General features: G+C 38.1%; 7 protein-coding genes across 12 annotated transcripts; 1 reads left to right on the forward strand and 6 right to left on the reverse strand.

Moving 5' to 3' along the window:
- Positions 1-3,489: 3,489 nt before the first annotated feature.
- Positions 3,490-20,592, reverse strand: LOC121644190 (synaptosomal-associated protein 47-like). 5 transcript variants are annotated; one of them, XR_006011240.1, is made up of 7 exons: positions 20,316-20,592; positions 19,675-20,199; positions 19,020-19,528; positions 18,576-18,700; positions 15,471-15,607; positions 4,520-5,423; positions 3,490-4,132 (listed from the first exon to the last, which is right to left on the reverse strand). XR_006011240.1 is itself a non-coding variant. In XM_041991960.1 (6 exons), exons 2-6 carry the CDS (start codon positions 20,169-20,171, stop codon positions 5,414-5,416), a joined length of 1,278 nt encoding a protein of 425 aa, XP_041847894.1. In that variant the 5' UTR covers positions 20,172-20,199; positions 20,316-20,592; the 3' UTR covers positions 4,346-5,413. The 5 variants fall into 5 exon arrangements, 3 of the variants coding, with proteins under 3 accessions (XP_041847894.1, XP_041847895.1, XP_041847893.1); XM_041991960.1 differs by lacking the exon at positions 3,490-4,132 and having other exon boundaries at positions 4,346-5,423; XR_006011239.1 differs by lacking the exons at positions 3,490-4,132; positions 4,520-5,423 and adding an exon at positions 13,085-13,907 and having other exon boundaries at positions 14,569-15,607.
- Positions 6,128-11,289, reverse strand: LOC121643860 (synaptosomal-associated protein 47-like). The gene is given in 5 exon segments (XM_041991441.1): positions 6,128-6,283; positions 9,354-9,478; positions 9,798-10,306; positions 10,453-10,552; positions 10,555-11,289. Coding segments are annotated over 5 exon segments (1,284 nt in total). The 5' UTR covers positions 10,949-11,289.
- Positions 20,593-20,991: 399 nt separating the features above from the next.
- On the forward strand, positions 20,992-23,445 carry jmjd4 (jumonji domain containing 4). The gene is made up of 6 exons (XM_041991958.1): positions 20,992-21,244; positions 21,361-21,526; positions 22,043-22,168; positions 22,265-22,532; positions 22,684-22,830; positions 22,926-23,445. The coding sequence occupies exons 1-6, from the start codon at positions 20,992-20,994 to the stop codon at positions 23,256-23,258; spliced, it is 1,293 nt and encodes a 430-aa protein (XP_041847892.1). The 3' UTR covers positions 23,259-23,445.
- Positions 23,416-26,191, reverse strand: iba57 (iron-sulfur cluster assembly factor IBA57). Its single transcript, XM_041991963.1, has 3 exons — positions 25,710-26,191; positions 24,232-24,581; positions 23,416-24,107 (listed from the first exon to the last, which is right to left on the reverse strand). The coding sequence occupies exons 1-3, from the start codon at positions 26,051-26,053 to the stop codon at positions 23,716-23,718; spliced, it is 1,086 nt and encodes a 361-aa protein (XP_041847897.1). The 5' UTR covers positions 26,054-26,191; the 3' UTR covers positions 23,416-23,715.
- A 3,646-nt stretch (positions 26,192-29,837) lies between these two features.
- LOC121644147 lies at positions 29,838-32,599 on the reverse strand. Its single transcript, XM_041991888.1, has 9 exons — positions 32,538-32,599; positions 32,293-32,411; positions 32,028-32,150; positions 31,870-31,935; positions 31,614-31,702; positions 31,245-31,350; positions 31,024-31,129; positions 30,809-30,882; positions 29,838-30,106 (listed from the first exon to the last, which is right to left on the reverse strand). Exons 3-9 carry the CDS (start codon positions 32,127-32,129, stop codon positions 30,017-30,019), a joined length of 633 nt encoding a protein of 210 aa, XP_041847822.1. The 5' UTR covers positions 32,130-32,150; positions 32,293-32,411; positions 32,538-32,599; the 3' UTR covers positions 29,838-30,016.
- An 8,249-nt stretch (positions 32,600-40,848) lies between these two features.
- On the reverse strand, positions 40,849-53,910 carry gjc2 (gap junction protein gamma 2). 2 transcript variants are annotated; one of them, XM_041991887.1, is made up of 2 exons: positions 53,775-53,910; positions 40,849-43,141 (listed from the first exon to the last, which is right to left on the reverse strand). In XM_041991887.1, exon 2 carries the CDS (start codon positions 43,110-43,112, stop codon positions 41,853-41,855), a length of 1,260 nt encoding a protein of 419 aa, XP_041847821.1. In that variant the 5' UTR covers positions 43,113-43,141; positions 53,775-53,910; the 3' UTR covers positions 40,849-41,852. The 2 variants fall into 2 exon arrangements, with proteins under 2 accessions (XP_041847821.1, XP_041847820.1); XM_041991886.1 differs by lacking the exon at positions 53,775-53,910 and adding an exon at positions 45,411-45,695.
- A 10,692-nt stretch (positions 53,911-64,602) lies between these two features.
- LOC121644145 (5-beta-cholestane-3-alpha,7-alpha-diol 12-alpha-hydroxylase-like) lies at positions 64,603-66,868 on the reverse strand. The gene has a single exon (XM_041991885.1). It carries the CDS (start codon positions 66,838-66,840, stop codon positions 65,305-65,307), a length of 1,536 nt encoding a protein of 511 aa, XP_041847819.1. The 5' UTR covers positions 66,841-66,868; the 3' UTR covers positions 64,603-65,304.
- Positions 66,869-70,902: the final 4,034 nt, after the last annotated feature.

Below are 70,902 nucleotides of genomic sequence, written 5' to 3' on the forward strand. Positions count from 1 at the left end.
TCAAGTGCTTTTAAGTATGTTTTTGGAGTGTCTGACCCTGAACCTCTGGACTGTGTTCTCAGAGGTACTGTTATTACTGTTTTTGTTATAGATGTCGCCTCTTTTAATCATCCAGCTTCAGTATAAACAATAATTTAGACTGAATGCTAGTGTTGCCCTTTAGATCACTGACCTGATGCACTAATGGCTATTTACTTATCAGAGAAAATGAGTAACCAAGAAAATCTATTTTTATCCTGAAATGAACCCAGTGTCAGCCCTCAGTGAGGTGATGGGGGGACACAACTTAGACTTTAATCAAACTGCCGACCCTACAGGCTGTACACTGGTGCAACAACCTTCGTATGATTAATTTTTTTTCCTGTCCGCTTATCAGTTCATGTGACCCCAAATCACTACAATGTAGCCGATCCCAAAAGAGTCTAATGAAAAATATAAATCTGCAGTGCAAATAACTGAGGGTCTGTGCAGTGTGGCATTAGTCAGGTGGATAATTTATTGTTGGAGCTAAGTGTTTCCATTTGCAGTAAGAGCCACTAAAAACACACTCGCTGGAGGCTTCTGGGGGGCCAGCTTGTAAAAGTACTGATGGCTCATGGCCTGACAACCTGTTCGGGGAGGTGTATGGATGGGCTTTTGATGAATACATGACCAAGTAATTGAGAAAGCTCTTAAATTAGCCAAAACTGCATTTGTGGACTTTTTTGGTCTTTCTGACTTTATGCAGAAGGTGGGATGCAATTTTTTCAGAAGGATTTGCACATAAATAAACAAGAATTACCTAACAATACCACATGTTCATCACAGGGTTTGAAAAGTACACTATTCTAGCTGATAATATGTTTGTCACCCACAAACAAACAACCACAATAAATACAATTATACTGCCTTCACTAAAGGTCACAGAAGAATTAATTTTGCAATTAGGAAATTGTAACGTATTATTATCTCTTCTGAATCATGTGAACATGGTTTTAAAACCATAAAATATCTATAGTGTACCATGAAAGATCTGACTTACAGTTATGATGACGTTGCATACATTTATATGGGAATGGACATGTAAGCAATACATGCAAACCTGTATTGTGCAAAAACAAGACGCAATGCTTCTCTAATGTCATAGAACTTCTAGACCTTTAAGATATTGCATGTTAATCATGTTGCAGTGGTGTGTGGTTGAACCCATGTCCCTACAGCCTTGAGGATGTTTGCTTTTCTGCTGACCCATTTCTAATTCACACATATATCAACTGAACTAACAACATGCAATTTAGCAGGTAATACCATATCCATATACAGGAAAAGCAAATTCCTCTGCAGGGTTCAGGTAGGCTGTAATGTGGGATTTCACCTGGAATTGATTTGAGACTGATACTACTGTATGCAACTACAGCCAAGTTTAGTTTGGCTGCCCAAATGTTCACTCTGTCACACACAAATGAGAGAAGTTTGTGAAACAAAAGTCAGAAAACCAAAAACCAAGTGCCTGAAAAACCAAGGAAAACATAACAATGTGCAACAGCACATGATATCAGCATCTGGGAAAGTACCATAACAACCATGCAGAGCACATTTTACTAAACCAAAAATACATCAAATCCAAACAATCTTTTTGCAAACTGCTGTATATATTCAGGCAAAAGATATGTAAAATTACAGGTTACCTTAACTTCCAAATTTGAGCTTTATTTTATTTATTTATTTTTAAAAGAATAAAAAAAATGGAACTACAAAATAGCCAGAGACAAGAAGACAATGTTAATGTTGAGTGTCATATCACTTTCCGTTTGAGACTACATAAACACCCCCTCTGGTTTGGACTCAGACACCTTCCTTCCAGGAATGTTTCTCCCAGTTCTAACATTAACCAAAAGGCCTTGTTTCCTGAAACTAGAAACTCCCTTAGCAAAAGGAAACCCAACAACACCTGCAATAGTATGAGTCTGTCCTGGATGTGAGTCAGGAATCAGGCTCAAACTCAGATGTAGTCAGATAGTGCTGAGATTTCTTTAATAATCCATTAATGTACTCAAGGTGTATCTTTATTGACAAATATGAAATGTTTAGTACTAGAATGCATTATTTCTATAAAGGCACAAGTAATTTGAAATAGAAAATGGAGAAAAGTGCTAAATTTTTTACAAACTGAGAGTGAAACACGTATTTCTGGGGATGATGAATCTTGTCTATTTCTGCTGCAGTCATATGACTCTATATTTTGGAGTGCATTGTAACCCATGTGCCCTCTTATCCCACAGACTTGGGCTGCTTCTTTTCCTGCTAGAGTTGATTGATTGGCCATCAGTGGAGACACGCTCCTTGAATGAGAGCACTCACCACATAACTATCAAGTAAACAGACTTAGAAGTCAAGGCCAGCAAAATCCCTTGTGTCTCCATACCATCCGTCAGGAAGGCAAAGCCGGATCTCATGTATCTGTGGTCAGACAAGACCGCCACCACTTCCTCGTATTGCGAGGCTGCTTCAAAACCACGCCAGTGTGTGCTCTGTTTCCTCAACCTTTTTTTAAGGGTTGGAATTCACATAACCATGTGGTGTGCTTCTGGAGTTTGGGACTTCCAAAAAATGTGACTGTTTATCAGTGGAGTCAACAAACTAAATGACCCACAATGAAAACATCTTCATATGTGCAAGAGGAAGGATTCATGTCACATAAATGGAACCGCTTTGCGTTGTGCTCGTTGCTTTCATTACCACATCTTTCATGGTGGACCATGTTTAGTAGAAGTGATACGTTTATACTAACTGGAACCAGACTGATGAACGAGGCTGTCTTCCTTCTTTCAAACGCCTTCATTTAAGGCTTCTCTCTGATTTATAATGAAATATTCAGCCACTTGCCAAGTCACACACACACACACACACACACACACACACACACACACACACACACACACACACACACACACACACACACACACACACACACACACACACACACACACACAACCATCTCTGGTGACAGTAGTGGTCAGCTGATCCCAACAGTTGCAGTGCCAACAGGATATTATAATACTACAGGGTATAAAGTGAGCCACTTCCCCATGACAGCATGCACAGTGCCTGAAACATAATTAACATCCGTTTTGAGTTTGCAAGGTTTTCTGTGTTGCAATTTGCCACATTGGATGCCAACTGTGAGAGGCATTGCCTGATGACTTTCTATTTAGGAATAAAGCTCAGGGGGCTCATTTTACTGACTAATAAATACTGTTTATTTAGCTTCAATGGCCATTTTATGTTTTATCAGCCAGCAATTTTCTGATTAACAAAGTTAATCCCCAAAAAGTTGAGCTGCTGTTTAAAATATAAATAAAAACAGAATCCAATGATTGCAAGTCACATAAAACATATATTATTGGTAAAAAAAAAACGTTAAAAAAAATCATATCTTAAATTTAATGACAGAAACACATCCTAAAATCACTAGCAATGCCCACATGTATACCCAAACTGGGTCCTTATTTTGGAGTCAACAACAATAATCTGTTCGGTAACTTTGTTTTTCTCAGTTGTGTGATGTTGAAAAATGTTTACCTTATAATCCTGTTACAGTTGATTGTAACAGTACTGCAGTACAGTACTGTTACACTACACTCACAAGATAACAAAAAATACTAACCACACTCTTGTAGCTTCTAAAAGCAGCTGAAGAAGAGACAATCTGGATTCGTTCTTGGCTCTCTTCCATTGTGGCAAATACATGCTAATATACCAGATATGGAGTTACAAATGTATTACAAATGTAGGACAAGGCTGCAAAGTAAGTAATAGCCTTGGGCTAATGTGTGCTATTATTCTGTAAGTAGATCCGTTTTAGAACTCAACATGCATTTGATATAAAATACACAAGCTAAGTTTTCCTGGTTGTGTCTTGCATGGGTGTAAATCAGAAATGAAACATCTTAGGAAGTAGTTCCTGCGTTAATAGTCACCATCATGTGTATAAGCAATTACTAAGCCTGGAGTAAAACCTTCTTGATAAAGACCTTTCTTCCTGCAACTTTTATTTATGGCTTGACTCACACATTTGCAATCTTCAGAACCATCCATATAGATTTCAGTTATACACCTGCACTTATTTTGACTATCTTGTAAAGAAGTAATACTACTATAAAAACAAAATTCACACAGACGTACATACAGTCCCCTCGCAATGTAATCAGTACCACTACCACCTCAGCTGGTAATAATCTATCAATTAATGACTTAATTGGAGAAACAAACATAAAGAAACAATTCAGTCTTTTATAACTGATCTTAGCTAAGATGACAGGAAATCTCTTCACTCCTCATACTGAAGGCGGTAAAGATACATCTTATATAACTAACGCACTGGCTCTCAATCTTTTTTAGATGTGCTCTTATGAAGGGAAATGACAAATAATAAATAGATATACAGCCTCTTTTCCATAATCTTTACATTATTGACAAAGACAAAGAAAGAAACAAAAAGAAACAAAAAAAAAAATCTAAACTGTTCAGTTTGAGTGACTGAGCGATTGACTAATTACAAGTTCACACTGATAACAAACAACAATAAAATAACAAAATTACAGTTAGTGTCAGTTATTTACAATTAACATAGGTTTAGAATAGGACAGTGTATGTATCTTTAGCGAGTCATATACAGTAGATTAAGTATTTAATCTGTATTTAAATAAAGAGGAGTGCCTCTATTCTGCATCACAAAGTCCCAGAACTGGGCGGCACATTTATAGTCTTAGGTTATATGTTGATTATCATAGGACATTTTCACTGGATGCTATACAGTTATACAATGACATGCAATAATAAGCGAGGATAAGCAACAGCTATGACCTGAGACCAACAGAAAAGGAAAATGGCAGCACATTAGACACAGATGTCAACGTGATCACACAAAACATGTTTTTCTTTCATTTAGGGACTCATGATATCTTTTAGATAATAACAGGTGTATTATTTATTTCTATTTTTGTCTTGTTCTCTGCATTGCCTTATTCAACTCTACAAAGATGTTCGACTGATCTCTCCCATGTGGTCTGGAGGTTAGAAAAAGGTTTGTATTTTATTGTATAAGTATTACACAGATGTGTAAAGTCAAATGTCACCTAATTTTTCTAATCGAACCCAAGTCTCCCTAGGCTTGTTTTCATTTAATTCTAATGAAATTTTATAATTACTAATGTACAAATTCAGGGGCACTGATAAACACTGCTGTACTGCCCACAAATCAGACACTTTAAGACATACAGTTACTTTATCAAGTACAATTAAATTCTATAAACTATGAGCAAATCATTCTGATGTATTTCTGTGTTCTCAAACTCCACCAAATCATTGTGGGCCATGGTGAAGCATGGAGTGCTTTACTTAAGAGAAACATACATCTTCTCATCCGTCAGTACTACAGCAGCCTTTTCATCCTATCATCAACTCCTGTGGATGTTCTATGAGTCTGTGGTAGCTAGTACGCTTTTTTATGCTGTTGTCTGCTGGGGGGTAACATGACAAAAAGGTGTGCTAACAGGCTGGAAAAGCTCATCAGGCGGGCGGGCTCTGTAGTTGGCATGAAGCTGGACTCCCTGGTGACAGTGGCAGAGAGGAGAACACTAAAAAAACTACTGGCTATTGTGAATGATGCCAGTCACCCTCTGCACACTGTCATCAGTGCACAGAGAAGCCTGACCAGTAACAGGCTGCTCCTCCCCAAGAGTAGGACCAACCGGCTCAGAGACTCCTTTGTCCCCCGAGCCATCAAACTGTACAACTCTGCATTAGGCAGGAGGGGGAGAAGGAGGGGGGAGAGGGAGGTGTGCAGTCCGCCTGATAGAACACATGCACAATAAGTTCTTTATTAATTTTTACCCATACAAACAGTTGCAATAACTTATACATGCATTAGTGAACTGGGAATCTGTACCACCTCTACTGTGTGCAATGCTTGTTTATATTGTTTTATTTAACTTATCTTATTGTTATTATTGTTATATTTATTGCATTCTATTTGCCTCTATTTTGCTTTGTACTTGTTATTATTGTGTCTTGTGCTTGTCCTGCTTTACTGTTGGTGTTGTATTGCTACTGGTACCCAAATTTCGCTGAGGGCTCTCTGAAGGGATTAATAAAGTATTTCTATTCTATTCATGCGGCATGTGTTCTTCTCTATGTTCATGGTGGCTCGGTCCGTCGAGCTGGTCAAGACATCCAAAACTTCATCCTGCCTTTCCAGCTCCGTCTCTGCATCCAGCGTAAGGTTCTTCAGCTGCATCAGCATCTGCACACACACGTAGCAGGATATACATAACAGACGCTCATTTGTTAAAGCAATCACAGTAGATGTCAACCCACTGTGAAGTGGGTAACTAAGGAACAAGACACACATAAAAGATGACTGAATATTAAAACTACATCACAGTAGTGAGTAGGGTAGAACATGTGGAGCAGATGTGTGGAGAGGTATAAAGATGGGGTCAGTGAGTTAAAAAAAAGTGAGTGAGTTAGCGGAATAGAAAAAAGGCTTAATTCAGAGCTCCCCCAGCTCATTTTGCCCACAAGGACAACACCCTGCTGCTTAATGTCTGCAGATCAGAAGACAACATTACAATTCAACACCAAGAGTGATGCAATAAAAATTATTCATGTAGCAGATGTGATAATACTTCACATTATGCAGGAAATGAAACTTGAGAATACACCAAGCGAGAAGTCTTGGCTTGTCTCATGGGACCATTAAGAAACAATACTGTTTGTTTTCTACTTTCAGCAGGTTTGAGGAATATTGTGACTGTGTGTCCACAGTCTAACAACCGTGTATGTTATGGTTAATGGGACAGCTTAAATATACAGCAATGTGCCAAGCAAAGCCTAATAAACACTCACTTCAAACCCCACCACCCTGGTTTCTAAACTTGTATTATGCTACACATACACAAACCATGCTCACACACTAGCTGACATTATGTCAGTTTTCACTGGTTGGTTTATGTGGACATTTCAACTGGGCACTAAAACAGCCACAGGCAGCAGTTTGAAAACAGATAGTCTGTCAATACACACCAAGGAACAACTGCTTTCGCTCACTGAGGTCTGTGACTTCACAATTTAAACTGGGATGACATGACTGAATCACACCTTGCAGTTAACATTTACAAGAGCTTTGGTGTGTCAAAGAAAAAAAAAAGAAAAACAACACAAAAAATGCATATTTTTAGGTTTTGATTATTGAATGGCTAGAGAACTTAAGTCATGTAGAAACCCCAAAACTAAACATTTAGGCTAGAGCTAACAGGAAAGTATATGAGCTCAATTTCCATATGCATTAGTGAGATAATTTCAGGACTGTGATTTAATAGACACACAGTACACACAAATGCACAGGGTTGTTTCTATATCGTCAAAGTGACACCATTAACCTGAACCATCAAAAATAAATGCCTAACCAATCTTTACTATAAACCTAACCATAATTCAATTCTTATAATAACTTGCCTTCACATCATATAATCCTCATGCTAATTTCTCTTTTCAGATGGAAAAAATAATAATAAGCAGGAAGCCAGAGATGATGGAATAGGTTACAGGACTTTCACTCAGGAGACAGAGGTTCACATCCCATCTGTTATCTTAATGTTTTTAGACTTAGGATGATTTAAATGCTAAATAAATGTAATTCAGTACTTCCTTTATCTCATTAAGTGGATACACTAGACCAGCCTTTGTCACCTTCTGAGGATCTTTTTTTTAGATCCTTATTAATTCTCCTTTATATCGCTCCTTCACTTGATGAAGTCTTCCATCTAGGTCAAGGTTTAGAACAACATATCGTACAAAACTGATTTTGATGGCAACATTAGTTTGGTTTGCAATTCCAATTTACTGTCCTTTACAGTCACTCTGCTACTACTATTTTCCAGAATTCTTCCTAGACTCATTGTACATTCACCCAGCGTTTGGTTAGACACCCATACTGCATATACATATTCTCATTGCCACAACAGTCATCAGCCATCTAATAATTTTACAACCTATATTGTGAAACTTTTTGAACTGTGGGCTAGTATAACTGTGGACCACCTTGTGATGGAAAACTACTCTGCTGCTCAAATGGTGAAGCAAAAGGGAAAATTGGCAACCGGCCTTGAATCTGAGTGGTGTTTCATACAAATTGTCTCACAATAGATCCTAATCTTGAATTATGTTAAAAGCAGGGTGTGTTCACAAGTGCTGCATTAAGTCCTAATTGGCAGTCTTTCAAATCTAACCCATTATCAGCAGCAGAGAATATGCTGTTTAAAAACATAATAAACAAGCCAAATTTTATGCCTTTAATACAGACAATGTTTGCACACACTAGGAAGCGTCATTCCTAACATGTAGCATGCCAAAATGATGCAGACCAACTCATTCTACCAAGCATTGAAATCCAAATGAAACACAATTCAAACCTCATGCAATGTTATGAGCATGTAAGAAAAACATTAGAACAGAACTGTCCTCTTCAGAGCTTCTGCTAATCTCTCCACTTCAAACAAACAATGCATCATAAGACAGAAGAGGCTCTGCTGATTACAAAGATGTTGCCTCATCACCGTATGACAAAAACTCTGTGAGAAAGGAGCCAAAGATAGCAAATAAAAAATTCTATGATATATTATCTTGCGGTTGATTTCTATTGGGATCCTTGTGGTATATTTAAAGGTGAATTTGGGGGCTATCCCTCAATTCTCCTGATTTTAATGACTGATAGAGGTATCAGTCAAGTTCATCTCAATATCATTCATCTCAGATCTGTAGAGGGTATAAATCTGGCATTAGAAAGGCAAAAGTAGCTTGCTCAAAGTTTTACATATAGTCAAAGCAATTTGGAACAGTGAGTCACAAACATTAAGAAAAAAGAAATGTTGAGAGTTATGGGTCTGAATTTGCGTCACTATGTAGGTCTTGCTACCACAGACCATGTCTGTAACAGCTCTCAGCATTGTAAGCTTCAGACTGGAAAGGCACTGTAAGGCTTGACCAAATAACTGACCATGTTTCTTTTCCTCTCTTAAAACCAGGATGGACTTTGGCTTGTGGTCTTACCAAATAACATTTTAAACATACAGGATGAAAAATAAAAATCATTACAGCAAATTGTGGTTTGGAATGGAAATATGAAAATACATGTTGCTAGAAACTAAAGAGTATGTATGATAACAGCTAACACTATTTGAGGGAACCTGTGGCCTGCACATGTGGGTTTTTTATTTGTATTACCTGTCTCGTATATACAGATATGAAACATCTTAATGCTTCAATAGTGTAGTTATTTTCTCACACCAGCAATGGTAATCCAACTTTCTCACCTGCTTGAGTTCCTGGGCCTCAGCTTGACTGACAGATGGCTGGAGGACTTGCACCTGCAACTGGGACAGCTCTCCTGCTGCGACCTCCACTGGGAGCTCAGTCTCTTGGCACTTCTGCAGCAAACCTGACTCCATGGGTGGAGATGGTGAAAAAGTGCAGAGTGCATATGATGTTTATGAGGAAACCAGACAGCAACTCAAAGTACAGCAATTGAGGCAAGAGGGGTGAAGTGACTCATCAAAATACATTTCTTTGAAATAGAAACACCATCAGCCATGATGAAATGTTTTTACATGTGGCTGCACTTATAAACATTCAGAGCTGAAAAGATAGATCTTTACTGCCACTCAGTGGTCAGATTTATATCACGTAAAACAAAAAGAAACAAAAAACAAAACAAAGTGCAATAACAGCATCTTTTTTTAATTTAGCATGTTCCTTACCTTCATTCAAGCTCGTCCCTTCTTTGTCACATGGAGATGAAAGCGGAGTTGCCTTGAAAGCTGTGTATTCATTTGTGAACTCGACCTTCTTTTTGTACTGGATCTCTAACACTGACGCTGCCTCTGGCATCTTAGCAGACAGGAACTTGTAACAGATATCTGGCTTCCCGATAAATCGCTGTCTAACTGTAATCTCAAAGGGACTGTGCACCCTTATTTCATCAACTTCATTCCGTTCAAACCGGTGAAGGAGTTGGCAATTTGTGTCTCGCACTTCCAGTGAGGACACCAGCACCAGTAAGCAACCAGGCTTCAAGTCTGAGTCTCCACCTTTGGACACCACAGCTGGGATGCTTACAATCACCTTATTTCTACTGGACCCCCTGGCTGCTGAGGCAGCAGCTGTAGCTGCAGCTCTGGCAGCATCTTCAGCCTTGGCCTCTTGTTGAATTTTCCAGGGAAGCTTGCCAAAAGGCCACCAGGGGGGAGACTCAAGTTCTGACAGAAGTCTGCAAGACAAAGCAGTCAGAGAAAGTCGTTACTACTGTGTGCTATGTTACTATAACATTTGTCAGCTTAGTTAACAAAGCATGTATAGAACACCATGCAGATATGTGCAAAACCTTGATTAGGCTGGAGATTTTAAGATAATTACTTATCAGTAACACCCAAATCAGAGTCAGTCTTCTCTAGTCCTTGCATCATGTTGTCAAACTGCTCTCCCTGGTGACTGAGCACTCTGCCAGTGTCTTCAGTCTTCTCTGCGCTCCTGCCACTAGGTTGGTCAACTCTCTACCTTTGGAGGGCTGGCATTCAGCACCCCGAGCTTCTGAAGTTGGAGAAAGAAGGTGCTCCCTCCAGAAATGCTCCAACACATTATAAACCACCACCCTGTTGGGCTTGAGGGAACCAAACCAGTGCTTTACATTCCCCTCCTCAAGAACTGTGAGGGTGCTGAAGGTGAAACTAGATGACTCCATCTTGATCTCCATGATTCGGGACAGACGGAAGCTGGCTAGACTCTCCTTACTCTGGTTGGAGACGAAGCGCACCATGGTTCTAGTAAGTGACAGGGTTCCATTCTCCCACCGCTTCTCGCTATTAATGTAATAGGAGCCAGGCCAGCTGTGGATGGCAATGTCCTGGCTCATTTTGAGCAGAAAAGCACAGGGGATGCACCTAGGGAAAAGTGAATAAGATTCAGTGTACACATGTAAACACTGCTGCTGCTTTAATCTGCAGTTTTATCATCATGCGGCTGTGCTGACTAATCTGTGTACAGGTAGTCAACATACTTTCCTCTGTGCGATCCAGGCAGCAGATGAGCTCAGATGATGCGTTCACTCCAGTCTTGTATCGAGGAGTGTTTCCCCGTCAGGATCTGTTACCTCTACCACCGCCCGCAGGAAAAAGGGCGGAGTCAGTCACGCTTTCAGGGAAAGGCACATCCCATGGCACGTCCCCGCAACATTGCTTCTCTGTTTGCTCTATTTCTAGATCTGTGCCTCTGCCACTTTCACCTCACTAAGGTTTTATGGATAGCAGCAGAGGGCAAAACTGACTTTGTTATGGTCTTTTTAATCTACTGCTTTAGTTGGGGGCTGGAGAAAATTAAAGTCATTGTAACGTGTTTGCTGTGTTTTATCATTGTTGACACACCTAAAGACTTATGGTCATAATTATATTATTTGAAACATTGTCTTAGGTGCTTTGTGAGAAGAAAGCCTATTTGAGTTGGTTATAAACAAAGAACCACACTTAGTGTTTATTTGTGTAATGTTTGGAAACTTCAGGTTTATTCAAATAAAATTATTATTTAAACCTATATGATTTACCATTTCAAATATGCACAGTGTGTTTTCCTGACTGTATTGGGCTACATTCTTTCTGCAGGAATGCAGCTGCATACATTTTGCCAAGAGAGAGCTCTGTTAATTCATACAGTACTGTTGTGGGGAAGCTATATCTGGTGGGTTTCTGCTGACTTATCTTCAGTCCATTGGTAGCTTCTCTAAGTTTGATCCCTCTAACATAAAGTATCTATCTTGTAGCCAGGGAGACACGCTTTCTGATGGTTAAGGTCAACCATGTTCACCACATTGTCATGGCAACACAGAACTGTTCTCCACCAGGAGAATGTCAAAAGCTTAAAAAACCAACTTAATAACTTAAATCCAACTTAAATAAACACACTACATGGAAATTAAATGAGTCTGGAGGTATATCTGTTTTGTTTCCAGCAAGTGTTTTTTAGACTGAGGAAGCCACTTCGATGAGTGTTGAAACATCTCATAAAATAAAAGTCCAGCTGATGTTAATAAACTTCAAGATCAATACATTTTTTTGCCTGGATGACTGAAAATCTACACAGAATTACACTACTGTCTCTATATAATTATGTTCATGATGACATTGAACACACAGTACAGATGTCACCATCATAGAACAAGTTTTAGATTAAACATAGCCACAGAAGCCAGTGAGACAGCCTTAATCCACATGGAAGGTCCTCAACTTAAGCCTCCTTGTTAAGCACATTTGAAAAAACTATATGAATGTTTACTAAGGCCATTTGATGTAGAGTCAAAGGCAGAGAGTGCTCATCATACTATTTTAATTTAGGTTTTATTGTTCATGCTGCCATCTGTATAATTTTAAATGGAAAAAAAAATCATTGCGTCACCTTCAAAATCATTCTAATTTTCTTGTAGTGCTGAAGAGTTTTCCACAATAACATGTACACAGACACTGTTATACCTACATACAGTATATATATATATATATATATATATATAGTGCCTAAAAAAGCAACCACCCTCTTTGGAACTTTAAATACCTATTTCTAGGCCTTTAAAAATGTGCGCACAGGGATTGTTAGTTGACAGTTAAGTGCCAGAAGTTGCACACGACATGTATGATGTCATCAAGTAAACCACAAGATTACTTCATTAATTTTTTTATTAAGATATATTTCCATTTTTGCACGTAGTATATGTCACTTATGCGATTGCATAACTATTTTAACACAGTTTTCAATTATTTGCACAAAGTTGTTTTCAAACAAATCCACACCGTTTGCTACCTGACTAATAAATACTGTTTATTTGGCTTCAATGGCCATTTTATGTCTGGCTATCAGCCAGCAGTTTTCTGATTAACAAAGTTAAATCAATGGCTTGGTTTAGAAGAAAAATAAAAGCCACTTATCTTAGACAGTTACAAATAAATAAACCCTAATTCCCAAAAAGTTGAGCTGCTGTTTAAAACATAAATAAAAACAGAATCCAATGACTGCAAGTCACATAAAACATATTTTATTGGTAAAAAAAACATTTAAAAAAATCATATCGGATGTTGAGAAATTATACTATTTCATGGAAAATATTAGCTTATTTTAAATTTAATGACAGAAACACATCCTAAAATCACCAGCAATGCCCACATGTATACCCAAACTGGGTCCTTGTTTTGGAGTCAACAACAATAATCTGTTCAGTAACTTTGTTTTTCTCAGTTGTGTGATGTTGAAAAATGTTTACCTTATAATCCTGTTACAGTTGATTGTAACAGTACTGCAGTACAGTACTGTTACACTACACTCACAAGATAACAAAAAATACTAACCACACTCTTGTAGCTTCTAAAAGCAGCTGAAGAAGAGACAATCTGGATTAGTTCTTGGCTCTCTTCCATTGTGGCAAATACATGCTAATATACCAGATATGGAGTTACAAATGTATTACAAACGTAGGACAAGGCTGCAAAGTAAGTAATAGCCTTGGGCTAATGTGTGCTATTATTCTGTAAGTAGATCCGTTTTAGAACTCAACATGCATTTGATATGAAATACACAAGCTAAGTTTTCCTGGTTGTGTCTTGCATGGGTGTAAATCAGAAATGAAACATCTTAGGAAGTAGTTCCTGCGTTAATAGTCACCATCATGTGTATAAACAATTACTAAGCCTGGAGTAAAACCCTCTTGATAAAGACCTTTCTTCCTGCAACTTTTATTTATGGCTTGACTCACACATTTGCAATCTTCAAAACCATCCATATAGATTTCAGTTATACACCTGCACTTATTTTGACTATCTTGTAAAGAAGTAATACTACTATATAAACAAAATTCACACAGACGTACATACAGTCCCCTCGCAATGTAATCAGTACCACTACCACCTCAGCTGGTAATAATCTATCAATTAATGACTTAATTGCAGAAACAAACATAAAGAAACAATTCAGTCTTTTATAACTGATTTTAGCTAAGATGATAGGAAATCTCTTCACTCCTCATACTGTTTGCCAAGTAGAAGAACTTTTTCTTTTGTTGTAACCAGTCATAGATGGAAATGTGGCTACTAAGTAAATAGCAAATAACTTGTTAAACATATTCAGATTTTATTTGTGCAACTACAGGTTTAAAATGCAAATAACTTCATAGCTAATAGAAATGGTCTTATTATCATTTCATTATAATGCTTGAGTAAAGGTGAACTTCCCTTTTATTTGAAGTTGACTATCTAAGATACCATATTTATATCAACAAAAATAAACAGACAATTTCTGAAGGTGGTAAAGATTCATCTCATATAACTAACGCATTGGTTCTCAATCTTTTTTAGATGTGCTCTTATGAAGGGAAATGACAAATAATAAATAGATATGCAGCCTCTTTTCCATAATCTTTACAAATTATTGACAAAGACAAAGAAAGAAACAAAAACAAACAAAAAAAAAAAAAAATCTAAACTGTTCAGTTTGAGTGACTGAGCGATTGACTAATTACAAGTTCACACTGATAACAAACAACAATAAAATAACAAAATTACAGTTAGTGTCAGTTATTTACAATTAACACAGGTTTAGAATAGGACAGTGTATGTATCTTTAGCAAGTCATACAGTAGATTAAGTATTTAATCTGTATTTAAATAAAGAGGAGTGCCTCTATTCTGCATCACAAAGTCCCAGAACTGGGCGGCACATTTATAGTCTTAGGTTATATGTTGATTATCATAGGACATTTTCACTGGATGCTATACAGTTATACAATGACATGCAATAATAAGCGAGGATAAGCAACAGCTATGACCTGAGACCAACAGAAAAGGAAAATGGCAGCACATTAGACACAGATGTCAACGTGATCACACAAAACATGTTTTTCTTTCATTTAGGGACTCATGATATCTTTTAGATAATAACAGGTGTATTATTTATTTCTATTTTTGTCTTGTTCTCTGCATTGCCTTATTCAACTCTACAAAGATGTTCGACTGATCTCTCCCATGTGGTCTGGAGGTTAGAAAAAGGTTTAGATTTTATTGTATAAGTATTACACAGATGTGTAAAGTCAAATGTCACCTAATTTTTCTAATCGAACCCAAGTCTCCCTAGGCTTGTTGTCATTTAATTCTAATGAAATTTTATAATTACTAATGTGCAAATTCAGGGGCACTGATAAACACTGCTGTACTGCCCACAAATCAGACACTTTAAGACATACAGTTACTTTATCAAGTACAATTAAATTCTATAATCTATGGGCAAATCATTCTGATGTATTTCTGTGTTCTCAAACTCCACCAAATCATTGTGGGCCATGGTGAAGCATGGAGTGCTTTACTTAAGAGAAACATACATCTTCTCATCCGTCAGTACTACAGCAGCCTTTTCATGCGGCATGTGTTCTTCTCTATGTTCATGGTGGCTCGGTCCGTCGAGCTGGTCAAGACATCCAGAACTTCATCCTGCCTTTCCAGCTCCGTCTCTGCCTCCAGCGCAAGGTTCTTCAGCTGCATCAGCATCTGCACACACACGTAGCAGGATATACATAACAGACGCTCATTTGTTAAAGCAATCACAGTAGATGTCAACCCACTGTGAAAGTGGGTAACTAAGGAACAAGACACACATAAAAGATGACTGAATATTAAAACAACATCACAGTAGTGAGTAGGGTAGAACATGTGGAGCAGATGTGTGGAGAGGTATAAAGATGGGGTCAGTGAGTTAAAAAAAATGAGTGAGTTAGCGGAATAGAAAAAAGGCTTAATTCAGAGCTCCCCCAGCTCATTTTGCCCACAAGGACAACACCCTGCTGCTTAATGTCTGCAGATCAGAAGACAACATTACAATTCAACACCAAGAGTGATGCAATAAAAATTATTCATGTAGCAGATGTGATAATACTTCACATTATGCAGGAAATGAAACTTGAGAATACACCAAGCGAGAAGTCTTGGCTTGTCTCATGGGACCATTAAGAAACAATACAGTTTGTTTTCTACTTTCAGCAGGTTTGAGGAATATTGTGACTGTGTGTCCACAGTCTAACAACCGTGTATGTTATGGTTAATGGGACAGCTTAAATATACAGCAATGTGCCAAGCAAAGCCTAATAAACACTCACTTCAAACCCCACCACCCTGGTTTCTAAACTTGTATTATGCTACACATACACAAACCATGCTCACACACTAGCTGACATTATGTCAGTTTTCACTGGCTGGTTTATGTGGACATTTCAACTGGGCACTAAAACAGCCACAGGCAGCAGTTTGAAAACAGATAGTCTGTCAATACACACCAAGGAACAACTGCTTTCGCTCACTGAGGTCTGTGACTTCACAATTTAAACTGGGATGACATGACTGAATCACACCTTGCAGTTAACATTTACAAGAGCTTTGGTGTGTCAAAGAAAAAAAAAGAAAAACAACACAAAAAATGCATATTTTTAGCTTTTGATTATTGAATGGCTAGAGAACTTAAGTCATGTAGAAACCCCAAAACTAAACATTTAGGCTAGAGCTAACAGGAAAGTATATGAGCTCAATTTCCATATGCATTAGTGAGATAATTTCAGGACTGTGATTTAATAGACACACAGTACGCACAAATGCACAGGGTTGTTTCTATATCGTCAAAGGGACACTCGATTGACACCATTAACCTGAACCATCAAAAATAAATGCCTAACCAATCTTTACTATAAACCTAACCATAATTCAATTCTTATAATAACTTGCCTTCACATCATATAATCCTCATGCTAACTTCTCTTTTCAGATGGAAAAATAATAATAAGCAGGAAGCCAGAGATGATGGAATAGGTTACAGGACTTTCACTCAGGAGACAGAGGTTCACATCCCATCTGTTATCTTAATGTTTTTAGACTTAGGATGATTTAAATGCTAAATAAATGTAATTCAGTACTTCCTTTATCTCATTAAGTGGATACACTAGACCAGCCTTTGTCACCTTCTGAGGATCTTTTTTTTAGATCCTTATTAATTCTCCTTTATATCGCTCCTTTACTTGATGAAGTCTTCCATCTAGGTCAAGGTTTAGAACAACATATCGAACAAAACTGATTTTGATGGCAACATTAGTTTGATTTGCAATTCCAATTTACTGTCCTTTACAGTCACTCTGCTACTATTTTCCAGAATTCTTCCTAGACTCATTGTACATTCACCCAGCGTTTGGTTAGACACCCATACTGCATATACATATTCTCATTGCCACAACAGTCATCAGCCATCTAATAATTTTACAACCTATATTGTGAAACTTTTTGAACTGTGGGCTAGTATAACTGTGGAGCACCTTGTGATGGAAAACTACTCTGTTGTTCAAATGGTGAAGCAAAAGGGAAAATTGGCAACCGGCCTTGAATCCGAGTGGTGTTTCATACAAATTGTCTCACAATAGATCCTAATCTTGAATTATGTTAAGAGCAGGGTGTGTTCACAAGTGCTGCATTAAGTCCTAATTGGCAGTCTTTCAAATCTAACCCATTATCAGCAGCAGAGAATATGCTGTTTAAAAACATAATAAACAAGCCAAATTTTATGCCTTTAATACAGACAATGTTTGCACACACTAGGAAGCACCATTCCTAACATGTAGCATGCCAAAATGATGCAGACCAACTCATTCTACCAAGCATTGAAATCCAAATGAAACACAATTCAAACCTCATGCAATGTTATGAGCATGTAAGAAAAACATGAGAACAGAACTGTCCTCTTCAGAGCTTCTGCTAATCTCTCCACTTCAAACAAACAATGCATCATAAGACAGAAGAGGCTCTGCTGATTACAAAGATGTTGCCTCATCACCGTATGACAAAAACTCTGTGAGAAAGGAGCCAAAGATAGCAAATAAAAAATCCTATGATATGCTATCTTGCGGTTGATTTCTATTGGGATCCTTGTGGTATATTTAAAGGTGAATTTGGGGGCTATCCCTCAATTCTCCTGACTTTGACGACTGATAGAGGTATCAGTCAAGTTCATCTCAATATCATTCATCTCAGATCTGTAGAGGGTATAAATCTGGCATTAGAAAGGCAAAAGTAGCTTGCTCAAGTTTTACATATAGTCAAAGCAATTTGGAACAGTGAGTTACAAACATTAAGAAAAAAGAAATGTTAAGAGTTATGGGTCTGAATTTGCGTCACTGTGTAGGTCTTGCTACCACAGACCATGTCTGTAACAGCGCTCAGCATTGTAAGTTTCAGACTGGAAAGGCACTGTAAGGCTTGACCAAATAACTGACCATGTTTCTTTTCCTCTCTTAAAATACATGTTGCTAGAAACTAAAGAGTATGTATGATAACAGCTAACACTATTTGAGGGAACCAGTGGCCTGCACATGTGGGTTTTTTATTTGTATTACCTGTCTCGTAAATACAGATATGAAACATCTTAATGCTTCAATAGTGTAGTTATTTTCTCACACCAGCAATGGTAATCCAACTTTCTCACCTGCTTGAGTTCCTGGGCTTCAGCCTGACTGACAGATGGCTGGAGGACTTGCACCTGCAACTGGGACAGCTCTCCTGCTGCGACCTCCACTGGGAGCTCAGTCTCTTGGCACTTCTGCAGCAAACCTGACTCCATGGGTGGAGATGGTGAAAAAGTGCAGAGTGCATATGATGTTTATGAGGAAATCAGACAGCAACTCAAAGTACAGCAACTGAGGCAAGAGGGGTGAAGTGACTCATCAAAATACATTTCTTTGAAATAGAAACACCATCAGCCATGATGAAATGTTTTTACATGTGGCTGCACTTATAAACATTCAGAGCTGAAAAGATAGATCTTTACTGCCACTCAGTAGTCAGATTTATATCACGTAAAACAAAAAGAAACAAAAAACAAAACAAAGTGCAATAACAGCGTCTTTTTTTAATTTAGCATGTTCCTTACCTTCATTCAAGCTCGTCCCTTCTTTGTCACATGGAGATGAAAGCGGAGTTGCCTTGAAAGCTGTGTATTCACTTGTGAACTCGACCTTCTTTTTGTACTGGATCTCTAACACTGACATTGCCTCTGGCATCTTAGCAGACAGGAACTTGTAACAGATATCTGGCTTCCCGATAAATCGCTGTCTAACTGTAATCTCAAAGGGACTGTGCACCCTTATTTCATCAACTTCATTCCGTTCAAACCGGTGAAGGAGTTGGCAATTTGTGTCTCGCACTTCCAGTGAGGACACCAGCACCACTAAGCAACCAGGCTTCAAGTCTGAGTCTCCACCTTTGGACACCACAGCTGGGATGCTTACAATCACCTTATTTCTACTGGACCCCCTGGCTGCTGAGGCAGCAGCTGCAGCTGCAGCTCTGGCAGCATCTTCAGCCTTGGCCTCTTGTTGAATTTTCCAGGGAAGCTTGCCAAAAGGCCACCAGGGGGGAGACTCAAGTTCTGACAGAAGTCTGCAAGACAAAGCAGTCAGAGAAAGGAGTTACTACTGTGTGCTATGTTACTATAACATTTGTCAGCTTAGTTAACAAAGCATGTATATAACACCATGCAGATATGTGCAAAACCTTGATTAGGCTGGAGATTTTAAGATAATTACTTATCAGCAACACCCAAATCAGAGTCAATCTTCTCTAGTCCTTGCATCATGTTGTCAAACTGCTCTCCCTGGTGACTGAGCACTCTGCCAGTGTCTTCCAGTCTTCTCTGCGCTCCTGCCACCAGGTTGATCAACTCTCTACCTTTGGAGGGCTGGCATTCAGCACCCCGAGCTTCTGAAGTTGGAGAAAGAAGGTGCTCCCTCCAGAAATGCTCCAACACATTATAAACCACCACCCTGTTGGGCTTGAGGGAACCAAACCAGTGCTTTACATTCCCCTCCTCAAGAACTGTGAGGGTGCTGAAGATGAAACTAGATGACTCCATCTTGATCTCCATGATTCGGGACAGACGGAAGCTGGCTAGACTCTCCTTACTCTGGTTGGAGACGAAGCGCACCATGGTTCTAGTAAGTGACAGGGTTCCATTCTCCCACCGCTTCTCGCTATTAATGTAATAGGAGCCAGGCCAGGTGTGGATGGCAATGTCCCGGCTCATTTTGAGCAGAGAAGCACAGGGGATGCACCTAGGGAAAAGTGAATAAGATTCAGTGTACACATGTAAACACTGCTGCTGCTTTAATCTGCAGTTTTATCATCATGCGGCTGTACTGGCTAATCTGTGTACAGGTAGTCAACATACTTTCCTCTGTGCGATCCAGGCAGCAGATGAGCTCAGATGATACGTTCACTCCGGCAACTTCAGTTATTTATCCGCTTTACAAGTGTTATTACAGTGGTATGACTTATTGCAATTTTACTACTTCTGTTTAGTAAAATCATACCCATCCAATACAACACAAACCGTCATCACTGGGTTGAGCATTACGTTACCTTGTAGTCTTCTTAGAAACTGTGGTGTTTATTACGGAAGTGATGTCGCTTTCCAGTACGGCAGTATTTACTGTCCGGCTGGAAAATTTAGCTAGCATAAAACATTATCGCCATAAGGCTTTAGGGAGAATAAAAACAGTGACCGTTGTTGCAGGGGTAGGAAAAGGCTCCGATAACGCGTAATATTAGCATAAGAAAAAGTCAAAATGTCAACTTATTTGGCATAAGATGACACTGCGATGGTATGAAATGTGCGACGTTGAGGAACAAACAGTCATATGGCGACCTGTTGTAGAAATAGAAAATATTGTTTTGTCATATGCGTGTTTTCTATCCTGAAAATGCTTAATTTTATACAGAAAACGGAAACGGGGATATGCTAATGGAAAATCAACCTTACCGCTCGATTTTCCTCTCCGTTTTCTGCTGTCCAGCCCCCGACAGCTAAACTTGCTAACTTGCTAGCCGAGGTGTTGTTTACCATAATGGATAGGGAGGCGTACCGCAACTGTAGCAGCCTGGTCAAAATACCAGTGCAGTCGTACGAGCAGTTTTGGTCTTCGCATTTTGTAGACTACATCGACAAGGAGCTGAGCTATTCAAAATTTTTCAAGAAATACTTGCTACCTAATCACCCATGCATGTTTTCAAGAAGGTTCACAGATGACTGGAAATGTAGAAAACAGTGGGTGACTGAGGAGGGAAAACCAAATTTCCAGAAACTGCTGCAAGAGTATGGTAATAATGAATGAGTGAATAAATAAAAAAGTCTCTCTTACGGATAACCAGGTTCCAGTTGCAGTGACAAATGCCTTGTAAGCTAATTCACTTGTGCTTGTTTCCTTTTTTCACAGACGAGACTCCGGTCCCTGTTGCAAACTGCAATGCTAAGGAGTACAATGCAAATCCTAAACAAGTAATGCCATTTAAAGAATTTATCCATTACTGGAAGGAATACATCCAGAATGGACACTCATCGCCCAAAGGATGCCTATATCTTAAGGATTGGCACATGTCACGGTATCATATTAATGAAAACAAACATCTTTCTGTCAAACAAAATGCATAAGAAGTGTCTATTGATCTTCAGGCTTTTGATACATCTTTCAAATGTGGCAACAAAAACCTGTTTTGAAGTAGAAATATCCAACATCTGTAAATGTTTAGGGGCAGTATGTTTTTACAAGGATTGTTTGATTTGGCCATCTCTAAAAATGTTAATCTGTCTATCAAAGTGATAAAGTTTTTTTGTTAGTGGGGACATTACTAATTTTTTTGTTTGTTAATAACAATTGTTGGTTTATGAGTTCATGAGTTGCACAGAAAATACCAGATGATCATTTGCCCTTTTGTGTTATGGTAGTATAGTTGGCCATGTGGTTTTTGATTAAAAACAGTAGCAACAAAATGTTACACCAAAACAGAACGTCCTGCATGTTAGAATACACAGCATGGTTGTAGTTTGTGTCAGAACACGTTGTAATTCACTTTAAGAAGAGTCTATAAATGATCTGTGGATTTTTCATTGCTGAACAGGGACTTTCCAGAACATAATGTTTATACTACACCCGTCTTCTTTTCTTCTGACTGGCTAAATGAATATTGGGATACGCTTGAGGTGGATGATTACCGCTTTGTCTACATGGGACCCAAAGGCTCATGGTATGAAAACTGAAATATTCTATTAGTAAATCTCTTATCATAGATCAGTATTTATTTATTTCTTTTCCTATGCAACCCAATGTTCTTTGTGGTCAGGACCCCGTTCCACGCAGATGTGTTCCGCTCCTACAGCTGGTCTGCAAACATCTGTGGCAGAAAGAAGTGGCTGCTATATCCTCCGGGTCAGGAGGACTTTTTACGAGACACTCACGGCAACCTACCATATGATGTAACTTCAGCGGAACTTCAAGACAGAGGCCTTTTCCCTCACTTTGAAGAAGCCTGCCAGCCTCTTGAAATTATTCAAGAGGCTGGAGAAATAATTTTTGTACCAAGTGGATGGCACCATCAAGTTTATAATCTGGTGAGACCTGCTGAAGATATCATAGCACCTAAGCCTTAGCTATATACTCTATAAAATAACAGAATATATTATGTTATGCGAAACTGATACGGAGAATTTCATTTAAAGTTTTGTAAAGTTTGAGTTTTATTTTTATTTTGTTTTCTTCCAGGAAGATACCATCTCTATTAATCATAATTGGCTGAATGGCTGCAACATTGACATCATGTGGCAGTTCCTTCAGAATGAACTGTCATCTGTTCAAAAAGAGATAGACGAATGGAGAAACACAATGGATTCGTGGCATCAGCACTGTCAGGTATTTCAGACTGTTCACTTGGTATGCTGTACACATGTTCTGCTGCCATTAATGTGCATAATTAAGTGGTGACTGCTCTGTGCATTTCCTTTCAGGTCATCATGAAGGCCTGCTCTGGTATTGATTATGGGGAATTTGCCTCATTCTTGAAAATAATTGCTGAAAACCGGATGGCTTTCCTGAATGCTTGTTCTTCTGGTGATTCCTCAGATTACTCTCGGCATCTCTCAGAGACCCTGATGACACTTGGACCTTACCACGCTGCCTTTGATTTACAAAGAGTGGCTCATATTATTGAATGCCTCTTGTGCAACGAAGACTTTAAGCGGCTTGATCATTCAGCAACTTTGCAGCCAGAAACCCTGTTACAGCAAATCCGAGACACCGTACAGTCCACAAGAGGGCAGCATCTCCTTTATCAGGAGTAATAGAATATGAACACGGTCACCTGGAATAGCTTGGGAAAAGAAAGTGCCAACTTGTATAGTGTAAAAGAGATACTGTAAAGGTATTGCTTTACATTTGTCTTGTATTTATTTTCAGTCAAATTTTGCTTGTCTGGACTTTGGTTTTGCACTGAAAGGAAAAAAAGGTATTAAAAAATACATTGGTTTCTTTCATTGTCATTTTCCATTACTGACTGAATGACCACCAGTGCCACATCATTGTTGGTCTATCTTTTATTACACAACTGAAACATCTAATCACTGTGATAAATAATACTTTATAATTTTACCAGCTCCTTCCTAACAAGGTTTGTAGTGCAGACAGAACAGCTGTAAAGCAATGGCAGTGTAACATACAGTTCTTCAGGGAACTGTCAATGAGAAATCTGTCAGAAGCGATGTATGTCACATATCAGAGAGCTACAAAACGTCCTCCTCTTCAGTTTATTTTCTCATCTTTAGGCCACCAGTCTGGCACAGAGACCTCAAGTGTCACACTGGTGTCGTCAGAAGATTTGAGCTTTAACACCTCCTTGGCATGAGCCAGGCGGATTAGGCTCAGACCCAGCTCCTCAACCCCTGCTCGGTGCTTCCCGGCTGGCTTGCCTGATTGTGTCTGCAGTACAGTTCCTTCCTCGAGGTCTTGGACTGGAGTTGACAATCGTACTGGCATCAGGCGTTTTCGAACCACCCCAGTGTGATGAGTCCTGGCTGTAAGCTCCTGGCCGATATAACAGCCCTTGCTAAAGCTGATACCCTGCATGTAGACGAGGTTTGACTCTAGTGGTAGCGCCAGCCCAGGAGGAAGGTCCTTAACTCCCTCAGGAAGTCCTAGACAACAAGGACAAAGAAACAACAAACATGACTTTTACAAAAGGCTCATACCAACCCGACCCACACTTCCCAACCCATGTTTATCTAATAAAATCTGCACTCTGTTATTGCTTAGTTATACCTATTGCATAACGATGTCTGTGATAGTCCTTTGTATCTCCTTTGTGACAAGATGCTATGACATCCACAGGATCAACTTGATTGTGCAACACCAATCTCCAACCCATTTGCAGAGCTCGAGGATCAGCCTCCCATACCAGAGCTCTTTCAGGGGTGGAAAGCTCAGGTTTACTGGCCTCTTGACCTGTTTGTTTTTGTTGGGAAAGCACCGCCCACACAGAGAGCTCTGGGCAAGAACTAATGTTGACCTTTCTGCGGAGCTTGTACACCTTCAAATGTCTTAAGATTGAGTCCTTAATCATGCTGTCACATTCCAGGAAAACACCATGCCCTCCTTCTGCTTCTTTCAGACTGAAAAGAAATACAGTAAGTTTAGTGTCTCATAAAATGATTAATCAGCCAGAAAACAGAACACTGGTGTTTTCACTTATTTATTCCAGGTGGAGCTATGAAGGGAACTGATGGGAAACAGATGTGGTCAGCAGACTTCATATGTCAATTACAATACAGGATGTGTGTTAAAGATACACATGATCAATTATGCCTTTTCATCTCTATCTATCTATCTATCTATCTATCTATCTATCTATCTATCTATCTATCTATCTATATGGTTAAATCTATCTAAATTAACGCAAAGAGCAGGAAGATTCAAAGCCATTTCAAAGATATGTCAAGTATTAAGAGAGACAAAGAAAGACCGAACAAAAGGAAAGCAAATAGAAAAGAAGAAGAAAAAGAAAAAGGAAAAAAAAAACATCAGAAAGAAGCAAACTGGTAACATGTGGAACTAAATGAAAAAATAAGCTAAATGAACACTAACAGACACCAAACTACTGCAAACAAAGAGAAATGACTGACAGAATAAGATCACAAACAAAGATGAAACGGTTGTTGGAAAATGATCAATGGCTGCAAAGATTCAAAACAGCCACAAGGAAACACAAGCGACAACAAAATTTATGGAAAATGACTGCAAAGAATCAGTCAAGAAACCTCAAAGAGTTTCAAGGAGGTTGTAACTTCTTTCTAAACCGGTGGTTTTTGTTTTTGTTTTTTTTGTTTGTTTGTTTGTTTTTCTTTTCTACCACACTCCAAAAACATGTATAATATTACAGGTTAACTAATGGTTCTAAACAGGATTGGTATACATGCTTATCTGTCTCTGTGCTGGAGTGATAATTGTCAAATGTCAGCCAGCATAAGCTCCACCCTCCCAAGACCCTAAACAAAATACAGAGTAATAGCAAAATAGCCAGATATAATTTGCAACTGGGATGCAAAGTAGACGCAAAACAGATGTTTTTCCCTTTCATTTTCAGAGTGAAGCGAAGAAGACTTATTTGAGCTGTGACAAAGCCCTCAACTAAAAACAGCATCGGGCTTCCATATCAGCAACTGCCCCGTCATGTAAATAAGTGATCACAACTTCGTGCTCTCTGTAAATTCCGTCAACAACAAAATGAAGTACACACTTACCTGTACAACAGGATGTCATACAGAGTTCTTCCTTGTACATTTAGCATGTGAGCGTACATGGCAGCACGTTCGGGCTCTTCAAACAGCCCCATGTCATTGGTTATAAGCCCCTGAAGAAACGGGCTTGTATCTTGTCCTTGAATCTTAAGCAGGGTCCTGTGCGGAAGGTGGTAGCACACAAACTGTCCCGGGACATTTTTACTCGTGTCCTGGCTGTATCGCTTGACCCGAATCGCCGCAGAAGCTGGAGCACCGGAAAGAAGCATAACACACAAAACGGTGGGTTTTCTGGCGTAAACACCCAAAGCGGTAAACGCTTCTCGGGCGAAACAGAAAACCCCCATTATATATGATCCCAGAGGAGCGTACCCAGTCCTAAAATGAGTGACTACTCTTTTAACAACTGTGAACAGCTATATAACCGAGGACACAACAACATCCACTCTAAGAGGGCTCCATTTTGGTGTCCCATAATACATTGCTCAACAAAAGCTGATCACGTGAGCACGGTTTTCGTAAAGCTCGCGATGACCCCCCCACCCCACACACACAAACACACACACACTTTTGTCTTAAAATAACATGTACACGAGTACTTCAGTTTCATAATATGTACTTCTAACACATTTCAGAATTTCATAGGATTTTTTTTTATGGAATATTAGGTTGATATTAAAGAAAAGTGCACGTAGAGGGAACTTTTGGGAAAGAAAAGGCTAAACTTCATTGTTTATTGTTGTAAATTATAACAAAAAACTCACTCTTATTTGGCCAAAAGCATTAACATATTGGCCAAATAATAATCCCTCTCTCTCTCTCTCTCTCTCTCTCTCTCGCTCTGTCTCCTAATTACGATTAATTAATTACAAAAATAATAATGATAATAATAATTAAGCACGAGGGTCAGTAATGAAGTCCTGCCCCAAGTGGAGGAGTTCAAGTATCTCGGGGTCTTGTTCATGAATGAGCGAAGGATGGATTGGTGCAGAGTCTGCAGTGATGCAGACTGCATCGGTCTGTCATGGTGAAGAAGGAGCTGAGCCAAAAGGTTAAGCTCTCGATTTACAGGTCGATCTACGCCTCTGTCCTCACCTATGGTCATGAGCTGTGGGTAGTCCAAAGAATGAGATCGTGAATACAGGCGGCTTAAAGAGTTTTCTTGCAGGCGTCTCCAACTCCGGTCTTGTATCGAGGAGTGTTTCCCCGTCAGGATCTGTTACCTCTACCCCGCCCGCAGGAAAAAAGGCGGAGTCAGTCGCGCATTCAGGGAAAGGCACGTCCCATGGCACGTCCCCGCAACATTGCTTCTCTGTTTGCTCCATTTCTAGATCCGTGCCTCTGCCACTCTCACGGCACCAAGGTTTTACGGATAGCAGCAGAGGGCAAAATTGACTGTGTTATCGTCTTTTTAATCTACTGCGTCAGTTGGGGGCTGGAGAAAGTTAAAGTCATTGTAAAGTGTTTGCTGTGTTTTATCATTGTTGACACAACTAAAGACTTATGTCCATAATTATATTACTTGAAACATTGTCTTAGGTGTTTTGTTAGAAGAAAGCCTATTTGATTTGGTTATAAACAAAGAACCACACTTAGTGTTTCTTTGTGTAATGTTTGGAAACTTCAGATTTATTCAAATAAAATTATTATTTAAACCTATTTGATTTTCATTCCATTTCAAATATGCACAGTGTGTTTTCCTGACTGTATTGGGCTACTTTCTTTCAGCAGGAATGCAGCTGCATACATTTTGCCAAGAGAGAGCTCTGTTAAGTCATATTGTTGTAGGGAAGCTATATCTGGTGGGTTTCTGCTGACATGGCTTCAGTCCACTGGTAGCTTCTCTAAGTTGGATCCCTCTAACATAAAGTATCTTCATTGTAGCCAGGGGGACACGCTTTCTGACGGCTAAGAGCTCACCTGTCAGATACCGTTCCCCCTGTGTTTAAAGGGTCAAGATGTTTCCACATCTGTCAGAGTGTTTCTACTAAGTCATTTTTAGTCCAGCACAAGCTTCTCTGAGTTTCAGTCCTCTAACATAAAGCATCTTCATATTAGCCAGGGGGACACGCTTTCTGACGGCTAAGAGCTCACCTGTCAGATACCGTTCCCCCTGTGTTTAAAGGGTCAAGATGTTTCCATATCTGTCAGAGTGTTTCTACTAAGTCATTTTTAGTCCAGCACAAGCTTCTCTGAGTTTCAGTCCTCTAACATAAAGCATCTTCATATTAGCCAGGGGGACACGCTTTCTGATGGCTAAGAGCTCACCTGTCAGATACCGTTCCCCCTGTGTTTAAAGGGTCAAGATGTTTCCACATCTGTCAGAGTGTTTCTACTAAGTCATTTTCAGTCCAGCACAAGCTTCTCTGAGTTTCAGTCCTCTAACATAAAGCATCTTCATATTAGCCAGGGGGACACGCTTTCTGACGGCTAAGAGCTCACCTGTCAGATACCGTTCCCCTTGTGTTTAAAGGGTCAAGATGTTTCCACATCTGTCAGAGTGTTTCTACTAAGTCATTTTTAGTCCAGCACAAGCTTCTCTGAGTTTCAGTCCTCTAACATAAAGCATCTTCATATTAGCCAGGGGGACACGCTTTCTGACGGCTAAGAGCTCACCTGTCAGATACCGTTCCCCCTGTGTTTAAAGTGTGAAGATGTTTCCATATCTGTCAGAGTGTTTCTACTAAGTCATTTTCAGTCCAGCACAAGCTTCTCTGAGTTTCAGCCCTCTAACATAAAGCATCTTCATATTAGCCAGGGGGACACGCTTTCTGACGGCTAAGAGCTCACCTGTCAGATACCGTTCCCCCTGTGTTTAAAGGGTCAAGATGTTTCCATATCTGTCAGAGTGTTTCTACTAAGTCATTTTCAGTCCAGCACAAGCTTCTCTGAGTTTCAGCCCTCTAACATAAAGCATCTTCATATTAGCCAGGGGGACACGCTTTCTGACGGCTAAGAGCTCACCTGTCAGATACCGTTCCCCCTGTGTTTAAAGGGTGAAGATGTTTCCATATCTGTCAGAGTGTTTCTACTAAGTCATTTTCAGTCCAGCACAAGCTTCTCTGAGTTTCAGTCCTCTAACATAAAGCATCTTCATATTAGCCAGGGGGACACGCTTTCTGATGGCTAAGAGCTCACCTGTCAGATACCGTTCCCCCTGTGTTTAAAGGGTCAAGATGTTTCCACATCTGTCAGAGTGTTTCTACTAAGTCATTTTTAGTCCAGCACAAGCTTCTCTGAGTTTCAGTCCTCTAACATAAAGCATCTTCATATTAGCCAGGGGGACACGCTTTCTGACGGCTAAGAGCTCACCTGTCAGATACCGTTCCCCCTGTGTTTAAAGTGTGAAGATGTTTCCATATCTGTCAGAGTGTTTCTACTAAGTCATTTTCAGTCCAGCACAAGCTTCTCTGAGTTTCAGCCCTCTAACATAAAGCATCTTCATATTAGCCAGGGGGACACGCTTTCTGACGGCTAAGAGCTCACCTGTCAGATACCGTTCCCCCTGTGTTTAAAGGGTCAAGATGTTTCCATATCTGTCAGAGTGTTTCTACTAAGTCATTTTCAGTCCAGCACAAGCTTCTCTGAGTTTCAGCCCTCTAACATAAAGCATCTTCATATTAGCCAGGGGGACACGCTTTCTGACGGCTAAGAGCTCACCTGTCAGATACCGTTCCCCCTGTGTTTAAAGGGTGAAGATGTTTCCATATCTGTCAGAGTGTTTCTACTAAGTCATTTTCAGTCCAGCACAAGCTTCTCTGAGTTTCAGTCCTCTAACATAAAGCATCTTCATATTAGCCAGGGGGACACGCTTTCTGACGGCTAAGAGCTCACCTGTCAGATACCGTTCCCCCTGTGTTTAAAGGGTCAAGATGTTTCCACATCTGTCAAGAGTGTTTCTACTAAGTCATTTTCAGTCCAGCACAAGCTTCTCTGAGTTTCAGTCCCTCATCATCTGGTAAAATATCAACTTACTGAATGGAAAAGCCTTTATTTAAAACAATGAAATATCAAATATTGCACAGTTTTGAAACAGTATAATATAACAGTAAATAAATTAAGTAAATAAAATAACAACAAAGCCTTACAATAAAACATAAGATTATAGAACTTAAAGTTGTCTGTCAGTAATTAAAATAAAATAATTATATTATTGTTGAAACTTAAAAAAATAAAATTGTAAATCCACTTAAAATGTACCTATTTTCAAGAACTTTTTGTTTAACAACAGTTAAACAGTTTAATTACAGTTACAACAAATAAACGCAAAAACATACAAAAACTCCACTTTTATACTTCCATTGTTATGTTCAGCATGCTGTACACTTGAATGGTTCCTCCATCTTTGGTTGTCCAACACAGTCATGGTGGAACCACCTTCCACAGGCATCACATGAGATCTGTTTGTGAAAATATGTATTAAATGTAAAAGTCACCATGTCTTCAAAAATATTAACTAGAGGAATGACGTTTCAGCCAATGCTTCTGTGCTGGCACATTTCATGTTCTTGTTTTGAACCAGTGTCAGTGCTTGACCTAAATCAGAAATACATGTGTTTTGTGTTTGATTTTTTATAATATCATGCTCCTATTTGTTTTTCACCTTTTTCAAATTGGGGGAAAATATACATATTCTTTTATTATTCATCACTTTTAGGATATAATCTTACTGTGCACATTTGGCCTGAGATGGAAGTTTAATTGCCAATAAGTGAAATGAAACAGTTACATATAATCCTGTTCACATTCCAGCTCTGAGGGGATCGCAAATACAGTACACAACAAGATGACGAATGACATACATAAACAGTGGAATGATGAACAGAATCAAGTACTTAAGAAATAAACATGGTTTACCCAACAGAAGTTAAGACCCCAAATTTACTTTCTGAAAGATGGAGCACACAACTGGATATTCTAATGTAAATTTGACTAAACCTTTATTTGGAACACCTTACTTTTTCAATAGTATGATTTTTCTTAATGTTAATGGGTGCTGATTTAGAATATGATTTATTTCATCATTCTTTGATTTTATTTTTTGTAAATGAAAAGCATAATTAGATATTCATATTAATTGTATATTAATATACATAAAATACCCAAGTCAGTTGTTCCTCTGGACTGCCATCCACACTGGCCTCCCCACAGTGAAGACACAGGTTTGTCAGGTCATCTGTCAAAATATTGCAAAATTATTTTTAAACAAGGTAATGATGACCACATCAGTTTTCATTTGCAGCACAATCTCAGCAATGACAACTACTGCAGTCATATTTATTTTCAATTACTGTATTGCATGTATTGCATAACTTACCTGAATCTCTGAGAAGAGTAGTGGCAATCTGCCACCACAAATCTGACACATCCTTTGGGGAAGCAGGAAATGTGACTGGCTGATTGTATAAGATTTTCTCTGCAAACTGATTGAAAAACAATACAGTCAATTAAAAATACTTTTAATGATGATCAATGAATTTTATGCAACGTACTGTGTGTGTACACAGAGTTAAGTAAAAGGAGTAATCTTTTACGAACCACAATGGCAAAAACACCACAGGACGTGCTGTCTGGTTGGTGGGGATGAGGCACTGTGTCACATTTCCACCTTGACACATGTATCCCTTTTCTCCTCATGAGTGCCCTATTTAAAACATCCAGTGTAACATGCAAAAAAAACTTTTCCTCAGAACATAGCAAGCTATTAAAGACAATCAAGAGCACAATGATAAACTTGTGATACTGTTATAAAAAACAGCAAATGTAATTTGTCCAATGTGGAACCTATATGATTTGGAATATTTCAAAGGATCTCAGAGGACCTCTGCATTATGTAATAATGTTCTCATCTATAGCAATGAATGACAATTGTGTTATATTACAACTAAAGCTATAATTACAGTTTACCTTGATGCATCCTGGCACCTTTTTAACTTGGCAGCAGTTTCTCCAAGTGGATCCAGGAGGAGCGTCTTGTTCTGTGATGGATATATCACCTGTACCCAACAAAAAAAAAAAAAGACTATAATTTAGAAGATATTTTATATGATATACAAGTGATTTTTATCAGGTACAAAACATAGTACCTAATCTAAAACCCATGTCTTTGAAAAATATATGTAACATGCCAACTAATATGAAGAATGTTCCGTAAAACACTTACAACCAGAAACCAGTGATGGTGTTCATTCACAACTCCAAACAGCAACTGATATTTTGAAGGGTCCCACTGAATCAAGGTACATAAATAAGTTTAGAGTTGCAACCATCCACATCAAATTAAAGTTGCAGGAATATGTTACAAGAAAATAACTAACTAACCCTGAATCGTGGAACTTTTCCATTCCATACTGATGTCATTCCATATGTATCAATATGAAGAACCTTCTCTGGTGACTTCACATTGTGCTGCCTCTCAAGCATGGCCAGGTAGGCATTGATGACCTAAGAATATTGAGATGGCATTAACTGTGCCAAATATATTATTTTATGTAAACATATATACCACTTAAATTACTTAACCATTACTTTCTACTTTTTTTATACTTATTTACTCATACTTAACTTAGTAAATAACCATTTTTACCTCACTCTCTAATTCCAGTCCAGGCCTTGTTTGACCAATGTCCCAGTAAAAAATCTTATATGGCCCAATTTTAGAAAGAAGGATGTGGGGGTTCAGACCATCCCAGGCATCCTTCACATCTACATAAAAAGCAAAAATTATGAATTACTATATAAATGCCTTGCATATTAGGGAAGCAATTCTGTCTAGTAATAAAAATATTAAAAATCAACACTTAAAAGATTGAGATAAATGTCTAAACATACATTTCTCTATAGTCCCGGATGATGAAGCTTGAGTTGGGGCTGGTGAAGCAGAGGATGTTGGTGTTTCCGGGGCTGGTGGTTGTGCAGAGATTGATGATGGTGTGGTGGAGGACGGTGGTGCAAAAGCTGTTGGTGTTCCAGAGACTGATGGAGTTGTCAGGTCTGCTGGTGTTGCAGGTGATGAGGTTGGTGCAAGGGTTGAAGTGGAGCTAGATGCTGTTACAGAAGCTGTAACTGTTCCAGGAGCTTTGGGTGATGCTGGTGGTGGGGTTGTTGCTAATTGCACCCTCTGTGATTTTATTTGATGGGGGATTCTTGGCTGCTGTGCTTTAAATGGCTGGAGGTGATCAATGTTTACTTTTGGAATGAATTGTGTTTCTGATTGTAGGTCAGCACTCTTATCATGTATGGCCACAATTGTAAATGGCCCGGTCCAATTTGGGTCCAACTTCCCTCCCTTTCTCTGTTGGCTCCTGATGTTTTTTCGAAGGACCTCTTCTCCTACATTAAAAGAGGCCTTTTTCTCTGATTTTGGTGTTTTGTAGGCATCTTGAGCCTTTTTAATATTTTGGCGTACCACATTAAATAGTGACTCCTGCCTGTCGATGGCCTCTGACACCACCTCTTGCTTCACAGTCTTCTCCACACTGCTGTCTATCTGTTTTGTAAAACAAAATTTTCAGTATTTCACTGTTAATGATTTTGATATGTTAACAGGGTCTCCACACTCATTAAGCATTTGTGCCCTTTTGGATGGTATAAATATGGAAGCAAAGAGATACACATAAACTGGTCTGTGAGCTGCAGAGTGACACGAGTGCCAACAGACTGCTGCACTGACTTGTGTCCACAGTTTTAGGCAGGTGGTCATAATCTTATGCCTGATCGGTGTATGTATATAGCCATCACTCATTGGCCATTTTCAGTCGACACTTGTGTAACACTGTGTAATACTACATTTCTGTCATAAACTATTATGAATAACTAACAGAGAATGTACTTCTAACAACCAATGCTTTACAGTAATGAGCTACAATTTAGTCAACGTTTAATTGAAAACAGAGTCTTCATCATGGTTTACGCTTTAAACCAACCTCGTAGTCTTCAGGCACCTCAGAAGGATATCGAGCCTCGGTTCCAAACAGAAGGAAGAAAGGTGAAAACTTCGTTGTGATTTGTTTTTTGGTTCTTAGTCCAAACATCACTGAGTCCAGATACTCATCCCACCGCTCAGGCCGTTCACAGACAAGTTTGCACAGTGCCCTAAAAAGAGAAATTACATCAATAACTTAGCCAACTTATTTAAATTACAGTTTGAATCCACATTATCATAATATCAGAAATATATTAAAATTGTGGCTTTATATTGTTTTAGCACAGGATTATAATTATAAACCAGCTTGAAGTGATTTTATACTATGTTTTAGGTTTTGGATAGGTGATTCTTGATGAGAACAGTTGATTTATGTCCAATGTACTTAAACATTATGTTTAAAATGCATAACAGCACCAGATTTTATGGCATATACCAAGTATTAAACATATTTTCCCACCAAACAAACAGAGTAATTAAGAAAACTACAATTACCTTTGTATGGTCCCGTTTAACTTTTCCACAAACCCATTTGTCTGTGGGTGGTAAGGTGCACAGAGGCTACGCTTAATGACCAGAGTTTTACACACTTCTGTGTTCACCTGTTGATCAACAACATAAATGTGTGCAATTATTGCAGTAATCCTATGAAGACACTTTGTATCAGGATTTTGTAATCCCGGTGTAAAATCTCCTACCTATTCCAGCACTGTCTGGAACTACATTGTTATGTACTATAACAATATCCAAAATCCAACAAACCTCGTTAACGAACTCTCGTCCCTGGTCAGTCAAAATTCGTTTTGGGGCCCCAAAACAATAGAAAAACTTGATGATGCACTCTGCAACATTTGCAGCCGTTTTAGCAGGGAGGGCAAATGCCTCAGACCACTTTGTGAAGTAGTCCACCATCACGCAGATGTACATGTTTCCAGCCTCTGTTTTTGCGAGTTTACCCACGATGTCCATCCCCACTAGTTCAAATGGATGGTTTATCTTCAAAAAACACATTGGAAAAATCAAATGTACAGATTGCATTTACAGTGTAACCTTTTTAAAACATTTCATTGCAAATTAGTAACATAAAAGGGAGAATATAAATTTGGAGTCACCTGTATGGGGATGTATTCACTCTCCTGTTTTATGGTTACAGCACTGACCTGACATTGCTGACATTCTGAAACCTGCGACACATGATGTAAAACTGTCTTAATGTTCTAAAATATTTATCTTATTAAGACATGTTTTTTGATAGTGTGTCTTTGGACAAACAAATAAATACCTTTTTTGCACCATACCAAACAGATTTAAAAGATCTTTAGAGAACTACGCATGTATAGTAATTTGGAGAAAATATTATTGCTTAAAAGTAACATTATTATGTGTATATAAAATCAAAATATGTACTCACCCATTTTTCGGTATCATTCGTCATGCCAGGCCATTAAAATCTTTTTCCTATCGCATTCCTTGTTTTGACAATGCCACAGTGGGCCCCAAAAGCACTGGCATGGAACTCTTTAAAAATCTGGTTTGCATCCTCTGTGCCACAAACCACTTTCCTCTTCTGACCAGCCTTTCCTTTCATATAATACAATGATCCTTCTGTTGAATATAAAAAACATAATAATGATCAAATGAGTGCCTAATAAATACTAAATCTCATAATAATTTGTATACAGTATCTACTGTATCTGTGTTTATGAAAGCAATGACAATTCACCATCTGCTTCAGCAAACATTTGTGGTGCTATGAGTTAATCATGAAAACTGCACCATTCGGATGATGTTTTTGGAAAAGCTGTTTATTCATTTGTTAAACTGTTCTCGTACACTACCATGACACAGTTATTTAACAGTGTTAGGACCAGTAATGTAACTGGCAACAGCATGTTTATTAATAAGTGCTGCGCTTGTTAAATTTTTTTAAACTCCATCCAACTTCTAACAAATTATTAAAAAGAGTAGAACCACTGTGAAAATAGCTCACCCGTGTAAATTGTTTATGTTATGTGAAATTTGACCAAAAAATCTTTAAACAACTGGAAAAAAAAAAAAAAAAAAAAAATCTAAGCATAGTTAGCATTTATTACCTTTAACCAGCATACCATACAGTATAGGACACATTTACAGATGACAAATTTGTATCTTTATTAACTTACCATCAACTATGAAGTCCAAAGCTCTTATCCTCATTATAAATTTCTGGGATTTGTTAGCGCCGTCTGGATATTTACCAGATGTCAGATAATTTACAATTGCGTTGTAAAGTCCTGGATCCATTTGCCTAGCAGGGATGACTCAAACAGGTTAATTAGCTCGACTCTGTGAAAAAGTTAATGCGACTTAAGCTTATAATTGTCACTGCACAATAAGGCTGTTTAGGATTTAGATGGGCCTTCACATACCTCTTCTGCAGGGTTTTCACGGTTCTACGACTTTTTCAAAGTTAATTTGCCTGGTCAATAAACACCGTTCGACGTCGTGTGCACGTAACGTAATTGCAGCAAATGGTGTGGATTTGTTTGAAAACAACTTTGTGCAAATAATTGAAAACTGTGTTAAAATAGTTAAGCGATCGCATAAGTGACATATACTACGTGCAAAAATGAAAATATATCTTAATAAAAAATTAATGAAGTAATCTTGTGGTTTACTTGATGACGTCATACATGTCGTGTGCAACTTCTGGCACTTAACTGTCTGCTAACAATCCCTGTTTTTAAAGGCCTAGAAATAGGTATTTAAAGTTCCAGAGAGGGTGGTCGCTTTTTTAGGCAATATATATATATATATGTAGGTACAACAGTGTCTGTGTACATGTTATTGTGGAAAACCTTTTAGCACTACAAGAAAATTAGAATGATTTTGAAGGTGACGCAATGATTTTTTTTCCCATTTAAAATTATACAGATGGCAGCATGAACAATAACACCTAAATTAAAATAATATGATGAGCACTCTCTGCCTTTGACTCTACATCAAATGGCCTTAGTAAATATTCATATAGTTTTTTAAAATGTGCTTAACAAGGTGGCTTAAGTTGAGGACCTTCCATGTGGATTAAGGCTGCCTCACTGGCTTCTGTGGCTATGTTTAATCTAAAACTTGTTCTATGATGGTGAGATCTGTACTGTGTGTTCAATGTCATCATGAACATGATTATATAGAGACAGTAGGGTAATTCTGTGTAGATTTTCAATCATCCAGGCAAAAAAAATGTATTGATCTTGAAGTTTATTAACATCAGCTGGACTTTTATTTTATGAGATGTTTCAACACTCATTGAAGTGGCTTTTTCAGTCTAAAAAACACTTGCTGGAAACAAAACAGATATGCCTCGAGACTCATTTCATTTCCATGTAGTGTGTTTATTTAAGTTGGATTTAAGTTATTAACTTGGTTTTTTAAGCTTTTGACATTCTCCTGGTGGAGAACAGTTCTGTGTTGCCATGACAATGTGGTGAACATGGTTGGCCTTAGCCGTCAGAAAGCGTGTCCCCCTGGCTAATATGAAGATGCTTTATGTTAGAGGACTGAAACTCAGAGAAGCTTGTGCTGGACTGAAAATGACTTAGTAGAAACACTCTGACAGATGTGGAAACATCTTCACCCTTTAAACACAGGGGGAACGGTATCTGACAGGTGAGCTCTTAGCCGTCAGAAAGCGTGTTCCCCTGGCTAATATGAAGATACTTTATGTTAGAGGGCTGAAACTCAGAGAAGCTTGTGCTGGACTGAAAATGACTTAGTAGAAACACTCTGACAGATATGGAAACATCTTCACACTTTAAACACAGGGGGAACGGTATCTGACAGGTGAGCTCTTAGCCATCAGAAAGCGTGTCCCCCTGGCTAATATGAAGATACTTTATGTTAGAGGACTGAAACTCAGAGAAGCTTGTGCTGGACTAAAAATGACTTAGTAGAAACACTCTGACAGATATGGAAACATCTTGACCCTTTAAACACAGGGGGAACGGTATCTGACAGGTGAGCTCTTAGCCGTCAGAAAGCGTGTCCCCCTGGCTACAATGAAGATACTTTATGTTAGAGGGATCCAACTTAGAGAAGCTACCAGTGGACTGAAGCCATGTCAGCAGAAACCCACCAGATATAGCTTCCCTACAACAATATGACTTAACAGAGCTCTCTCTTGGCAAAATGTATGCAGCTGCATTCCTGCTGAAAGAAAGTAGCCCAATACAGTCAGGAAAACACACTGTGCATATTTGAAATGGAATGAAAATCAAATAGGTTTAAATAATAATTTTATTTGAATAAATCTGAAGTTTCCAAACATTACACAAAGAAACACTAAGTGTGGTTCTTTGTTTATAACCAAATCAAATAGGCTTTCTTCTAACAAAACACCTAAGACAATGTTTCAAGTAATATAATTATTGACATAAGTCTTTAGTTGTGTCAACAATGATAAAACACAGCAAACACTTTACAATGACTTTAACTTTCTCCAGCCCCCAACTGACGCAGTAGATTAAAAAGACGATAACACAGTCAATTTTGCCCTCTGCTGCTATCCGTAAAACCTTGGTGCCGTGAGAGTGGCAGAGGCACGGATCTAGAAATGGAGCAAACAGAGAAGCAATGTTGCGGGGACGTGCCTTTCCCTGAATGCGCGACTGACTCCGCCTTTTTTCCTGCGGGCGGGGTAGAGGTAACAGATCCTGACGGGGAAACACTCCTCGATACAAGACCGGTCCTCCTGAGCTACTGTCCTGCAGGTTTTGGATTCTACCCTGATGCAACACACCTGACTCAAATCACTGGGTCATTAACAGGCTTGTGCAGAGGTGTGTTGTAGTAGGATACATCTAAGACCTGCAGGACATTAGCACGCGAGGACCGGAGTTGGAGACCCCTGCTCCATAGGGTGGCCGGGAGATAAAGTGAGAAGCTCAGTGATCCGGGAGGGGCTCAGAGTAGAGCCGCTGTTTCTCCACATGGAGAGTGGAATCACTTAAACCTCTGAATGACTTTGCATATCATAGGACACTTTAGTGAACGTTAACACCGACTGAGAAATAATGTAAAATAAATAAATAAATAAATAGATAAATAAATAAAACTATCTGAGGCTCTTAAAAACCTCCTAAAATCCACAAATATCACACATTAAATAATTGTAATGCCACTGTTTAAAAACATGTTTTTAATGTACTAAAGTGCATTGAAAACATGTTTGTTAAACATGCACTTCCCCCTTTTTTGTTTTAAACTTATCCTGCATTTTGCACAAACCTGTCTAGTGGCTCTCTGGTAGTCTTACAGCAGCCACTTCCTCCTCCTCTCAGGTTGTTCCTGGAATCATGATGGTTGTTGGTGATTAGCTGATCGGCTTTTCTCTCTTGCTGCATTTGTTGATCGTTCAGCTGAGAAAACTAGAGAAAACTAGCTGTTCGTGCTTCATACCAGCTCATATTTACCTCAAAGTATTGTTTTGGGCATGATGAGGCTTCAGTGGATGATCAACTGAAGAGTCTCAAACATGTCTCGATTTCTGTTTCAGGTCTTTACAGATTTTTCTTTATAGTCCTGACATTTCTTTGTCCTCCAAATATTCAGTTCCCTTTAAAATGTTTAAGGACCCACTGCAAACCATGCCAAGATATGCAAGGTTTTCGGCTCAAAGCTATATGATAATCACTTTGTTAGCAAAAATGTTTTTGCCTGTCAATTTTTTTTCTGTATTTTCTGTGCATTATAGAAGTCCATAGACTAATTTAATCAGCTCAGCTCTAATCCAACAGCTTCAGAAGTAACGTGTCATACGTGCTGATGCTTTGGCATTATTTTTATGTTATCTCAAATAATGAAAACTCCATTTCCAGAAATGTTGAGTTTATTAAAGTGCAACAAAAACTGAAATCTAATTTGTTTAACAGTAAACTGATTACCACTTTTGATATTGTCAATATTTTGTAATCTTAATAATTTTATAACTATTGCTTTAAATCTTGTTTATCTTAGAACCGTGAAGCACCTTGAGATGTTGTTCATTCAGACTTCTTAAATAAATAGGTAAATAAACAAAACAACAACAAACAAAAAATAAATATGAATAAAAAACAAACAAGGATCATGACAACAACCAAAGTACCAGAAACACACAAAAAACTTAAATAAAACTAGCTCTTGTGTTTAAACCCACTAGACAGCTCAGTGACTGTGTCAGCATGTACAGTATGAGTAATGAGGAGTGATCAGAGATGAGTGTTATCGTGCAAATGCAACTCCCACCCAAAGGCGGAGGCCCCACACCACGCGAAGGAGAACCAAGCTCCAGATGACCACCCACTGTGGGGCAGCACCCACCCCAATGTTACAGCTGCACACCCCAGGAACCAGGGCACCTTCAGTCACTTCCTTCTTCCACCCCCACCTCTACTCCTCTACACCTCTCTCCACCCACCCACCCACCCACAAATACTCTCCACCACCTTACCGCCCCTCCCTCCTCCACCCACTCCGCTCACTCACAGCCTCCCCTGCACCCTACCCACGAGCACTCGCTCTCCACACCCACATCACACTTTACCCTCCCACCATGCCCTGAGAGAGACACCCCAGGTGGACCAGAAACCCCAAATCCAATTGAGGGGCAGTAACCACTGTGAGCGAGGTCACACGAGCAGCCCCGCCCGCCATGCGCTACATGGCACGCCCCCCAAATGTTGTTTGTATATTGTGCTTCTCACGCTTTGATGACTAAGTGTAATTAAAACTAAGAGGCAAGTTACCACAAGATGCAGCCAACAAGGCCATTTAGATAGCCTCATCCACTCCACCCAGCATGACTTGCATGCCTCCCAAAACACTAGGCGTGTGAGAAAGAGAGCGGGGAAGCAAACTTCCCTCCAGAATGTCAGCTGCTTGGCGGCAGTAGTCATCCCCATTCCCTGGGAGGCCCTCTAGGGCAGGACAGGCCAGGAGCAGTTGTCCCCCAAGACCAGGACACACAGTGCTGTACTGGCAACAAATTATACTTTTTAGTGCTTTGAGAACTGAATACAGATTTTTGCTGTATACACAAAACACAAAACATACACCCAGTGTATGTTTGTGTTGATAGATGGCTTCTTGTTGGCTTAATACAGTTAAAAATAATATTTCAAGGCATACAGCATTACATATGCAGTCAGTCTGAACATCCTACAATGAGTTAGAGAAACAAAGAGAAACTAAAAGCAGGAAATCTGAGATTTTAAAGTCTTTTATTTTCTCATGAATGAAATACTAGAACAGTCTTCAAAAGTTTGAGGCACTTTGATGTATTAAAACAGCGAAGGCAGGATTAGCTATTACTCAGAGACCAATTGCTCCATTGACAGAAAAAGGAAAATCTTCATCTCATCTAACAAGCCTAAACATAATGTTTACTGAATAGCTAAGGACAGGATTCCTACTGCAGGCTAAATGTATACTGTATGTTCCCAGTTGTAAAGCATGCATAATCTGCTTCAGTTTGCAGAAAATCAGTATTAAATTAAGGAAATAATCAGACTTTCTATTTACTCATTGCTTTCTGTCATACTAAAAGGCCTTGAAAACAATGGCATGGACGAAGGCTTTGCACGCAATCATCACACTGAGCAGATGTTTCCCAGAAAAAGCTTTTGGTAAGACAGCCCTCTTTCATTATCTTTATCAAAATATTTCACATTTAACTTGTTTCAAGAAACAGTCAGTACTCCATGCTGCATCAAAAACAATGCTTCTCCCAAATATTAAGCATGCATCTTTCCAGCAACAGTTGCCATCTTTTAGAAATGATACAATGGTGTTGTGTTACTTAGCATTTTCAAAATTGTATTGAGAATACAATCACACTCTTCTCCAAATAAAACAGTTTACATGTTACTGATGGTAAATCTGATAAATAGTTTGAATCAGTCTTTTGACATTTCAGCTGAAATTAGAGATGCTGAAGTAAGTGAGTAAATGTTAACTACATCCAACAGCTATAACAAGTGCAAGATGACTGACTACAGTAATAGAGAATATTTATATCAGATTTGGTCATTTCTTCATGTGTTCTCATTTATCCCCAAAACTAGGCCGTCAGTGTACTTTACTTCTCTAGCAGATGTGATTGAAATCTCAGTTTATGTTGTCAAAAGTTTGATCTCTTTCCTCCATCTGCCTCACAGTTCTGGAGACTTAAAAGTTTGTATTGTTAATAACCTAAAATAGATTAATCACTAGATCCAGACAGAAGTCTTTCCATTTTTTACAATGGTTGCAGCCTTCTCTGTGGCTGACTTTGGCCTGGCTCCTTCTTTCTCCTGGACTGTATTGACCCGATTTTGCTCTGCCATGGTGCCCCCAGATACAGGACTGCTGGTTCTGGAGGTTTGTTGGTTGTTTTTGGTTTGATAGGATTGAAAGGCCATATCAAGCTGTTCCTGTGCAACCCGTAGGTGCCGGTGCAGACTTGCAAGATCAGAAGGGATGTTTTCATCTGGGCTGGTGCACTGCTGCTCTTGAGCCACATTGGCCATGTTCTGCTCGTGGGTGATGAGGCTGTTGGGGATCCTGCTAGGCTTGTCTGTTTTCATCACAAGGTTGTACCCTGGCGGTGAAGCTGGGATGTTGCGAGAGAATGGATAGCCGTAGGACATAGCACGGCGGCCACGGTTCCTCTTCATGCGCAAGGTGTCCCGAAAAGTACCGATTCCCAGGTGAAGCATCTCACACACATTCAGCACTAGACAAAGACAGCTTACCACATACATGATCAAGAGGAAGATTGTTTTCTCAGTAGGCCTAGAGATGAAACAGTCCACTCTGTGTGGACAGGGTACCCTATTGCACACATATGAGGGACTAACACGAAAGCCATAGAGGAGATACTGTCCAGCAAGGAAAGCGATTTCAAAAATGGCTCGTGACATGAGTTGAAGAACATAGATTCTCATCAGGCCTTCTTGCACAATTCTTCTGCGGCCGTCATGTTTTGGTGGGACTTTGTTAGTACTGCTTACTGGTTCAGGCTTTGCCTCCTGCACCTCCAACGTAGCCTCGTAGATCATTGGCTCGGCATCGTCATCTTCCTCCTCTTCTAAAACATCCTCTAGTTGATGACTTTCTCTCCATCTTGAGTGAGGAGGTGGCTTCTTGCGTAGCCTCTTATGCTTTTTGCACTCCTCCTCTGAGGTTCGGGCTATCTTGTGGATGGCATAACCCATGTACATGATGGAGGGAGTGGAGATCATGATGATTTGAAAGACCCAGAAGCGAACATGTGAGAGGGGAGCAAAGGCATCATAGCACACGTTGTCACAGCCTGGCTGCTTGGTGTTGCAGGTGAACTTTGTCTGCTCATCTGAGTAGATGGACTCACCTCCAACTGCTGTGAGCACAATACGAAAGATGATGAGCACAGTCAGCCACACTTTCCCCACAAATGTGGAGTGATTGTGAATCTCTTCCAGGAGGCGAGTGAGGAAGCTCCAGCTCATGTTGCTCTTACAAGCTTTTCAACTAGAATCTGTAAAAAAAAAAAAAAAGAAGAAAAAAAAAAGAAAGAAAAAAGAAGGAACTGATTAAAATGTAATATGCAAATAAAGACAAGCATACACAAAACATATCAGAATCAGGAGAGCTATGAAATTAATTAGACATGTTATTGACTGTAATTTGGCACCAGAAATCATGATGATTACTGGTCTTAATATAGTTTCTTATACAGAGACTTTTTTTCAGAGAACAGACTTTTTCAAATTATTACACCTCATCTATCAAAATACAAAAACAGTAAAATTTCCTTCACACTTTCCCAGAATCCAGGATATTGTCAGAAATCCTTTTAATTATTCAAAATTGAGAGATATTCATTTTACTGTCAGAGGATCAAACAAGAAATATTACATTTGACAGCCACATTTGATTATTTATAACTAATACTCGCTGATTATTTCTATCCATTTACAATAAATTATTTTACTCTTTCAAGGCGTTTTTTTTTTCTTTTTCAAAATGAGATAAATGAATCATAAACAAGACAGTTGCTGTTAATTTCTTCGGCTCAATCAATGAAATCTTACATAATCTAAGAAAGAATAAGAATAAGAATAAGAATAAGAATAAGAATAAGAATAAGAATATTGTGAACATCTAAAAAATAAGATTTTTCTCTCTTCTTTCTCATTTAATTTAATCACTTTCCAAATACAGTGAATAAAACATACAACATTCTCTACACTCCACTGCAGTGAAAGTGCCTGGCGTATTCGTTTGAAGATGATTGCACAGTTAAATTGATGAAAATGACACAAAATAGCAGACGATTAGAAGAAGATTTACAAACAGCATTTAATCTGCCACGACCCCCCCCCCCCCCCCCCCCCCAAAAAAAAAATATATGTATCAAACGATTGCTGTCATCATACAACACGCCCAAGAGTAACATCAGTCACTAGAAAAAAGCTTAAAAATATTTTTAAGTGACAAAGCTGGAGATTTCTAAAAAGGCTATTCATAGTGTACCAGTGTGATCCATTCAGAGCACCACTTTAGAGACATATTGCTTTTGTGCTTCAGCACTACATGCCAGTAGTCATACAGTCATACACAGGCAAAACTGATGACATAAGATCTCACAGTCATATTCTCCTCACAGCCAACACCAGTACAGACTCTGTGAGGCAACTGAAGCTGCAATGAGGAGACAATGTAGCACTTTACTCATTGTGCAGAGCAGCATGTTGATCATGACTGTGATACTGTACTACTGGCGTGTGATGTGTCATCTCCCCTGCCAACTGAGTGAACAGGAGAGGATTGTTGCTCCGCCACAAGGCCTTCCCTCCAGAGGCAGCCATGCTGATGCCCGAGAGAGGTACATACACTTAGAGGCAGATGGCATCTATAGTGGGTGGATCATATCTGCCTCAGGATGGCATGACAGAAGTGTTGTTTCACCAATGACTTACGCTTTAATCATAGCGCTAGCCTGGTTCTTATGACAATAACAGCTCCTACGTGTTTTATGCTGTTTCACTACGTGTTATATCAATTTCAGTTTTATTGTGTGTCAGAGTCAACCAGTTTGTCTTTAACAAAATAAATAAAAGATGTTAATATGAAGCCTTTCATAAGAAAAAAAGAAAAATAGAACACGTTAATAAAAATATTTTACCAAGAAGATGTAAATGTCAACTTTAGAATAAAAGGATTAGATTAGAGATTGTGTTCATACATTTTTGACATGATTTACTCAGATGTCACTCAAGGCAATCAACAGCAAGTACATTATTTTTAACATTCAACCATTCAGAAATAGCTTTTTGTTTAAAAAAAGAAAAAAAAAGAAAAAAAAAACTATTTATGGAAGTATTACAAATATTCACACATCACTTTTAAATTCTACAGAAATAAAGACACCAAGAGTAGAAAAAAATAGATGTTTGGATTGTATGTTTAAAAAATACGATTAATTCATAATTAAAACTATTCTATAATTATTTTACAATTTTCCTGCTGTGTTTATGGAATTTGTAATAAATGTAGGTGTGGGAAATAATTTGTTCTATTAGATTAAATTAAATAATCACAAGATATAAATTTAATTCTTTCAACTACATAGAATTTTTTCCATTTTAAATATCGAAAGCTGTATTTCAACTGTCTTAGGACAGAAAGTCTAATAAAAAAAATCACCATCTGAAGCTAAAACAATATTTGTCAGTGATGTGACCGTTGCACAGATATAGTTACGCAGTCCATGTAGTGAAATGTCAAGTAATAAAAAAACTCACCTGAAAAAGCTGCACATGCATGTCCCATTCTGAAGTTTTCCTTTGCCCTCCCTAGATATCTCCTGCACAGCCTGATCCATATAATACCTCTTCCATCCTAATGTCCTCTCTCCCTCTTATTAATAGCTTCCAGCCTGACAAGAGTCAAAGCAGTGTCTAAACTTATTGGACTACAATTCCTTTAAATCCTGTTTTCCCACTCTGTGCAGAAGTGAGCTCTTGCTGCTGCGAATGCCTCACATACTGACTTGTGTCTGGTTTCTATTACACCAGCCTTCTGCCCAAGAAGGAAGTATAAAAAACAGAGAGACAGAAAAAAAATGCTCCTCTGGCAAGTGACCCTGAACCAAGGGTTCAGACTTGAGGATATTGTACTGCAGATTGAAATGAACACTGAGCTGAGGGAGCTTGTTAACCCCCCCTCGACTTTCATGTGCAACATTTGTAACACAGATGATGATCCTCCCTCTCTCTCTTTTTCTGTTACTTCATCTTCCTTTCTATACCTAATGTCTCCATGCAAGTGCCTCAGCTTTATGTCTTCATGCCCGCAATGATTTGTCGTGACAGACCTTTAACATATTTGTAAAAACATCAATTCCTTTTCAGCTCCCTCTGTTTCTGTCACAAAACACACACAAACACACACAACAAATTCTCATTAGTAACCTCTAAATTATTTGAAAATACATAACAGTTTATAGTGGGTGATGGTTATGAAGAAACATTGTTAGGGGACTAAGGCAGGGACTTTAAGGGCGGCAGTGTCACTAAGACACAAGCCACCTTGCCCCAGTGCACATCAGCTAGAATGTAACCAGCAGGTATGCTCAGTCATATCAAGTGTCATAATATTTAGATGTTCCATCCAGGCAGATAGCCAGATAACAGAGAATCGAACAGGTCGCACTCTGCATTCCCACTGAACGTCCTTTCCAACTTCATGTTTACACTTGCAGCCTTCACCTTGGCTTGCTGGAGTGAAGAAGCGGACATTGTTACTTAAGGCATGTGAAGTTTTGTCAAGACAGCAAGAGCATGTGGACAGAGGTCTCTCCGTCAAAACACACATGTGCATTTCATTATGCTTCTTTTAGTCTGTAATAACACAACAAAATACAGATGAGGAGGTGATTTGTGCAAGATTAAAGCTGGAAAGGAATTCCTTCATTTCTTTATTCTGTGCCAGAACTTGCTGTCAGGTTTTGGAAAGGCTCTAAACTGAAAGTATTTTGATAGAGGGCAGATAAATGGGTTAGTGTCTGGTTTGCATTAATGAAAAGGGCCTGGTCAGTGTCACATTGGCCATATTATAACGATACCCTTACAAGGCCCTCAATAATCTTTTGAATATGATATATATACAGTTGTAAAGCAAAGAATAACACTCAACAATATTAGAGTCTACCATCAATTAGAGTAGTTTCAACTTTTCATATGATGATGGAGAAATTTAAATACAAATGAAAGACAGCAGGAGAAAACACTGAGACTGAGACTTTGCCATCATATGATAAGTCTTTGTGGTAAAATATCATTCTGTTTAAGAGGGCTCTAAGAGTCAGCCATCTGGGCCTGCAGGGACCGTCATCCAGAGGCTTTACCTTCAAGGCTGGCCTCTCCATCTGACTGAAAAGATGTGGTGCAGCAAGCACCCTAAGTGCAGCAAGAAAGAAAGAAGACAGGGGATGCTGCTGGAATGACTGGAGCATTTGGAGTTTGGACACGTGATATCCCTAAGGGACCAACAAGCACGTGTTTTTAAGTTGCTAAGCGTTTTCTTCTTTCAAAAATCATCCAAGAGACACAGATGGTCCAGTGAAGATAGTTGAAATGTGAACATTAGTGTGATTAGAGTTCCCGGACAACTGAAGAACTTGCAGCAATCACTCATTATAGTTTTCACAATTTGTGAATTAATTCATACAGTCTAGTTTGATTAATAAGATTATGGCCAAATCTTAACATACATAAACATTTCTCTAACTTAATTTAGGAGATAAATCAAGTACAATTTGTAGGTATGTTATTTACAAAATCTATACATGATGTTTTGTGTAAATGTGTATTTCAGCTTAAAAAGTACTCCAAAGGATGCATTTTCATAATGTAACTGTTTCAAACAGGATCATATTGTATCCTGACGTTATTTGGAATTTTAATTGAGATGTTAAAGCCAGAACTGAGTAAAACTGATAGCAAACAGCAGTTTAGCACCTCTATTGTCAACAGTTTGCCAGGACTCCGGAGTGCACCACACTGGGAGTAATGGTGACAGAACAGACAGGGAACTATGTACTATAATTCACTCTGACACAGTAAAATGTGATGTTGCTTAATGTAGAGAACATGAACGTACATTGTGTCGTGTTAAATGATGGGACAGGAACACCATCTTGTATGAATGCTCTCCAACTACTTCTACTAAAGACCACTGTTTTCAGGTTAGATTTAGTTTTGTTTGTCTAAAAATGGCCATATGCAATGGAGAAGGGAAAAGATGGAGAAAGAACAAAAAGGAGAAAGAAGATTGATCTTACGAGGACTTGAATCGCACTGCAAAATGAACAGACTGGTATTATGCAATAATATAATACCTGTTATTGTAAAATTTATTAAAGTAAACAAATTACAGTATCTCGAAATACATGATGTGATGTGTTTTTCAATGACTGTTCTATGTAGAAGACTCAATGAGTCCAAATATTAATATCAAAACGCGTTAGAAATGTGTTTTAATTTGTTTTGTTTTTTTTTCAAAATGAAGAAGAGAAGTATCTCACATTTGGTTATGAGGATAAAAAATGGACTGATATACAATCTTATATGCTGATCTCACAGTTTGAGGAACATAATCCTGAAGTTAAAATTCAGGGTCTGTGAACAAAATGACAACGTCAGAGCAAACGAAATGATGTCGAAGCAAATCCATGCATGACATCATTTTCGCTTTTACAATGTGATATGACCAGTTTATACCATGGTCTTCATTTTGGTTGTCTTTAATTTTCCAGTTTTAAAATGCCACAATTAAGTTTGCATTTTTGTTTGTATAATGGTTATCAATCATAGTTAACTATTAGTAACTGCTCAGTGCACTGGTCCAGTTCTCCACTGGCTCTTCTTAGACCAAATTTCTTTGAGAGACTTCGGACAACTTTATTAATGCCTTTGTGAGCTTCCCTCAGGAAAATTGAAGCTCCATTACACTCAGCATTGTTATACTATCAAGAGAATAAAAAGAATATGATAGTATGAAAATGTATTAAAAAATGTCTTTGGAGCCAAAGAGAAAAAATTAAAGGTCACCACAGAGCTTCATTCTATACATCTAAAAACCACCAACCAGGCCAGAAATCTGAGTGTAGTGATGCGCTCAGGCCAAACCTTTGAATAGGGGATCACAAAGTCAGTCTACTATCACCTTAAGAATATAACAAGTATAAAAGATCTGATGCCTCAGCAGGACCTGGAAAAACTAGTCCATGCTTTCATCTTTAGTCAACTTGATCATTGTAACAGTGTTTTTACAGGTTCTACCTAAAAAGACACCTGCAACTTATTCAGAACTCTGCTGCATGAGTCCTCACTAAAAACAAGAAAGTGGATCACATCAGTCCAGCTCTGCGGTTTTTACACTGGCTGCCTGTCTGTCAGAATAATGGACGAAGTTCTGTTGCTGGTCTATAGCGCTGCATGGTTTAGGACCAAAATACATCAGTGATCTCTAGACCCAGTATGAACCTACCAGACCCCTCAGGTCATCTGGACCTGGTCTTTTATCAGTTCCCAGAGTTAGAACCAGACATGGAGAAGCTGCATTCAGCTTCTATGCTCCACATGTCTGGAACAAAGTCCCATAAAGCCTCAGATCAGCTGAAACACTCAGTTTATCTGCTGCATTTGCATAGCTTTTATTTAAAAGTCCAAATCAGCAGTATTTCTTTTAAGCTCAAATTTTTAAACCTGATCATGTTTTGATACTGTTTTTTTTTTGTCCAATGTTCTTTCTTTTTTCTTTCTGTTTTTCTATGTTAAGTTATGCGTCTTATTTCTGATGTTTCAGTGTTTCTGTAAAACACTTTGAATCACCCAGTCGTTGAATTGTGCTGTACTAATAAACTTGCCCTGCCTCACAAATAAGTATAAATAAAAATAAAAATAAAATAGAACTACAAGTTTTGCTGTAACTCCTAATGCTGTAGTAATTGTGTTTTCTTACTGTGTAAGAAACATTTCTTTCAAAAACCTGGTTCTCACTCATCTTTCTATATTTTAAATCATTAGATAAACAAAAAGTTGCTCTTTACAGTGTATAAATAAGTAAAGGGTGCTATAGGTTGCATATTTATCTATATTAAAACAGTGTCAGGCTGAGCAGGTGTGTTCTTATTTTTAAAGCTTTAAGTATTCAAAGTCCTACATTGGAGAATAAACTATCATTTTATAACAGATACAACTATCTATGAATTAAGTTAGAATAGTGCTGCCTTTATAATAATAAATTAAGACAAAAGAATAATACAAAAATATTCATGTCTATCCAGAAAGACATGCATGGATGTGTTTTAATTTCACAAAAAACGCTGAAATCCAAAGTGCACAAAGTGTAGAATCACTCCTGCCACTGTTTAAAGTGTCTTTAAACACACTGTCCCTTTGTCCTTAGACAAGTCAGGCTGTTTTAGCTTTAGGAAACTGTTGTTCATGTTGATAAATATTGATTGGGCAGCCTGCAGCCAGGAAAACATTACAGTGTTCTCCTGTAAGACATAATCTGACATTGCTGTTGTTACAAGGACTGGCATTATGTGACACCCAAAAGACTGTTTAATATTCATTAGGTAAGGTTTTATTCATTGTTGAGTAATTGCTTTCCAATAAATATAAATAGATTTGAATTTACATAACATGACTTTATGTGACATGACAGTTAATAATACTCCCCACCCCCTTCAAAAACCAAACAATAAATAATTCCTGTGGCACAAGTTAACACTCGCTATATAAATGGTTTCAGAAATGTATAGCCTTTGAGTTCATGCTGTAATATATTGTGATTTATATTTATTTATTTTTTCTCAGACAGTTTTGCCTTGGAGAGTTTTCAGAGAGCTGTGAGGTAAAGTGATGCAACACGCCGGAGTGAACATCTTAACAACTCTCCTTGGCTGCCACCAATGTCATCACTGGAGTTTTATCTGAATGTATTCGTTGAATAAAGTTGATGTGAGTAGACTGGGGGGCTATGGAGGTCCGTGTTTATGTAACATATCAAGGTCCACCAAGTGACTTGGATGTGCCCCCCTCCCCCCTCAGAGAAAAGAGTGACACAAGACACCAGAACGAAAAACATGCAACTTAATGCTTGGACTCCTCCTCTCTCATCCTCTCCCACCACTATCATTAAACAACCCTCACCAGGCTGTGAGGGCCTATCCCACAGGCAGCCTGTGAGTGGTGGCAGTCCCATCACATTTGTTCATTTTTCTCCCAGTTTCTCTGCCGAGCCTCTCCTACCCCGGGGCTGAGTGCGTCCCGTGCCAGTTTTACTAAGGCTGGACTCCACTGAAGCGACTGAGATGAAAAGCCTTGAGGTGGATGCCAACAACTTTCCTAAGCAAGAGCACTGCATCTCCCACATTTGCACAAAGCAACTTGTTTTGAGTGTCGACTGCATTCAAACAGCTCTGGAAACATGTTTAGAAATATATCATGATTCTAGGCTAGAAATGTGATTAAAACTTAACTTTGTAATCTACTATATTGCTTCACTCTCACCATTTTAAAACCACATATCTTAATTAATTGACAGTTGTATTTTTATATATATATTACTGGGTGCTGCAGTTCAGCTGCTTAAAGATATTCTTAATACTCCGAAATACTTACAAATATTAGCCTCCTGAGGTTTTCCTGCAGGGCAAGAAAAACTAAATACCAAACAACCATCCATATAAACAAAATTGCAAGCCTCGTGAAGCTACAGGGTTTTAATCTTTGACATTATCTTGTCTTAACAGTCCATGTCATTGACTAAGTTGAGGCAAGGCCAAAGGAGCAGCGGACATTGGGAGGGTCATTTGGACTATCAAAGATGCATCATTACAACTCCTTCTTTCTCATCCACGCCTTAGTGCTATTGCCCTTTTCTACTGAGTGAACTCTAGACACTGATAATGCTGATAGCAACTCTGCAGGACGTTCTTTTGATATCAGCAATATACTCCCCTTCTTTGATATATATTTATGCAAAAAGCTTGGATCAAAACTGTGCATATGCCTGTATTCTATAGCGGACTAGTTAACACATGTGACATTTAAAGCTTGGCCATTAAGTGAGGCGATAAGAAAAGGCAATCTGTTGAGCAAGATTTTTACCTTCAAGGTCATGGTTATTGTTACCAAAAAAAAGGGGATTATAAGTGAATAATATTTTGTGAATTCACTGAGTAAATGCTGCTGACTTCATACAAATGAGATTATAGTTTAGGGTTTAAAATCCTCCAGTTGTATATATATGTATGTATATATATATATATATATATATATATATATATATATATATATATATATATATATATATATATATGTGTGTACAGTAAAAAATTTTTATGTGAAGTTTAAGCCACTAGATGGCATTAATACACTCACTGAAAACTTTTACACACATTTTGTAATGTTTAACTTTCAGAAGCAGGTTCACAAACTGGTCAATGATCCCATCGTGACGGTCAAGGACTGGGTAAACTGATTACATATGTGGTATTGTGAGCAGTCAAGGTAACATTTGATGAAAACAACCCTTTGTACATAGATATGAGACAACAGCATGCAGAAACAACAAGGTCTTGTTCCTTGAGAATTTGAGCTGTTTAAGGATGTAATTCAATAATGCTATGAATTTAGGAAAAAACTAAACAAATTTGACATATTTTAAGATAGGCTCCAGTATTAGTGTTACATTAAGAAAACCTTTCGCTAGTTTTACTGGTAAATATTTTCTTACAAAAATCTAAAAAAATTAAAATGTAATTAAAAAGTTAACTTCATATTTGACTAAATTAATTCAATTCTGGGAATACAGTGTTATTTTTAAAGTCTATCCATCTGATCATTTTCTAATGCTTATCCGGGATTGGTTTGCTCAGGAAGCTGCCAAAGCAGGGAAGCCCAGGCTTCCCTCTCCCCTGCCACATTCACCAACTCATCCGGGGGGATCCTGAGGCCTTCCCAGGCCAGCTGAGAGATGTAGTCCCTTCAGCATGTCCTGGGTTTCCCCCAGGGTCTTCTCTTGGTGCACTTCATCAGACCAGATGCCTAAGCCACCTCATCTGGCTCCTCTCGATGCGGAGGAGCAGCAACTCTACTCAGCTCCTTCTTCATAACAACAGACTAATGCAGAGTCTGCATCACTGCAGACACCACACTTGTTTCTTAAGACTTTATAACTAATATTATTTGGCAGCTAATGTTTTTCTTACAGGGCAGCAACAAACAAACAAACAAACAAAAAGCAACACATAACCATACACATGAACAGAATGGCAACACTTTGCTTTTGGAGCTGTTGAGCTTTCATCTTTTTTCATTATCTTGTCTTGGCTGAGTTGAAGCAAAGCCAAAGGACACCTAGTCAGGGTCAACTGGACTATCAAAGATGCATTATAACTTCTTATTAGTGCTGTTGTCCTTCTCTAAGTGAGTTAACTCTAGACACTGATAACGCTGATAGTAACTCAGCAACACCTTTTTAGCAATATTCCCCTTATTTTTGATGTACACTTAAACAAAAAAAAAAATGAGCTCAAAATTATGTGACCATCTGTACTGTATAGTGGACTAGTTGGTATAGCTTGGGTCTTAAGTGAGTTGATAATAAAAGGCAATTTGCAATGCAAGAAATCAACTTTAAAGGTCAATGTGGTCATTGTTAAGAGAGAATGTAGTGATCAAAGCAGTGACTATTTTGTGATTTCATTCATTTAAAGCCTTAATTGGCCACACTTGTGAAAGTATGTATGTGAGGCTTGTTTGGAAAGGTTTGCCCTTGAACCAACACTCCTGCTTTTGGAAGACAGTATTTCTATACTGCAATCCTATAGTCAGTTACCTTAACTACAATTTGGCACAGAGGTTAGCAGAAAAAGAATTTTATTGGACTAAAATGACACGGTGGTCGAACCCTTTTGTCTATCTCCTGCCTCATTTACGCACGTAATTCTGCCACTTCATCATATATCAACATCTAAATATCCTACTGAACACAAAATTGAATACATTTTAAGATGAAAATTTGTGCCATTTGAGTTTCCAATACAATCAACACCAATGCAGATGAGAACAATGATAGCATGTCCTTACCTGTCCATGTGGATGAAGCAGGAACTTTTTCTATGTTTTGTAGCACAGTATCCTGGGCCGGCATCCAGAGACATTGTTTTACTGCTCTGGCTCAATAGCAGGATGACAGAGACAATGGGTTGTTTTTCTTCAAAACCATTCACCACCAAGTACAGGCAGTACACTCACGATACCAGCATGCTGCCAAAGGCCCCATTGTCTGACTGCGTGTCCACTTCCACTGCTATTAGTGCTAGCTGTGTCTTTAATTCAGGATGACTTCCACCACAGCCCCATTCATTTGCACAGAAATAAGCAGCATTATATATGTCTGGACTTTGAAAACCTTTTTCAGTTTAGTTGTTAACTGCCTGCAACCTTAATTGGAATAAGTGATATAAAAAATGGATGGGTGGATGGATGAGTTGTGAACAGGTGAACAAAAGTATGTGTGTGAATACAAAATCACCAACTCCACATCATTTTCGTCATATTTCTACAAGTATGGTAAATATGCAATACATTTTTACTATTAGGTAGCATCAAGCTTTTGGTTATTTTTTTCTGTGAAGGCGCTATACAAATAACTGTTACTTACTTACCAAATAATAAATGGATTATTCAAAGTAGATATTTGTCGCGGATTTATCTATTTTAAGTGTAGGAGATCAACTGATAATGAGTTATTCACTGTGAAGTACTGTTAAATAGAGGGGACCCACAGTTTAGGTTCATCCATTTACTAAAGATTATGTTAATTTGCAAATTTATATACTTGTATTTCAGGATGTCCAGATTTTATGTGTTTTTACATTAATCAGTGTTTATGAGTTGTATCCAGTGCAGCAGTGCGCTTGGGTTGCATGTGCATCTTCTGCCACCAGGGTGCACTGTGAGCTCTCAGCAAGTTGCTCAGCAGTCATGGCAGAATGGTTGCAGCTGTGGCCAGAAGCAGCTGAAACTGCTAACAACAGCTAGGAGGAAATCAGGCACCAGTACGTATTGTTACACTTTATAATCCTCATGAATAGAAATGAATTTAACATAAGTTACTATATGCTCCTATGTCAAACTGAATCTAAAGCTGTAAAATAAGGAGCAAATTAAAAACAACATCCAGAGATTAGCTTGGAAGATGCTTGTTTTGCCTCTTAGAGGTCCCAACTTTTTTTTTGCTGAAAGTAACTGAAGAGTACAGCATGTTTTGGTTAATGCAAACCCACAGAGGAGTAACAGATCCACATTATTCACACCCGCAGCTCCACACCAATAGATTAACCTCGATCTGATTGTGGTGTAGGTGTACACTTTTTCTTATGACTAGGCCATCAGTCACAGAACTCACAAGCGCTGTGAATCATAGAAAAGATTGCATGACTGTAGTAGTTTTGACTCAGTAGGTGACTATTAACCTTGGACTCCTGCTGTCCCAAAATGATCTATGTCCACTTGAAACCACACAGATCAGATTAAGGAACCTTACTCTCTTGTCTCACTATCACAATCAAAATGATGAAGATTGTTGAACCATGATATTTGAGTTAAATTGCCCAAACAAGATAAATAATTAAATAATTTGAATGTATCCAGTCAATATGCATCCTGACAAAACTCATAAATTCCACATTTTATTGGTCTTTCTAAATGTTACTGAATATTTTTTAAAAAGTCTCCATTAGTTCCATATTGTTTGTAGCATGTACTTCCATTCCTGGCAATGCTGGGTCCTTGCTGGGTGAAGTCTGTTAATGTGACTGAAGATTTGTGATTTGAAGTCAGGCACATGGAAATAATATCACACTGGACAATTTCAAACGTAGATGCCTGATTTAGATGATCATTGCATTCTGCAGGAATATTAATGATGAATGATTAATCACATTTATACAATTATCACAATTATATAACAATATTTGTCCAATAAAGCAACATTTTTTTTTATTTAAATTGATTTTAGTGGACAACTAAAACAGCAATTAACAGCAATTCAATTCAAAACAGTGGAAAAAGAAATAGAAAATATCCTTGACCAAAACTGAACAGATGTAAAGTTAAATTGTCATTTAAGTACTTTATAATAATAATAATAATCCATTTTATTTGTTGGCGCCTTTCTAGACACTCAAGGTCACCTTCCAGGATAAAACACAACACTTTAACTAACAGCTCTGGCTGTTCTCTACAACATGTTTCAGTACTTTTAACTTCTTAAATATTTTCATCCACACTCTTCATTAATAGACATTAATATCTGACGGTGAGCCAGGGCAGGATGTGGCAACTGAACATCCCCTGCTTGTTCTTACTGGAAGCTAAAAATTCGGCTGTGAGGTCCAAGGCTCTTGTGAGAGCTTTTGGATGAGGGAGGGGCCTGTGTCTGTTGTCTTACCCATACTTGCAGGCGTTATTGTGTGTGTGTGGTTTGTTTTGTTTTCATTTCTGTTTTGATTCTTTATTTATTTATTTTATTTTACTTTATTTTTTGCATGTATTAACCCTCTTGTTTTCAGGATTGCAACTCAGTGGAAATCAAGCCATTGCATTTTGGGTATATTTGGAAGAGATGTCAGTTGTTTTGTATTTTTAGTTTCAAGCCTTGTGCATTTTTTTATTTATTGTTCATAAAATATGGTTTTTACTTGTGACTCTGTCTTTCCAGGAGCATAATTTGAACCTCTAATAAAATAAGGACACAATTCTTCTTTTTTTTTCTTTTCTTTTTTTTTTTTACTTGGAACTGAACATTGAAGGCAGGCACAGACAGTACTTATCACTGTCTGTGAAGAAGTCATTTAACATGGGCATTGAATAAATATAACACAAAATTAAATGCAACATGCACTGGATTAAAGACCAGACTGCCTCAAATGCCTGTTTAACTTTTGTTAAACTGTTCACTAGTGTAGTAGAAAAATTACCAAGACTCTGGTTTGAGTAAAAGTGTAACACAATTTATTTTGGCAGAACAACGTTTAAGACAGAAATACTTGCAAGTTTGAGAGCTGTCGACCAACTTGCATGAAGTCAGTTGAGAAACTCTGATGAGCACAGTGCAGACAACTTTTATTCTTCTCTGTTTCCTCCAAAGGTCAGCTCCAGAGCTGATAAGGCCAGAAACAGAAGACTGATTGGAGCCATCTCTCTCCACTTTCCAAGAGGAGAATTGTAAATCTAAGGCCTGGTGCAGGCCAAGATCATAAACAACCTATGTTATCAAGAAGGGGGTGCAATCTGCCCCAAGATATGCATCTTCAAAGTACCAGCCTGCACTTTCTCCTATCAGAGGCCTGGGGAGAGATGATCAATCTGACCTCGGCGTGAACTCACACAAGCAAGAGAACTGGACATCTGGATATGAAATGCAAAGATGTAATATAAGATATATAAAGTGTTACCAGGTTGTCATTCCTGAATTGTAGAATGATGTAGAAGTACAGCAAATGGCGTGCAGGTGTCCATTTCAGGGTCGTGTGGGGGTAGGGTCTCAGCTGCAGTCAGGTGAAAGGTAATCCAGTTCACTAGTCCATCTCAGATACAAGGTTTGGGAACCAGTGAGCATGAAGCACCAAATTAAATCAATATGTTTAAGTTCGAACTGCGGGAACTAGACCATGTATGCCCAAACATACACAGGGAGAGCTTGTAAACTCCATACATACAGGTCCCAGCTAATGTTGAAAGCCAGAAGCTTCTTGCTGTGATAAATTAGTTATCCACCATGCACATGTATGCTGCACTTATTTTTCTCATTGTGTCCACTTTCAACAAGAGATGGTACTTATTGTTTCAACTCACTTTAACATAGAGTTTAGTAAACAAAGTGGGAGTACCCTCTTTTTCTAAAATGATGACTTTTAAGCTAGTTAAATGAGTTGTGAGAGCACCTCTTAAGTGTACCTTTTTCCTCAGGCAATGGAGGAACAAGCATTAAAATTTCTTACTGATAAAACATCAAGATGGACTTCAGGACTTTAATATTTATGTCTGTGATATTTTAATTCCATGTTTGCCATTTCTTCATTAAAACATCAGCTTTTTAGTTGCAGATAAAGCCTATTTGCTATGAAACAGAAATGTAAAGTTGTAGAAATTCTATTTAAACAATGACAATGCTGGATGACACAACTACAAAGTCCATCATCTAGCTACGACCTAGAGTAACCTGGTGTCATGTGCACTTATGAACACCCTTATGCTTGACACATGGTGTTTCCTAAGGACAATTTGTGACGAGCACAGAAATCCAATAACAAAGCACCACTCAAATTTTGATCAGGGGGACATTCTTTCAGGCGGCTCGATGTGTCTGTATGATGCAGGCTCTACATTGAAAGTTGAAGCTCTCAATTTACCTGCCAGTCTACATCCCTATGCTTACATATGGTCACGAGTTGTGAGTAAATGTGACTGCAAAACAGAAGCTTTGTTATCGAGGATTTGCAAATAGTAGACCCATTGCTCTTCTGCATTAAGAGGAGCCAGATGAAGTGACTTGGGCATCTGGTTAGAATGCTTCATAGATGCCTGCCTGGTGAGGTGTTCCAGGCACATGCTCAAGTTAAAATTAGTTAGTAATTATCTCAAAATCATGCAACAATTATATTCTGCTATTCTTCTTATAATAAATAACTAGTAACTTGTTTAAAATGCGCCAGGAACTTTCACAATTTCTAACTGCTGTAGTTCATTACAGCCTGTTACACTTCTGCAGTCCATCAGGTTGATGTGATGTGTTGTTTACCAATTTCCAGGTAATGTTGCTGAAACGCTGCAGATCAATTCATTTAACATATGGCTAATTTCCGTCTCATTTTTCTGTATCAGACCATTAAATTTAAAGTAAGAAGTTTCACAAGAATTTCCTGTTAATTTCTGGCTAGCCTTTGTCCGTCATGCCATCGGTAGCAGCAGATCATTGTGTCAATCTGCATTAACACGTTGCATTTGGCAAACAAAGAGGGACCACCGTCTGTCTCTAAACCTGAACATTTAGGCTAGTTAAGTGAGTTGTGAGAGTAAATTAAATTTCTTACCAAACAGAACATCAAAAGGGAGTTCATGTCTGTTATACCGTGGTCTGGGTGAATACTCGATTCTGATTGGCTGTAGGGTGTCCATTAAAAAGTGATGGTGGACACCTATGAAAGAATTTCTGGTCAAATACTTATTGTTGTAAATTATTGCGCTGACTAAACAGTAGTTGTAACGTGGCAACAGAAACTCAGACGCCGGGCTGCAGACACGCCAGATCACGTGTTTCACTGCTGTAAAAGCAGGTGCAGGCTTATTGGGCTCCGTCAGTCCAGGAGAGACAAAAATGGAGCAACATTTTGTCGTCCCCAATGTCCCAACCAGCAATGGTCAGGGTCCACAAATGTTAAATCTCCGTCCATTGAACGCCACTATGGACATGTCAGTATCTTTATAAAATGTCACGATCAACAGCAATGTTGCATTTAATTTTAAATAGTTTGTCGCCTGTCTTTCTGTCTTGATTACCTTACTTACTTACTTGATACAGAGTGAATGGTGGATAACATTATAAAAACGATTTAGGATAGACTTACTGGCTTGATACACATTTAATGTCAGAGTGAATGGTGGATAATATTTCTTGCAATAAAAACGATTTAGGAAACTATATGTGGACTTTGACTGTTTGGAACAAAATTTTGCATCATCCTCTGGACACACACAAGCTGTAAGAGCTGCACCCGCCCTCTGAAATGTTTGTGTCACGTAACTACGGCCAACCGAGCTGCAGGTTCTGTGTATGAGCCGAGAACTGCATGTCTGCCGAGATTTGCATGCCCATCGCATTAACGCGCAACACTAAGCAAGCGCAATCGTGTCGTTGTTTGAGACATTTCTCATCTAGAATTAATGTAGCTTTGATTGTTGTTTTTATATAAGGCAATAATGCATTTGAGAGATGTACTTTAGTCATATTTAGAGTTACCCCGCTGGTAAAACATTCTTTATTCGCTTCTTTAGCTCATTTAAGAAGTGTAATTTTTTTCTGTCCACAGTGTTTTTGGCAGCGGTTCACCTATGTAACTTTAGCCCATAACTAGTTAAAAAACAAGCAAAATTTTACACTCAAATGATCCAGAAATTATGTTTTGTTTTTTTTTTTTTTGTTTGTTTGTTTTGTTTTTCTTTTGTTTTTTCTTTCATTGGCACATGTTTTGGTTGGTCAAAAATAACAAAAGGGAAAATAATAAAGGTGGAAGTACTGGTTGCAAGTTTTAAATGGTTTATATGGCTCCCCATATTTAATGACTAGTATTATAATCAATTAATCAAGTTTTATTTATACAACTGTAGTCGATCAAAGTGCTGGACAGAGATAAAAAGAAGAATAAAAACATTACAAACTTTCTCAAGTGACACCGCTTTCATGTATCAAAGGCTGATCTGACAAAATAGACTTTCAGTCTTTCTTAAACACGGGCAGGATTCACACCTGTAGGTTACATGTAAGAAACACACACTGATGAGTCATAATAGACTAGTTATAATTTGGAAAACACCGTTTCAACCATACCACTATGTATTTATGTTCAAGGACGGGGATGCATAATGTGGCAATGCAGATTTAGTGCTTGCCGAGAATTGCATCCCCTGGTTTATTTGGCTAGTATGTAAGTTAAATGCAAGAAACACACATTGATGAGTCCTAATAGACTAGTTATAATGTGGGAAACACCTTGTCAACCATACCACTTTGTATTTATGCTCCAGGAGGGGGATGCATAATGTAGCAATGCAGATGTAGTGATTGCCGAGAATTGCATCCCCTGGCTTATTTGCCTAGTATGTAAGTTTCATGTAAGAAACACACACTGATGAGTCATAATAGACTAGTTATAATGTGGGAAACACCATTTCAACTATACCTGTTTGTATTTATGTTCAAGGACGGGGATGCATAATGTGGCAATGCAGATTTAGTGCTTGCCGAGAATTGCATCCCCTGGTTTATTTGGCTAGTACGTAAGTTACATGTAAGAAACGCACACTGATGAGTCATAACTGATTGGTTATAATGTGAGAAACACCATTTCAACCATACCTCTATGAATTTAAGCTCCAGGAGGGGGATGCATAATGTGGCAATGCAGATTTAGTGCTTGCCAAGAACTGCATCCCCTGGTTTATTTGGCTAGTATGTAAGTTAAATGTAAGAAACACACATTGATGAGTCATAATAGACTAGTTATAATGTGGGAAACACCTTTTCAATCATACCACTTTGTATTTATGCTCCAGGAGGGGGATGCATAATGTAGCAATGCAGATTTAGTGCTTGCCGAGAATTGCATCCCCTGGTTTATTTTACTAGTATGTAAGTTACATGTAAGAAACACACACTGATGAGTCATAATAGACTAGTTATAATGTGGGAAACATTGACGTGTAAATAGGAGGCTCTGCTGAGCAAGAATCCATAATCTGCAGACCAACATATGTAAGAATTCTTATGCAATATATATATATATATATATATATATACTGTATATATATATATATATATATATACCTGTTATCATGTGGCGGCTCACATTTGCTGTGTAAAGCCTAAAACAATCCATTACTTATTGACAGTATAACACAAAAAAGTCAAGCCACAAAATAAACACACCTGAATCACGAAGGAGAGTGGTGGAAAGGTTGACTCTTATGTTGTTTATGGCTTTTGTGTTTGAGTCAATGGTAGGGGGATTTCATTCCAGTAAAGAATTAGCAAACTGAAGACAGATGGGTGAGTAAGTTAGTATAAAAGAATAAATGTTTGATTACATTGAAAATACCAAACATACAAGCATAATAAAAACAGGGGACTTAATAACTTTATCAAGTGATGGTTTAAATTTTTGCGGGTCAATCTTTACCCTGGCTACTTTTCACCAACGCTAGAATGAAAATAACATTTTTTGCATGGTGTATGAATACTTTAATTTGAGACCAATAACCACAAAAATGTATATTTTGGGATGTTCACAAACCGGATAGCTGTCAGGAATTTCGGTGGGATAACGTGCTTCCTTGCCAAACATTAGAAAGTATGGAGAATATTTGGTTGTTGTTTGTTTTTTGGTTCACATTGCGAACATGACCGGATCCAAATATTCATCCCATCTTTCTGGTCTTTGTTCAACCAGTTTGCAGAGGGCCCTGAAAAATAACAGTAAAGTATTTAGATATATATATTTTTAAGAAAAATAGAAATTGTGAATGACAGAGAAAAGCCTAGTTGTGATGTCCTCACTTTTGAATGGTTCCATTCATCCTTTCTACCAGACCATTAGTCTGGGGATGAATAGGGGCACAAACGCTTCTCTGAACTTCTAGTTTGGCACACACACTCCTATTGATCTGGTAGAAACATAGAAAATATTTAAAATTTCAATATGTTCAAACCCTGAATGAATTGTTAAATACAACATGTAAGATTTAATAATTCCAATATTACCTCATTAACAAATTTGTTGCCTTGGTCGTTGAGGATTCTCTTCGGTGCCTCAGATTGATACACAAATTTAAGTATCTGCTCAGTGACCTCATCAGCTCGTTTGGATTTAATTGAGTAGGCTTGTAGCCACTTTGTGAAACAGTCTATCATCACACAGATATATTGGTTGCCACTTGTGGTTGTTTTTAGCTTTCCAATTAAATCCATTCCAACCAGCTCAAATGGTTCTGTAACCTGAAGACAAAAAAAGAAAGCAAATTTAAGTCAGCACTGAGCATCTTAAATTTTTTCTAAATTCACTTACTTTTGCATTTTTTAAATTATGACAACAAATAATAATACCTTATTATACTAACATCAATAGACATGCTCATGAGAAATTAGCTTCATAAAAAAAAATAGTAATGTCATTTAAGCAAATTGGGTCAACGCACTGGGCCCTGGTACCAAGGCCTTTGGCTTAGTCTGTCCTGCATCAAGCCATGACTTATCAGACACGGGTTTGATACATTTAATGAATGCCAATTACTTCACATCTCTTGGTCTGTTGTTTTTTTTGGGGGGGGTTTTTTTTGGTCTTTTACTCCTTTTTATGGGCAAATATATTTGCATGTATCTACCCTCTTGTCAATGTCTTTGGTCATACCAGGCCAGAAAAACCGTCTGCAAATTGCATCTCTAGTTTTTTTCTGGCCTGTAAGTGCTCCTGTTGCACTTGAATGAAATTCCATAAAAAGGTACTGGCGTCTTCTGCACCACAAACCACTTTTGTTTTGTTTGCATCTCCTAAAAGGTAGATTATAAAATTAGCAAACTTCCTTCATGTAAGCACATCAGTAAAATTAAATAAGTATAAAACAGCAATTTTACTAATTACATACATAGAACACTAAATATATTCAACTTAAAATTCCATATTCGTGCCAAAGAAAGCATTTAATGTCATAGACAGATCGATTGATTTAAGTGTTGAGAAAATTGGGGAACTGGCGATTTAGCAAAGGACAAAAATTCTTCAAAATTCTTGAGATTCTTCATATGGAAAGTGAGAAGTATATGTGAGGGGCTGACTAATGCTGTGTTGCCATTAAAACAGCATATGAGTTGTTACACTTAAGAGAAATTTCTAGGTCAACCGGAGTTCAGAGTAAATCCCTTGTTTGTCTGTGTATGGTTTCTTTGTCCCTGTTTTCCAGAACACAAGAAGCCACCATATGGATGTCACAAGTTTGTTTGTTTTCTCAATCTTCTATCTAACTTGTCCAGCATAAACAGGACAGTGGTCTGGCAGCTAATTGCTCTTTTCTGAGCTTTATTAATTTAAGGCTCCCCCTGATAAATATAAAAATCATGAATCAGAATAACACTAACATAACTGTAGTTAATAATAATTAAAACCAAGGTACAACACATTGGCTTTGTCAGCAGGCAGGTTAATAAATGTGAGAACAAAATATAAGGTATTAGTAGTTTCAAGTTATCAGTATGATTATGTAAATGTACCATGTCCCCACAAAGGTCTGAAGCAGACCAGGGGGCCCATCCCAGGAGACACATGAAATTGCTGCATTGGCTCCCTGTGCGTTTCAGGATTGATTTTAAGGTTTTTTTAGTAGTTTATAAATGTCTTACTACAATATAGCTTGTCTGTTATGACTCATCAGTGTGTGTTTCTTACATGTAACTTACATACTAGTCAAATAAACCAGGGGATGCAGTTCTTGGCAAGCACTAAATCTGCATTGCCACATCCCCCTCCTGGAGCTTAAATACAAACAGGTATAGTTGAAATGGTGTTTCCCACATTGTAACTAGTCCATTATGACTCATCAGTGTGTGTTTCTTACATGTAACCTACATATGTGAACCCTGCCCCTGTTTAAGAAAGACTGAAAATCTATTTTGTCAGATCAGCCTTTGATAGCAGATAATTAGCAAGCTAAATTATTTAGATGGCACTGACAAAAGATATAGGTATAACATATATATAATGACATAATAATATGTAAGGTATAAAATAATGATATAATGATAAATTATATAATATAAAGTATAAAAGAATTTATTATCTATTTTGATATAGCAATACCTCATTTTTAATAACTTTGTAACCTTTCACTTCCAGAAAAGACATGGGTTATTAACCAGTTTCACTGCAACTGGATCAAGGCCAGTGCATTTGTTTTCACCATTCTTAACCAATAAGTGATGAATGACTATTTCCAATAAGACTATAACAAGCCATCTTTGCATCTTTATTATTATAAAAAAAATTAAACTGGTCAGTTTGATTCTTATAATTTCTGTAGTGACGTGTCTTGAACTGAATCACTGTGAACATAAATTAGAAGGAAGAACATGGAGAAGTTCAAATTCTAGAGAATGAACTATTTATTAACAGATTTACAAGGTCAAAGCAACAAGATTTGGATAAAGTGATAAAAAAAACAATTATAAGTGCATCAAGACAATAGCGAATGTTAAAACCAAGAACATTACAAATTATAAAAGGGAAGCTTTTAGGAGACATCAATGAAGACACAACATAAGTGAGTCAGCTTTACTGGTAAGGTCTTCTCTCTGACTTTCTATATTAGTCAGAGAGAATGAATACAGGAGTCTGCTTTCATATCTGAGACATGGATCAGAAACAGAGCAACAACGTTCCAACTATTTCCTGGAACAAAATTACACTTTTAGTATATCTTTTCACTTTCTAACAGTTTTGAAACCATTTAAACACTTTAATATGTTAATTTACAAAAATAAACTAAAAATACTGAAATGACAAAATATCATCTTTGGATTTGTGTATGTATTACGCAGCCCAGTTATAATGCAAATAATTTCTACTGGAGTTTTCCTAGCATAAGAGCAAAGTAATACATTAATCATTAAAACTGCAGAATGTAGTAGAAGTACATTTGCAAACCATATTTAAGGCACTAATCAATACTTCTTTATATTTGTTTGATAACTTCATTGAATTCTAAATATTTCACTGGCACATATAAAATTAATCAAGGCAATTAAAAGCTTGCAGATCACAATCAGAATATGTTTTCTTTAGGTGGTTTAAAATCTGAGTTTGTAACGAAACTGAACATCATTCATGGGCTGCATCGATCCAAAGCCCCATCGCCTGACGTCAATTTCAGGTATCTTCTCATCGGGATTCTTCAGCTCAAACTCAAAATAGACCAACATGAGAAAAACAAACTGTTTCAGCTCGTTTGTGGCAAAGAAACGCCCAGGGCACATGGAGACTCCTGCACCCCATGGCATGCTGTAGTATTTCACCTTTTTTCCTGCTTTGTAAAAATCTGTCTTTCTGCTGCCGTCTGGGTTCAGAAAACGGTCATATTTGAATGAATGAGGATCGGAGTGTACCTCTGGGTCAAGATGCACTGCAATGTAAGGAAATACTGCCATTCTGTCCCCTTTACGAATGAAGTATTCACGGCCATCTGCCATTTTGAGGGTCATATCCTGGAGTACTGCCCTGGTGAGGAGGGGAGCAGCTGTAAGTCGAAGGGTCTCTTCCACAGCACTGTCCAGAATCGGTGTTTTCATCAGCATTTCTCGGGTCAGGTTGATTAAAGGGCCACCACGATGGACTTCTTGCCCAGACTCCTTCAGAACTTTATCTACTTCTTGCCTCACTGCTGCCATGGCCTCTGGGTGTTTCAAAAGGAACAGGAGCAGCCAAAATGAAGAAGGCCCTGTGTTACCCTGAGAGGCCCAAAGAAGCACAAACATGTACTTGTTGATCATAGACTCTTTCATACCCGTCTCTTCTTTAGCCTGGTGCATGTCCCACACCCAGCGACTGATGTTGTCCTTGGTCTTCATCTTCTCCACTGATAAAACCTTCCAGAAAAATTCCTGTAACCTATTAGCCTCCCTTTTTTCCATTGGTGGAAGGACCCCATAAGCCAGGTTTGGAAAGAGTTGGTCATATTTCCGAAACTCATAAAATAAGGCTTCAGATTCAGCTCTGTCTTTCTCTTTGGCTGTCTCTCCGCTTCCCTCTGATTCATATGGCACATTACCAAACAGGGCTAAATATCCTGCTCTGAAAACAATGTTGTAACTGTACATAAACAGTCCATCTTCTTTCCAGGGCCTTTGTTCTGCCTCTGAGGAGATGCTGTGCAACATCAGGTTCTGCAAATTACTCATCATGGCTTGTGTCATTACTTCCAGGCCTTCTCCCTTCAAGTGCTTGTTACTAGACAAATGAAGGCTTTCATGATCACCCTCGATTGGTATGTAACCAAACACTCTCTCAACCAGCTGTGCAGCAAAACTGTTAAAGTCCAGTTTCTCTCTACTCTCCTTAACAAATGCCCCAAAAGACAGGGGGTCTTGTAGGAATGTAATGTAAAATCCTGCTATCTGAATTGTGAAAACATCACCATGTTTTTGCTTCATCCTCTCCAAGAATTTCAATGTGTTCTTGCGGAATTCAAGGACATGGCCCAGCCAAGGAATGAGCCCTTTGTCCAAGGGAGGTTCTCCTGGTCGCCGCTGTCGAAAAACCCCAAGAAGGTACAGCCCTCCGAGCAGAGCAACAAAAAAGCCAAGAAGGATCGGCAGCAGCAGACCCATGACTGCTTAGTGTGGTAGCCGCAGAGTGAGTTGGAGTTTAGATTGACGTTCAACATGATAAACAGACTTTTGCTCCTCCCCTCCTTACTAAGCTTTCCTGGGAATGCTGGCTCAGTACTTTAACTATATCAGAGAAGTGAAACGTGAACCAGATGTTTTCCATAAGAATTTGTGTGCTTTTACTGAACATGTTAAAACAGATAAATTAAAAAGAACTAGAAAGAAAGAGCCTGCTTGCTTTGTTATTATTATATGGAAAAAAAGATGAACTTCCTGTAAAGTGATGTTTTAATAAACTGATGATAAATATTCATTGTTTTCAGGAAATTAAAAAAAAAAAAATTGCTAAAATGTGTTTATAAACGGTTTACGTACAACCATACTGTATAAAATAATAATTTAAATACAGTCAGTAAAGGCCCTGAGAACTTCACAGGGGCTGATTGTGTTGTTCAAATACAAAAGTAAATTTTTTAAGTTTCTAGTGTTGGACTGACATTATTTAATCCTTTTAGAGTCTGCTCACAGGCTCAAACAGCAGAGAATACCACAGCCATTAAAGACTGCATGTCAGTTTTATCTTAGCAAAGAAATTACATCATCTTTGATTTCTCTTAGTGTCGGAAGTAACAAAGTGTAATTTAAATAGAAAAGAAACATAAAACTGACACAAATTTCCTGTGATCATATTAATACATTCTTATCATGAGTTTTATGGGTACAAGGACAGGCCAAAAGACAAAAAGGCTTCCCTGATAAAGCCTGACCTTGACCAGACCAAGTCTGAAAACCAGACCAAACTAGTCCACCTGTATTTCTTTGACGTAAGACCCATAACTGTTCGGTTGATGCCCTCATTCAAAGATCAAATATTTTTGCACAACTGCAAAAAAAAACGGATAGCCCGACTGATAGAGGTTTCACAAAAAGAGATGCATTTATAAATGCATAAATGTCTGTACTGTTTTCCCACTCACTGTTAACGTTATTATTTGAGCTGAATAAAGGTGTACTAGTGAATGCAGCATACATATGGGATTTAAAGGAAAATTGCAAGTGGTACTTTTAAAGCAATATTAACTACAAAGTAATTCTGAGGAAGGTTTTCTGTACCTTTTATTTGTTTTTTGTTTTTTTTTAGCAAGTTGAACTACAGAATATCAAATTGTATTAAAACAGGTATTAAACTGGTTTATCCCCCCTTTTTTTAGATGCAAAACTAGAGGCAGTAAAAGAACTTCTTTTTTGAAAGTTTTCATTCTTTTTACAAAGTCAACACAATGGACATTTCTTTGCTTCCCTCGATGATGCCCAATCCGTGGATGATTAGTGCCACCTACTGGATGGTGGCACTACTAATAATCTGGATTATTATGAAGATAGAGGGGACTTATATTTAAAGTAATTAAATTGGTTTATTCAAACATAAATCAGATTTATGTTACACTGTGTGTTGCAAATCATTCTTACAAAAAAAAGTCAGAGGACTTTTGAATGTACTTTTTATTATGGGGTTGTATATATTTCTAAGTATGTACGTAATCTATAACTAGGTGCATTCACCAGGTTTCTATCTGTCCTACATAACATTTCAGCAAACGCTCCATAGTGACTCTAAACAAAGCACAAAAAGTAAGAAAATTTGTGCTAACTTGATCATTTCTTTGTTGTAACCATGTTTCTTGGCAATGAATTGTTTTGAATATTCAGAAAGCCTGTTTGCATCCCTTTTAAAATGAGCCACAAGGAAAATGCATTTATAGGATGAGCAGCAGAGTTGAGTACATGTGGTGTAATCATGAAAAACTTGCCAAATCTTTCTTGCCAAACAATTATCAAAAGGGTGTGAAAAAAATCCTAATAGAATCATTTAAAAATAACTAAATTAAAATTATTAAAAGCAAGCAACAGTCTAGATAAATTAAAAGATACTCTGCAGATTTCATGCATGAGGATAGAAATGGTTTAACCTTTAAGTGTCTACATTTGGTGAAAGTTTAATCTCCTATGAAAAAAAAGGGCATAGTGGTCATTTAATCAGTTTATTCATTTAACAAACAGGGATCTCATTAGCATGTGGAAAAACCATACACAGCAACAACTGAACTGTGGCATCCAAGATTACAACGCTCACCTTCACAGAACGAGGTTTGCCAGGAACTACCTCCAGAATGGCCTGAATGCTGTCCTGACCTCAACCCCATTGAACAGTTGTGGGATCAGACTGGGTGTGCTCTTAATGCCAGAGTGCACCACGTTAGCTGAAGAAAGGGATGCCATCCCACAGTGAGACGAAGCTGGCGATCAAGTATGATCAGTTTATCAGTTTTTCAGGGATGCAACCCACATACTGTACATACTCAACTCTCCTGATTATCCCAAAAATGCATTTTCCTTATCAATGTGGCGCCATTTAAAAGAGAAATAAGTGGGCTTTCCAAATATAAGATTTCTTGCCAAGAACCTTTGTTACAACAAATAAATAATATTTCACACACACATTTCTTGCTTTTTGTGCTAAGTCTTATATTGCAAAGTTCTTATCAAATTTCTGATTATACTGTCACATTCCACATTCATGTGAAGGTGCAGAAATAAATGATTTAGTTTTCATTCAGTATATTGAGTGTAAAGTTTTCCCCCAAAAGCATTATCTCATTAGTTAAATGGCTGAAATTTGAAAATGCACATTTTATCATAAAATTCATGTAATGATTGAGGACTGAAGGCTTGAACTGAAGTGAATTCATAACAATTTAAAGACATGTTAAATAACTGATCTGCATCTGGTGGTTGGCACTGTTGCTTCACAGCAAGAAGGTCTTCAGTGGGAATCTTGGCTGGGGATTTAGAGTGGAGATTTTGTATGTTCAGCTTGTGCATGTGTGGGTTCTTTCTGGGGACTCTAGAGTGACTATAAATGTGAATGTTTGTGTCTTATTTATCCAGACCAGTCCATGGTCATTGTCCCCCCTCTTTCCCTGAATTGTATTAAGCAGGTATAAAAGTGGATGGATGGATGGATGGATGGATAATTCAGTTGTTTAGTCTCACCTCACTGATCCTTTTCGAAATAAACCTGAAGGTGAAGCTGTGCATTTTCAGCATTGTTACTGCAGTGTTCAGAGCTATTTTACTGCAGCAGTCTTTAGAAGAGCTATTTATATATATATATATATCTGTATGAGAGAACGTGTAATGATGAAAAGGCTTAGTTTTGAATCTTACATTAGTCAATACTCTTCAACATATAATTTGATTAAAGCTCCTCTACCTTTAAAGTGTTTGTCTGCTTTAATCCACAGAGTACATCAGGGTCTGGTACATGATCAGTAGAGACTCCATAATTGCATAAAGGAAATGCCACAGACTCATTAGTGCTTCAAAGCTGTTTCTGATCTCACTCAAGACGGATGAACACACTGCAGAGGCTCTGAGATAAACAGGCAAATTTGTTTACAGAATATATATCTATATAAAATATAATGGACTGAAATAACAGAAATAGTATAGGCTATATTTGTTTAATATTTTATTAATGAGCAAGATGCTTGAGCGTTTTAATTTTTGCTTTGTTGACGGATTATTCCTATCATTTTCACATTACCAACAAGAACAATTATTATTCTTATTATTAATATTATTATTAGTAGTAGCAGTAGTAGTATTAATATAAGTATTTAGTTTGTGGCACGTGCAACATCACGCGACCACGTGCCATTTGTCCAAGATTACATCATCCCAGAGAAGAAAGAGTAAAGCAAGAACAATCACTTCCACGTTGTTCCAACTTCGTTTAAACACCAGGAATCAAATCGAAGGTCTAACACTTTGCTGTCAGAATATATAAACTCTGAAATGTGGAGTAGACCAACGTAGTAGTAGTTTTCTTTCAAAGACAGCTCATGCCATAGAAAAAAGTTAATTGTGTACTTCTGTCGAGTAAAGAGAGCACATTCAGTCGCCTGAATAATACAAAGGCCAGACGCCAGAAATGATGTGCGCAAGAACAGGCGCTGTATTCACGGAACTTCGGAATTACTGCAGTCGTGAAACACTTGA

This window comes from Melanotaenia boesemani, chromosome 8 (genome assembly GCF_017639745.1).
Source record: "Melanotaenia boesemani isolate fMelBoe1 chromosome 8, fMelBoe1.pri, whole genome shotgun sequence".
Lineage (NCBI taxonomy): Eukaryota > Metazoa > Chordata > Actinopteri > Atheriniformes > Melanotaeniidae > Melanotaenia > Melanotaenia boesemani.

Bases quoted from the DNA above. Each gene is read 5' to 3' on its own strand.
- LOC121644190 (XM_041991960.1), bottom strand. From the start codon at position 20,171: ATGAGCCGGGACATTGCCATCCACACCTGGCCTGGCTCCTATTACATT. The intron at 19,529-19,674 runs GTAATTATCTTA...TTTGTCTTGCAG, and splicing joins GATTTGGGTGTTGCTGATAA to ACTTCTGTCAGAACTTGAGT. The intron at 15,608-18,575 runs GTGAGAAAGTTG...GTGTGTGTGCAG, and splicing joins AAGCCCAGGAACTCAAGCAG to ATGCTGATGCAGCTGAAGAA.
- LOC121644147 (XM_041991888.1), bottom strand. From the start codon at position 32,129: ATGCTTGAGAGGCAGCACAATGTGAAGTCACCAGAGAAGGTTCTTCAT. The intron at 31,130-31,244 runs GTTCGTAAAAGA...TTTTTCAATCAG, and splicing joins GTGGTGTTTTTGCCATTGTG to TTTGCAGAGAAAATCTTATA. The intron at 30,107-30,808 runs GTATTTTATGTA...TTTCACAAACAG, and splicing joins CAGAGGAACAACTGACTTGG to ATCTCATGTGATGCCTGTGG.
- jmjd4 (XM_041991958.1), top strand. From the start codon at position 20,992: ATGGATAGGGAGGCGTACCGCAACTGTAGCAGCCTGGTCAAAATACCA. The intron at 21,245-21,360 runs GTAATAATGAAT...CTTTTTTCACAG, and splicing joins GAAACTGCTGCAAGAGTATG to ACGAGACTCCGGTCCCTGTT. The intron at 22,831-22,925 runs GTATTTCAGACT...ATTTCCTTTCAG, and splicing joins CGTGGCATCAGCACTGTCAG to GTCATCATGAAGGCCTGCTC.
- LOC121644145 (XM_041991885.1), bottom strand. From the start codon at position 66,840: ATGGGTCTGCTGCTGCCGATCCTTCTTGGCTTTTTTGTTGCTCTGCTC.
- gjc2 (XM_041991887.1), bottom strand. From the start codon at position 43,112: ATGAGCTGGAGCTTCCTCACTCGCCTCCTGGAAGAGATTCACAATCAC.
- iba57 (XM_041991963.1), bottom strand. From the start codon at position 26,053: ATGGGGGTTTTCTGTTTCGCCCGAGAAGCGTTTACCGCTTTGGGTGTT. The intron at 24,582-25,709 runs GTAAGTGTGTAC...ATTTCTTTTCAG, and splicing joins TATGACATCCTGTTGTACAG to TCTGAAAGAAGCAGAAGGAG. The intron at 24,108-24,231 runs GTATAACTAAGC...CTTGTTGTCTAG, and splicing joins CAGACATCGTTATGCAATAG to GACTTCCTGAGGGAGTTAAG.